The sequence below is a fragment of the Salmo trutta genome, chromosome 9 (assembly GCF_901001165.1).
Source record: "Salmo trutta chromosome 9, fSalTru1.1, whole genome shotgun sequence".
Classification (NCBI taxonomy): Eukaryota; Metazoa; Chordata; class Actinopteri; order Salmoniformes; family Salmonidae; genus Salmo; species Salmo trutta.
The window spans coordinates 6011319-6083407 of NC_042965.1; the positions used below are offsets into that span (position 1 = coordinate 6011319).

The following is a 72089-nucleotide window of genomic DNA, read 5'->3' on the forward strand; positions in this document are numbered from 1 at the left end:
GTGACATTATTGATACAAATGGCACATGCCGGCAGTCAATCACGTAACCTCTCACTCCCACTCTGAGCCATTCATTGTTGTTTATGTATGTAGCTAGTGAGCTAAGCTGTAGCATTAGTAATGTCTTTCAAAAGGAGACAACTCACAAACGCGGAAATTCTGGATACTTTTAAAAATTCTGACAATGAGTCTGAAAGTCAGGAATCAGATTCTGAGAGTCAGTGAGAAGCTGCCCCCCAGTCATTGAGAACCCTGAATCTGAGGACCCCTTGTCCACTGACAAAGTCCCAGTTCCCTTTGAAGATGCTGGTGGTGATGGAGGCAGACCGACAATGGATGAAGTACAGGAGTTCTGTGGTAGCTGGAAGGCTGCCAGCCATTTCACCCTTCCTGGCCCTGCTGTTTGCTTTGATGAGTCCCAGTCTAGAGTGCAACGACCCTTGCCATTTCCATCTGAGGCAGAGTGCTTCAAGTTGTTTCTGACAGAGGAGCTGGTGGGAGACATATCAGAGACCAATGGCTATGACTTGGAGCTACAGGAGAAGAGACAGCCAGGAGTGGGGAGGACAACCACAATTAGTGAAATGTATACCTTCATGGTGACAGTCCTCATGGGGATAGTAAAGAAGAACTCCCTAAGAGAATACTGGAGCACAAATCCTATGTTTGCAACTCTCTTCTTTGCCACCCTCTTTTCCCAAGACCTCTTCCTAGTTCTGCTGCGATGACTTCATTTCATCAACAATGTTACTGCCATCCTAAATGACCTGTTATACAAATTAAGAAATGTCAACAGCTGGTAATAAAGTGACATGACAAACGAGACATCCATGTCTTCTCCACTGTCCATACAGCAACCATGTTTGCCACAGGGAAGGTGGATCACCTGATGGGAGAGAGACAAATCAAACCAGACTGCGTACTTGACTATAACCTCAAAATGGGGGCAGTGGATAAGGCGGACATGATAAACAGTTTCGTTGAATGCACTCAGAAAATGACCAAGTGGTACAAGAAGGTATTTTTCCAGGGTAGCTTCAAATTACAACAAGCCAATACTTCTGACGCAATTAGCATTGTTTTACAGAGATAATAGAAGAATGTAGCTAGTTACTTAAGCATGATTGAATATAACACCATAAAGGTTGAAATGAGTAACGTTACCTCACGTGTCCGCGGTTATAAGGAATATACACAAATATATTATGCTCCGTACACAGTGAGCTACAGTAGAAACGGTATAACACGACATACAGAAACTATTATAACGTAATAAGGCACTTACTTTGATAGAAGCACAGTCTGGATTTGAGCCTGGGTGTCTGTAGTGACGCCTCTAGCACCAAGACGCTGTGCCTTAGCTGCGCCACTTGGGAGTCATAAGGACAGGGTAGCTTCAAAATACAACACATGCTAATACTTCTCTGACGCAATTAGCATTGTTTTTCAGAGCTAATAGAAGAATGTAGCTAGCTACCTAAGCATTGAGTATAACACCATAAAGGTTATGAAATTAGTAACTGTAAAGGTCTGAGTGTAGCTGGTGCAGAGGAGTCAGGCGCAGGACAGTAGAGATGAGTAAATAAAAGTAACTTTACTCAAAGTCATCAAAATACAAGAGAATTTCCAAGCCCACAATACGGACCACAATACAACCAACAATTACTCACAAACATACATGGGGAAACAGAGGGTTAAATAATGAACAAGTAATTGGGGAATTGAAGCCAGGTGTGTAAGACAAAGACAAAACCAATGGAAAATGAAAAGTGGATCGGCGATGGCTAGAAGGCCGGTGACGTTGACCACCGAACACCGCCCAAACAAGGAGAGGGACCGACCTCGTCGGAAGTCGCGACAGTAACGTTACCTCGCGTGTCCACAGTTATGAAGAATATACACAAAAATATTATGCTACAGTAGAAACGACATAACACGACATGCAGAAACTATAATAATGTAATAAGGCACTTACTTTGATAGAAACGCACACATTTCCAAAGTTGTCATTGGTAATGAAAACAACTATGACTGTGATGCAGGCAACAGACAAATGTGAACACGTCTACAGGATGGGAGATGAGCAAATGTCTGCAGACTTGAACTGCACAAACAATTGGGAAGTGTTTGGGGAATTTTGTCCGGGTCAGAAATGCCCAAAAAAAGAACAGGTCCGCAAAAGTAAAAATGACTACTTTTATGTGAATGAATGAGGCGGAACACACTTCAATTCAAACTGTACTTAGAAAATAAAAAACTTGTTAGCCTCTCTGGCGCATGTGGGACGAATTCGTCCCACCTACGTAACAGCCACTTCAATCCAGTGGCGCGATTTTTGAATCGTTTGAAATACTATTACTTCAATTTCTCAAACATATGACTATTTTACAGCTATTTAAAGACAAGAATCTCGTTAATCTAACCACACTGTCCGATTTCAAAAAGGCTTTACAACGAAAGCAAAACATTAGATTATGTCAGGAGAGTGCCCAGCCAGAAATAATCAGACACCCATTTTTCAAGCTAGCATATCATGTCACATAAACCCAAACCACAGCTAAATGCAGCACTAACCTTTTATGATCTTCATCAGATGACACACCTAGGACATTATGTTATACAATACATGCATGTCTGTTCAATCAAGTTCATATTTATATCAAAAACCAGCTTTTTACATTAGCATGTGACGTTCAGAAAAAGCATACCCCCCGCAAACTTCCGGGGAATTTACTAACAGTTTGCTAAATTACTCACGATAAACGTTCACAAAAAGCATAACAATTATTTTAAGAATTATAGATACATTACTCCTCTATGCACTCGATATGTCCGATTTTAAAATAGCTTTTCGGATGAAGCACATTTTGCAATAATCTAAGTACATAGCCCGGCATCACAGGGCTAGCTATTTAGACACCCACCCAGGTCAGCCTCCACCAAAATCACATTTCCTATAAGAAAAATGTTCTTACCTTGCTTGTTCTTCGTCAGAATACACTGCCAGGACTTCTACTTCAATAACAAATGTAGGTTTGTGTAACAACAGTTGTCATGGAGAGAAGACCAAGGCGCAGCAGGTATGTGAATACTCATCTTTTTATTACCAAAACAAAAGGAGTAGAGCATCCACAGGAACAACACAAAAGGGTGACACCAGTGACAGTTCTGCAGGCTATAAAAGCAGTGCAAAAAACAACCACCCACAACCCCACAAGGCAAAGTAGGCACCTTATGTGTGACTCCCAATCAACCACAACCCTCTACAGCTGTGCTTGATTGGAAGTCACACAGCCAAAATCAATGAAACAATAACAAACACACTCCCTTCTGCCACGTCCTGACCCAACTACCCCCTCTACTGGTCAGGACGTGACAGTACCCCCCCCCCTCAAGGTGCAGACGCCGGGATGCACCTAAAAAAAAGGAAAACAAGAAAATCCCCAACAAAATTTAACACCTAAACAATAAGGGAGGGAAGGGAGGGTGGCTGCCGTCACCGACGGCACTGTGCTACACCCTCCCTCCCCAACCCACCTATCCTGGAGGTGGTTCAGGTGCAGGACATGGACCTCACTCCACCTTCGGCGTCGCCCACTTTGTTGGCGCCGATAGCTGCGCCGGGCAGACGGGCCACTCGGGCTGACCCTGGCAGACGGACCACTCTGGCTGGGTCGGAAGGCATGCGGGCCACTCTGGCTGGGTCGGAAGGCATGCGGGCCACTCTGGCTGGGTCGGAAGGCAGGAGGGCCACTCGGGCTGGGCCGGAAGGCAGGAGGGCCACTCGGGCTGGGCCGGAAGGCAGGAGGGCCACTCGGGCTGGGCCGGAAGGCAGGAGGGCCACTCGGGCTGGGCCGGAAGGCAGGAGGGCCACTCGGGCTGGGCCGGAAGGCAAGAGGGCCACTCGGGCTGGGCCGGAAGGCAGGAGGGCCACTCGGGCTGGGCCGGAAGGCAGGAGGGCCACTCGGGCTGGGCCGGAGGGCAGGAGGGCCACTCGGGCTGGACCGGAGGGCAGGAGGGCCACTCGGGCTGGACCGGAGGGTAGGAGGGCCACTCGGGCTGGGCCGGAGGGCAGGAGGGCCACTCGGGCTGGGCCGGAAGGTAGGAGGGCCACTCGGGCTGGGCCGGAAGGCAGGAGGGCCACTCGGGCTGGGCCGGAAGGCAGGAAGGCCACTCGGGCTGGGCCGGAAGGCAGGAGGGCCACTCGGGCTGGGCCGGAAGGCAGGAGGCCCACTCGGGCTGGACCGGAGGGCAGGAGGGCCACTCGGGCAGAACAGGGCAGTCTGGCCACTCTGGCCGATCCTGACAGGCCGGGCACCCTGGCAGATCAGGGCAGACGGGCACCTCTGGCAGAACAGGGCAGTCTGGCCACTCCGGCAGAACAGGGCAGTCTGGCCACTCCGGCAGAACAGGGCAGTCTGGCCACTCCGGCAGTTCAGGGCAGTCTGGCCACTCCGGCAGTTCAGGGCAGTCTGGCCACTCCGGCAGTTCAGCGCAGTCTGGCCACTCCGGCAGTTCAGCGCAGTCTGGCCACTCCGGCAGTTCAGCGCAGTCTGGCCACTCCGGCAGTTCAGCGCAGTCTGGCCACTCCGGCAGTTCAGCGCAGTCTGACCTCTCTGGCGACTGTTGACTGGCGGGCAGCTCTGACGACTGTTGACTGGCGGGCAGCTCGGACGACTGTTGACTGGCGGACAGCTCTGACGACTGTTGACTGGCGGGCAGCTCTGACGACTGTTGACTGGCGGGCAGCTCTGACGACTGTTGACTGGCGGGCAGCTCTGGTGATGGTTGACTGGCGGGCAGCTCTGGTGACTGTTGACTGGCGGGCAGCTCTGTTGACTGTTGACTGGCGAGGCTGGGCTGACGCACTAGACTCCTGATGCGTGGGGCTGGTATTGGACTCTCCAGCCTGGAGACACGCACCTCCATGCTAGTGGGTCTAGCGGGAAACACCGGACCGAAAGGGCGCACTGGCGGTCTTGAGTGCAGGGTTGACATCACCCCTTCCGGCTCGATGCTCCCCTTGCCCTGGCACCTGCGGGGCGCTGGTACTGGGCGAACTGGGCTGTGCGTCCGTATAGGCGAGATGGTGCGTACAACAGCGTAACATGGCACCCTCCACCTCATACGCACCTCCCTGTAGTCACGGGTAGCTGGCTTACGGCTCTTCCCTGGCCTGGCCAAACTACCCGTGTGCCCCCCCAAAAAAAAATCTTGGGGCTGCCTCTCGGGTTTGAACGCTAGTCGTGTACCAGCAAAACATTCCCGTTGGTTCCTCTGTCCAGCTGCCTCCACTCTCCTGAGTGCCTCCACCTGTTCCCATGGGAGGCGATCCCTTCCGGCCAGGATCTCTTCCCAGGTGTAGGCTCCCTTGCCGTCCAGGACGTCCTCCCATGTCCATTCCTCCTTTTTTCTCTCCTGTGGCTACCTCCTCTTCTGCTGCTTGGTCCTGGTTTGGTGGGTGGTTCTGTAACAACAGTTGTCATGGAGAGAAGACCAAGGCGCAGCAGGTATGTGAATACTCATCTTTTTATTACCAAAACAAAAGGAGTAGAGCATCCACAGGAACAACACAAAAGGGTGACACCAGTGACAGTTCTGCAGGCTATAAAAGCAGTGCAAAAAACAACCACCCACAACCCCACAAGGCAAAGTAGGCACCTTATGTGTGACTCCCAATCAACCACAACCCTCTACAGCTGTGCTTGATTGGAAGTCACACAGCCAAAATCAATGAAACAATAACAAACACACTCCCTTCTGCCACGTCCTGACCCAACTACCCCCTCTACTGGTCAGGACGTGACAGTTTGGTCCCAAATAATCCATCGTTATATCCAAACAGCGACGTTTTGTTCGTGAGTTCTAGACACTATCAGAATGCTACATCACGGTCTCGCGCATGGCGCATTGGCGTGACAAAAAATGTCTAAATATTCCATTACCGTACTTCGAAGCATGTCAACCGCTGTTTAAAACCAATTTTTATGCCATTTATCTCGTAGAAAAGCGATAATATTCCGACCGGGAATCTGCAATGAGCCTAAACAGCCGAATTAAATTTCTCCACGGGGGCGAATCGTGCACGCGCCTCATTCAATGGTCCTCTGATCCGCCACTTACCAAAGGCGATAATGTTTTTCAGCCTGAGGCTGCCTCGTCAACCTTCAGGTTTTTCGCGGGTTCTGAGAGCCTATTGGAGCCCTGGGAATTGTCACGTTACAGCTAAGATCCTTACTTTTCAATAAACAGATGCAAGACGCACGACTCCTTGTCAGACAGGCCACTTCCTGCATGAAACCTTGTCAGGTTTTTGCCTGCCATAGGAGTTCTGTTATACTCACAGACACCATTCAAACAGTTTTAGAAACTTTAGGGTGTTTTCTATCCAAACCTGAACAATAATATGCATATTCTAGCTTCTGAGTTGGTGTAGGAGGCAGTTAAAAATGGGCACATATTTTTTCCAAAATTCTCAATACTGCCCCCTAGCCCAAACAGGGTAAAAAATAATTTGAAATTGACAAGTTGAAAACAGTCTATAAGTGAAAACAGGCTGCATGCCTTGGTTTGAGGGCAGCGTGCATTAAATGTACTGTTGCGTAACAATCACATTCTGGAATGGAGAGAACGTTCTAAAATCTCGTGCATAAAAAAACTCATGCTGGTGCGACCGTTAGAGATATTTGGAACTCACGCATGAAATGGTTAATAAACATTTTAAGACTCCAACCATCTGCCTCCTGTGTCTGCATCTGGGTCTCGCCTTGTGCCTCAATTCTTTTTGCATGTTCAACTAGCTGGCTAGCTAGATGAATAGCATTTACATCTAACTTAGCCAGCTGGTAATTATGAAGTTACATGTTTTCTAAATCTAACTAGTTATCTTATAATATCTGCGTTGCCATTGTTTGGCTGGAAGCAGGTTGAGTGTCTACAGGGCATTTTAGTACAGCTGTAGCAGTCAACAGGCAATAACAAGCTGTAGGATATGTATTAATTCCTGTTTTAGCCTATGTTTCTGGAATTTGTGTTTCATCATAAGAAGAACCTGCTATCAACCACCAGTACAAAGAGATGATCAAGGGTGAACAAGCATTCATTATATTTTGTCTTTGTACTTGATAAGCTTATTGCTTGAACTTGGGGGTCAATGAATGTTATTGCTGGTAGCTATGCCAATGTTTTCATGTCTTGTTTATTAATGTGACCTAATTTAGAGTTTTCAAACATTGTTGCACATTGGAAAGGTGCAATTCACGATTCAATGATTTTTCTCAACTCTTCATTGTGTGCTCAGTTTCAGAGAGGACAACATAGTGGACAAATACTTGATGACAGTGGATATGGTAAGAGTAACTTTTTTTTCACTCCTGTCATGACTGTCCTGATCAGGTCAGGGTACAGGAGACCACCACCCTACAGATTATCTCCCAAACCCCCAACAGAGGAGGAGAGATCTAGGGGTCTGAAGATGTGGGGGTTTTATGACCCATCACGCCCATGATAAACCTTAGGCCACAGAGAAATTCCTTTGTCCTCACAATGGAGAACTGGCCTCAGAACATTAAACATGCAATAAAGGGACTTTGGAACAATGGTTTCCGTCAGCCACAATGGTGGTCATGACGAGAGGTGGAATATGAAAATGTATGTAACTTTTGTGTTGTTATTAAAGGTTAAGAGATGACGTTATTATGAAAACATTGTACCTTTAAGAGTTTTCCCAGTATATGCCTGATGTTTATACATTGTACGTTGTGTGGAAAATATCCAAATCAAAGAGAATGTTTTGGTAAGGATGAAATGTGAAGTTAGTGTCTAAAATTGGATGTTAGTCAAATCTAGGCCTTGTCCCTTAACTTGGTCCGCCCAGAGAATTGCCCTAAAGGCGGTTACGCCCACTTCTGACCCGAGGGTATAAGACAGGAGAGTGAAGAATTAACATATCAGACTAAGTGACCCAAGCTGCAGCGAAGGTCCAACAAAGTCAACGAACCCAAAATGAAACACAAGTTTGAAGACAAATAAATATTTTTCTACACGAGCTACGGATGAGTAGCTGTGTCTAAGTGGGTGAATTCAAGCCGAACCACCCAGCCTCCACTCTCCATTGAATCGTGGTATCTACACTGTTCGAGTCCTAAGCTGTGAGCTCTGAGCTACAGAGCTGTCTGTCCTCAGAAGACCCCTTTCAGAGCAAGGGCAAAGGATCAGACCACTAAGCCAAGAAGGACACTGACATCGTGAGGACAACCAGAGAGTTGCGCCGGAGAAGTGCGTAATTGAGAAGTCTAAACAACCCACGCGGAGCTTCCCACCTGAGACCTCCAACACGTAATTACATCATTATATTCTGACCCATAAGAGCGGCAGTTCGGGGCAAGGCTAGGTTTAAATAAGCATAGCTGACAGATGAACCCAAATGTATATTTCTCTCGTGTACTTTCTTTGTTTCTCTCTCTTTTAAATCCCCATTTTGGGTAACATGTGCCATAGTGTGTTGGCCCGTTATACTAAGTCCTAATCAATAGCCTAGACTGTGTTTTGTGTATGTGTATTTTTATCATCATTTTAGCTTGCTAGTAAATAAATCATCAACTAAGATTGGTGTGGTAAACTCATTGGTGTAGCCCGGGTTCGTGCAGATTCCCGGATTATGCGACGTTCAGACATGAGACTAGAGGTTGATTAATTTAGCGACTGTTGTAAAATCGATATTCTGATATTCTTTGAGTTAATTTGGGAAATAGAAACTCAATCAAACTAATTTTCCCATGGTGCCCCAGGTTAATGAGTTGATAATTGCTTGATTCATTGCTTAATTCATTTAATCACGCAATTATAAACCGTTAATCATTCGATGAGCAACAGTCGTCACATTAACCTCTCTGGGGTATGTGGGACGATTTCGTCCCACCTACGTAACAGCTACTGGAATTCCAGTGGCGCGATTTTTGAATCGTTAGAAATACTATAACTTCAATTTCTCAAACATATGACTATTTCACAGCTATTTAAAGACAAGAATCTCGTTAATCTAACCCCACTGTCCGATTTCAAAAAGGCTTTACAACGAAAGCAAAACATTACATTATGTCAGTAGAGTGCCCAGCCAGAAAAAATCTGACACCCATTTTTCAAGCTAGCATATCATGTCACATAAACCCAAACCACAGCTAAATGCAGCACTAACCTTTGATGATCTTCATCAGATGACACACCTAGGACATTGTGTTATACAATACATGCATGTCTGTTCAATCAAGTTCATATTTATATCAAAAACCAGCTTTTTACATTAGCATGTGACGTTCAGAAAAAGCATAACCACCGCAAACTTCCGGGGAATTTACTAAGAGTTTGCTAAATTACTCACGATAAACGTTCACAAAAAGCATAACTATTATTTTAAGAATTATAGATACATTACCCCTCTATGCACTCGATATGTCCGATTTTAAAATAGCTTTTCGGATGAAGCACATTTTGCAATAATCTAAGTACATAGCCCGGCATTACAGGGCTAGCTATTTAGACACCCGGCAAGATTAGCCTTCATCAAAATCACATTTCCTATAAGAAAAATGTTCTTACCTTGCTTGTTCTTCATCAGAATACACTGCCAGGACTTCTACTTCAATAACAAATGTTGGTTTGGTCCCAAATAATCCATCGTTATATCCAAACAGCGACGTTTTGTTCGTGAGTTCTAGAATGCTTTTTCACGGTCCCGCGCATGGCGCGTTGGCTTGTCAAAAATGTCTAAATATTCCATTACCGTACTTCGAAGCATGTCAACCGCTGTTTAAAACCAATTTTTATGCCATTCAACTCGTAGATTAGTGATAATATTCCGACCGGGAGTATGCATTGAGCCTAAACAGCCGGATAAAATTTCTCCTCAGAAGCGACTCATGCACGCGCATCATTCAAAGGTCCTCGGAGCATCCACTTACAAAAGGCGATAATATGTTTCAACCTGAGGCTCCCTCGTAAACCTTCAGGGTTTTCGCGGGCTCTGAGAGCCTATTGGAGCCCTGGGAATTGTCACGTTACAGCTAAGATCCTTACTTTTCAATAAAAAGATGCAAGACGCACGACTCCTTGTCAGACAGGGTACTTCCTGCTTGAAACCTTGTCAGGTTTTTGCCTGCCATAGGAGTTCTGTTATACTCACAGACACCATTCAAACAGTTTTAGAAAATTCAGAGTGTTTTCTATCCAAACCTGAACAATAATATGCATATTCTAGCTTCTGAGTTGGTGTAGGAGGCAGTTAAAAATGGGAACATATTTTTCCAAAATTCTCAATACTGCCCCCTAGCCCAGACAGGTTAACTAATACAACGTCACGACACTCCATACATAAATCCCACAACAGCTGAGCAGCAAAGATACAACCAAGCTCATATTTGCATGAAAGGGATGTTTGTAGTATGGAAAAATCGATTCCAGTGTTTACGCAATACACTTCATTTCAAGCCAAGAAGATGCTGCAAGGTGATCATTGCTACAGCTGTGCTGCACAACTACCTGAAGCAGCATTGCTGCTTCCTCCAATGGAAGATCAGGATCTAGCAGATGTGCCTATGGCTGAGGAAGACAATGACCAATGAGGACTTGCACACAGAGTTGCTTTCACATTGCAGCACTTCAGCTAGATGAGATGCATTTAAATATGGAATGTATTCATTATGGCTTATTTTTGCTTTCATAATGTTTGTTCTGTACAAAATTCAAATGGTGTGCAGCAAAATTAAATAAGTGACTAAACCAAGGCTGGTTTAAAATGTATTTTGTGGTGATTAAAATACTCTCACACATGAATATCCAAATGACAAAACATTTGTTTTTTACATATATTGTTCACCATGGCTGGTAATCACAATTGTCTGAATACTGTATCTTTTTTGGATCATACCTCTCTCTTCCAACTTCATATCCAATTCAACCTGTAGAATTCTCATTTTCATTTCATGTTCTTCCTTCAGATATTTATTTTTATTCTCATGAAATTCCCTGGCTAACTTTTCATGCATGGTCATCTTTTTTGTGATCTGCTGAAAGGTGGTGGCAGCATCTTCTCTCAGGGATGCTGTAGCAGATGTGGAGGGTACACACTCACTATGCACTGGCTCTTCCAACCTGTTCAGATTCCTTTCCTCTGGAAAAAGAACACCGTTAGAAGCACAAATAAACTCATATGGTCCTTAGAATGAAAGAAGAATAAAGATTGATACAAACAGTGGAATATATTTACCAAAGGAAGTAACCAATTTACTTTCTTTGGTAGATGTACAATTTGTGCTCAGTTCTTCATCTGAACTGTCCAAATGGTCATCATCTGGTACACCATGCAGAGTTTGCTGGTGCTCTTTTATTCCAGACAGGAAGTCACTCAATTCATCAGTCTTGTCTTTTTTTGGTGGTCCACCACCAGTAGTAAATCACTCTCTTCTGATCTCTGCATTCTCTCTTTTTAAAGCCAGTTTAAGGTTCTTCCACAGAGTCTATATAGGCAGATATCATTCAATATAAGTGATATCACTAAAATATGAATATTCACATGAGAAATGTGAAATACTGATAATAATGAAGTTATCTCACCTCAAGTTGTTTTCAACTTGCATTGAATTCACTGCAAATTGCAGCCCAACCACTTTTTTTTATTTTGCTCAGAGGGCATTGGTATGGTTTTTACTTTCAATAACTGGATGGTTTGACAAAATTTGTTTTAGTAGCGTTTTTTCATACTCACTAAAGATTTTGAACTAATTATTTTTGCCTCTGCCATTGTTTTGTCTCAAGCTTCACACCAGTAATGGTGTATTCTTTTCCATTCCGGGTTTTTATGAGCACCATTAGACCAACAGCATGTTCAATAACATACTTAACCTAATCAGGCTTAACCCAGGTGTTCTCATTTAGGCTTACTTAACGTACTCCAGGCCTCCATAGTCTCTCACTAACTAAGCCAAATTTAAGCCACATGCATGAAAGCTACTTAAATGTCCTAGTTTAACTAGTACACATTAAGGCCTACTCATGGCTTAATCTAAATCCTGTCTATGAAACCGGCCCTACATGTCCTGCGCCAAAGGCTAGATTCCTTTGTTTATATCACAACATGCCCTAAACCAAAGTCACAGAAAGGATCTCATGATATAGTCCTAGTTCAAAGTTTTTACCTAAGCCTTTATGTGTTTAAATTTGTCCCTAATTGTAGGCTACTACCTTTAACACAGGAAGTTAATGAAGTATTTTAATCTTGAAATCTTTTATCGTTTTTTTAAGCACTACCTCACTGCTTTAGCACATGGCCACAGTTATGCGTTCTTTAAGAGATTGGTGGGTCTAAGGCTTTAGAGGGTGTGAACAATGCTGAAGGATGTTAAATGGGCATCAACAAAGAGCAGCACTCTAGCTGTCCAATGGTCAAGGTTATCTTTATACAACAATAGGCAATTCAATGGTTTGCCTAATGGGGGAACTTGTGAGATAATGTTCAGCTAGTCCATTTAGGCAATTTGGTAACAGTGTTCCTTTACTAAATATATGTCTCCTTAAGATGAATGTAGAGCAAGTGTGAAAATTGCAGCAAAATGTTTGAATGTCTTTTTCTCTTCAATGGGATTATACGTTTATCAGCACTTAAAGCAGCATTACTTCCCCATGTTTTTTCCAAATACACTGTATGATATAGCATTTTGAAGCTCTGAATTTGTATTTTTATCCAATAGAAAAAAACACAATTTAAAATTTGGAACATTTGACCGAAAAGAGATGGAGAGGGGGAGTCACAATTTTCATATGTGCGATTAAGTTTTTCCTGAACTCTTAGTGTCACTTCGTGTTTTTATAAGAACCATTAATGTGTTGGAAATTCCTAATTGTTTGCATAGTCAACTTACACACAGCATTGACACACGCACTTACCCCACCAGACATGCCACCAGGGGGCTTTTCACAGTCCCCAGGTCCAGAACATATTCAAGGAAACATATAGTATTATACAGAGCCATGAGTGCATGGAACTCCCTTCCGTCTTACATAGCTCAAGTAAACACCAAACCTGGTTTCAAAAAACAAATAAAGCAACACCTCACTGCACAACGCCTCTACCCCACGTGACCTACAGTTGTGGCCAAAAGTTTTGAGAATGACAGAAATATTAATTTCCACAAAGTTTGCTGCTTCAGTGTCTTTAGATATTTTTGTCAGATGTTACTATAGAATACTGAAATATAATTACAAGTATTTAATAAGTGTCAAAGGCTTTTACTGACAATTACATGAAGTTGATGCGAAAATCAATATTTGCAGTGTTGACCCTTCTTTTTCAATACATCTGCCATCCGCCCTGGCATGCTGTCAATTAACTTCTGGGCCACATCCTGACTGATGGCAGCCAATTCTTGCATAATCAATGCTTGAAGTTTGTCCGAATTTGTGGGGTTTTGTTTGTCCACCCGCCTCTTGAGGATTGACCACAAGTTCTCAATGGGATTAAGGTCTGGGGAGTTTCCTGGCCATGGACCCAAAATATCGATGTTTTGTTCACCGAGCCACTTAGTTATCACTTTTGCCTTATGGCAAGGTCCTCCATCATGCTGGAAAATACATTGTTTGTCACCAAACTGTTCCTGGATGGATGGGAGAAGTTGCTCTCGGAGGATGTGTTGGTGCCATTCTTTATTCATGGCTGTGTTCTTAGGCAAAATTGTGAGTGAGCCCAATCCCTTAGCTGAGAAGCAACCCCACACATGAATGGTCTCAGGATGCTTTACTGCTGGTATGACACAGGACTGATGGTAGCGCTCACCTTGTCTTCTCCTGTCAAGCTTTTTATCTGGATGCCCCAAACAATCAGAAAGGGGATTCATCAGAGAAAATGACTTTACCCCAGTCCTCAACAGTCCAATCCCTGTACCTTTTGCAGAATATCAGTCTGTCCCTGATGTTTTTCCTGGAGAGAAGTGGCTTCTTTGCTGAACTTCTTGACACCAGGCCATCCCCCAAAAGTCTTCGCCTCACTGTGCGTGCAGATCAACTCACACCTGCCTGTTGCCATTCCTGAGCAAGCTCTGTACTGGTGGTGCCCGATCCCACAGCTGAATCAATTCTAGGAGACGGTCCTGGCGCTTACTGGACTTTCTTGGGCGCCCTGAAGCCTTCTTCACAACAATTGAACCGCTCTCCTTGAAGTTCTTGATCATCCAATAAATGGTTGATTTAGGTGCAATCTTGCAGGCAGCAATATCCTTGCCTGTGAAGCCCTTTTTTGTGCAAATCAATGATGACGGCACATGTTATCTTGCAGGTAACCATGGCTGACAGAGGAAGAACAATGATTCCAAGCACCACCCTCCTTTTGAAGCTTCCAGTCTGTTATTCGAACTCAATCAGCATGACAGAGTGATCTCCAGCCTTGTCCTCGTCAACACTCACACCTGTGTTAACGAGAGAATCACTGACATGATGTCAGCTGGTCCTTTTGTGGCAGGGCTGAAATGCAGTGGAAATGTTTTTGGGGGATTCAGTTAATTTGCATGACAAAGAGGGACTTTGCAATTAATTACAATTCATCTGATCTCTCTTCATGTCACGTCCTGACCAGTAAAAGGGGTTGTTTGTTATTATAGTTTGGTCAGGGCGTGGCAGGGGGTGTTTGTTTAGGGTGTTTCGGGGTGTTTTGGTTTATGTTCTTGTTAGTGTATTTCTATGTTTGTTCTATTTGTTCTATTTCTATGCGTAGTTTATTGGGTTGACCGTCAATTGGAGGCAGCTGTTCCTTGTTGCCTCTAATTGAAGGTCCTATTTAATAGAGGTGTTTTGTCATGGGATTTGTGGGTAGTTGTCTCTATGTATAGTCATTTTGTCCTTACGAGACTGTTTTTTCGTCGTTGTTTTGTTTAAGTGTTTTGTATCACGTTTCTTTATAAATAAAGAAGAAGATGAGCACTTACATTCCCGCTGCGTTTTGGTCCACTCCATACGACGAACGTGACACTTCATAACATTCTGGAGTCTATGCAAATTGCCATCATACAAACTGAGGCAGCAGACTTATTGAAAATTAATATTTGTGTCATTCTCAAAACATTTGGCCACGACTGTACTTGTTGTGTATATGTACTGACATGTACAGTATGTGTAACTAATAGATGCACACACACACTACATGTTAACTCTTACATCTAGACGTTCCGCTAGCGGAAAACCTGCTCCAATATCCAATGATGGGCGTGGCGCGAAATACAAACTCCTCTAAAATCCAAAAACTTCTATTTTTCAAACATATGACTATTTTACAGCATTTTAAAGACAAGACTCTTGTTAATCTAACCACACTGTCCGATTTCAAAAAGGCTTTACAGCGAAAGCAAAACATTAGATTATGTCAGCAGAGTACCCAGCCAGAAATAATCAGACACCCATTTTTCAAGCTAGCAAATAATGTCACAAAAAACAAAACGACAGCTAAATGCAGCACTAACCTTTGATGATCTTCATCAGATGACAACCCTAGGACATTATGTTATACAATGCATGCATGTTTTGTTCAATCAAGTTCATATTTATATCAAAAAACAGCTTTTTTACATTAGCATGTGACGTTCAGAACTAGCATACCCCCCGCAAACATCCGGTGAATTTACTAAATTACTCACGGTAAACGTTCACAAAAAACGTAACAATTATTTTAAGAATTATAGATACAGAACTCCTCTATGCACTCGATATGTCCGATTTTAAAATAGCATTTCGGTGAAAGCACATTTTGCAAAATTCTCAGTAGATAGCCCAGCCATCACGGCTAGCCATTTAGACACCGACCAAGTTTAGCCCTGACCAAACTCCAATTTACTATTAGAAAAGTTTGATTACCTTTGGTGTTCTTCGTCAGAATGCACTCCCAGGACTGCTACTTCAATAACAAATGTTGGTTTGGTTCAAAATACTCCATTGTTATATTCAAATAGCGGCGTTTTGTTTTGCATTCAAGACACTATCCGAAGTGTAAATAAGGGTCACGAGCATGGCGCATTTCGTGACAAAAGATTTCTAAATATTCCATTACCGTACTTCGAAGCATGTCAACCGCTGTTTAAAATCAATTTTTATGCCACTTTTCTCGTAAAAAAGCGATAATATTCCGACCGGCAAAGCGTGTATACGTACAAAGAGAGAGAAAATAAAAGCATGCTATCCCCTCGTGCACGAGCCTGAGTCTCATAGTACTGTTAATGGCCACTATCCAAACGCGCTAATGTTTTTCAGCCAGAGCCTGCAAAGCCACGATTCAGCTTTTTGCCGCCTTCTGAGATCCCATGGGAGCCGTAGGAAGTGTCACGTAACAGCAGAGATCCACTGTAATGGATAGAGATAATCAAGAAGGGCAAGAAATGGTCAGACAGGATACTTCCTGTACAGAATCTTCTCATGTTTTGGCCTGCCAAATGAGTTCTGTTATACTCACAGACACCATTCAAACAGTTTTAGAAACTTTGGAGTGTTTTCTATCCAAAGTTAATAATTATATGCATATTCTAGTTTCTGGGCAGGAGTAATAATCAGATTAAATCGGGTACGTTTTTTATCCGGCCGTGAAAATACTGCCCCCTATCCATAACAGGTTAATGTTTTAAAGTCTTTTGTCTGTAATGTCTTTTTCATTATGTGTCGGACCCCAGTAAGACTAGCTGTCACCATTGGCGTCGGCTAATGCGGATCCCAATAAATCAATATCAAATCAAGTGTTGATACACTGTTGGATCTCCACTTTATAATAGATATACCATAGCAACCACATGTAAGTACAGTGTTATTACATTTTAGGTACATATTGTTGCATATGTCTACTGCTGATGTTAATTACGAGGGAGTAGCAATACAGACGGCCTTCAGCAAAAAAAAGTATAAAGTATAATGGAATCAATTTGCAAGATACAACCACAATATGATCATCAACATCTGTGAAGAGCTCTTCTTTCCTCCTTAAACCTTGCTGGGTTTGACTTGACAGGCAGCTAAACACCTCATCATAAAGACTCTGGAGTCAGTAAATCAACAATCTTCTATTAATTGTTGGCTAATTCAACCAAAGGAGCCCAATTAAATATATATACAAAGCTGGCATAGTCAGAGCCCTATACTACGAATTTGGTTTGATGACTTAGCAAGGTAACTTTGGTCAACTCTCGAGTTCAACTTGGGATAACCGGTGAAAGTATCACACCTTTTAGCCAAGTAAATTTCTATGGCAACAAATCCTTCAGAACTAACCTGCTCCGGGGCAGGCTAACCTAGGGCTGAATTTACAACCAGTAGAGTAAGTTCAAATGGAATTTTATTCAACATTCTGTCTTATAAGGAACATTTACTTGATTTTGCACTGTATTGTTTCAGTCTGTATATACCAATCGAATTGTGTATTACAATCTAATTAAACAGGGCTAACTCGATTTATCCTGAATGTAGTGTCCAAGCCTCGAGGTGAGGACCAATGAAATCAGATTCCATCATCATCCCCTTCATTTGAAGAAGACAACTGATTAAGTATTTTATTAATAAAATGTTTTTTGTGTGTAAAATATAGTAATGTTAAAATGCTAATACTTAATTTTAAGGGGTCCTTTTGCAGTGTACTTACATGTGTAATTACACTGTAACAAGTATTGTAGTTAATTTGAATAACTCATAGTTACACTGTAATAACAACATATACTGGTGGTAATTGCAGTCTGTAATTACAGAGGTGTAACAACAAATGCTTGTTACCATGCTGTTACAAATGGGTACGTTTACACTAAATTCGCCAATGTAGTGTTTTTGTTTTTACTCAGTTGCATCCGATTCAGTAACAACTGTAACAAGGTTGTAATCTCTTGTGGACTGATGGGCTGGGTGTCCGAGATTACGAAGGTTGGAGGCTCAATTGGCTCTAATTACCTACCTGTGGAATCTCCACTCAATGTTGTTGCCAGCACCTGCCCCCAAAAAAGTGTACCACCTGAGTTAACTTGGTTGAGTTTACATAAACAGATCAGATATAGGTCAATCTCACTGACTGGGGTCTACTATACGGGTGTACTTATAATTAATGTGTACGTTACCCATTATGGCAACCTGGACCTTTCCATCCAAGTGAGAGGATAAATCCACAAGTACCCCAGCTAGCAAAGAGGATTCGGCCCACTTGTGGCCACAACTGATTTAATCAGCCAGTGTTTGGCTGCCGGGATCGACCCGATGTCATATTGAATGACTGCCCAGAATCATCTGCCAGAACTAAGCCTAAACTGCCGGTGTCTTGCCAGAATCCCCCCAGAAGTGGGCCAATGCAAATTCATACTACACTGAACAAAAATCTAAATGCAACATGCAACAATTTTGAAGAATTTACTGAGTTACAGTTCAAATAAGGAAATGAGTCAATTGAAAAAAAATCATTAGGCCCTAATTTATGGATTCTGGGTTCATTTTGGGTTCATTGTGTAAAAAAAAGGTAGGGGCGTGGATCACAAAGCCAGTCAGTATCAAAACCATTTGCCTCATGCAGCGCAACACATCTCCTTTGCATGACCAGGCTGTTGAGTGTGGCCTGTGGAATGTTGTCCCACTCCTCTTCAATGGCTGTGCAAAGTTGCCGGATATTGGCAGGAATTGGAACACGATGTTGTACACGTCGATACAGAGCATCCCAAACATGCTCAATGGGTGAGTAAGCAGGTCATGCAAGAGATGGGACATTTTCAGCTTCTAGGAATTGTGTATAGATCCTTGCGACATGGGGCATGCATTATTATGCTGAAACAGGAGGTGATGAAGACAGATGAATGGCACGACAATGGGCCTCAAGAGCTCATCACGGTAGATCTGTGCATTCAAATTGCCATCGGTAAAATGCATTGTCGGTAGCCCATAGCACAACCTCATCGCCACCATGGGGCACTCTGTTCACAACGTTGACATCAGCAAACCGCTCGCCCACACAACGACATACAAAACCGGGTTTCATTTGAAACCGTGCATGCCAGTGGCCATCGAAGGTGAGTATTTGCCCACTGAAGTCGGTTACAACGCCGAACTGCAGTCAGGTCAAGACCCTGGTGAGGACAAAGAGCACACAGATGAGCTTCCCTGAGATGGTTTCTGACAGAAATTCTTTGGTTGTGTAAACCCACATTTTCATCAGCTGTCCGGGTGGCTGGTCTCAGACGATCCCGCAGGTAAAGAAGTCGGATGTGGAGGTAGTGGCCCGGCGTGGTTACACGTGGTCTGCGGTTGTGAGGCCGATTAAACACACTGCCAAACTCTCTACAATTATTTTGGAGGCGGCTTATGATAGGGAAATTAACATTCAATTCTCTAGCAACAACTCTGGTGGACATTCCTGCAGTCAGCATGCCAATTGCACACTCCCTGTGGCATTGTGTTTTGTGACAAAACTGCACATTTTAGAGTGGCCTTTTATTGTCCCCGACTCAAGGTGCACCTGTGTAATAATCATGCGGTTTAGTCAGCTTCTTGATATGCCACACTTGTCAGGTGAATGAATTATCTTGGCAAAGGAGAAATGCTTACTAACAGGGATGTAAAACAAGTGTGTTCATAAAATTTGAGAGAAATAAGCTTTTTGTGCATATGGAACATTTCTGGGATCTTTTCTTTCAGCTCATGAAACATGGGACCAACACTTTACATGTTGCGTTTATATTTTTGTTCAGTATAATATTTCCCATCCCCTCCACTGTTGGTTTCAATTCAGTTGTATTATACTATATCAAAATATAAACAGCTGTAACATCCTTAAAAAATTAACACGTAGACAATTACTCATTGCTCAGATTTGCTGTAACAGGAAATATATTTCAATTTGAACATGCAACCTCTGATGGTTGTAGTGAAATACCATGTGAAAACATCTCACAATGATGGTCCTATTCCACAATGTCACCTGTCAAGTCAGTGAATGTAAGGAAATACATCTAGCCAAATTCTGCATCAAGGCTTTCAGTGGTGACATTTGCATCAAAAGCAAAGACAGCTTAGGCTTATAGTGACCAAATGAAGTTGCTGCTGTGTAAAAACATCATTCAAGGAATTCTTTCTTTTGGAAAAGTTAAGCCTTTTTTTAGTGGCTATTACATTGCAACGCGTTGCGGTTCACAGGCCTTCTTTAGGGTGCCTGTGAGCCGCAACACATTGGTTTGTTTTATTTTTACTTTGTAATAGCCACTAAAATAAAGGGTTTTTAACTATTCCACGAGAGTGCCTTGGATTTTTTGAAGTATGATGTTTTTACACAGCTGCAACTTAATTTGGTCGCTACAAGTTATACCCCGTTCTCTGATGAACACCTCTCTTTGTCTTCATACTTGAGGCCAAAGCACACTGTGCATCCCCCTACACATTTATATTGCATATGTGGTGTTTGGGTCCACTGGACCCGAGGGTAATAAAAGTGTGTGTGTAGGTGAAAACAAGTACAAATTTTACAAAAAGGTTTGCTGTGTGCCTTCACTCTGTCTTTCTCTCCCTGGACCTGCTGTTTTAACATAGCACCAATAACATGTCTCCCTGCCTGTCTGCCTGTCTCCCGATTTTCTCGCACTCTTTACCCTTTGTAGTGTGTGAAACTACACAATGTCTTGCGGGAACCTGCCCAATGTTATTACAATACATTATTTCAATACATTGTAAAAGAAATCTGTATTTTCCCACATTCTACCCCAGCCGGGTGCAAATTGGGGGAGTGACACAACAAATAAATAGCTTTGCATGTGTGGCTCCTTACCACAATCAGTACGGAAAAAATAATCTTTGCTCAGAGGGCCTTAGAAAACATTTTTGCAGAGAGAGAGGCTAGTGTGGAAGGTCTTCTACTTTGGAAGATGAAGATTTTTCCGAATGTGAGGATCATGTCTCTGTCAATTCGGAGTCTGAGAGTGAGTTGGAAGAAGAGGGTGAGATTGGCCCTCAGCCAGCCCCACGACCAGCACACCAGCAACCAGCTCATCAGCAGCCTGCAAGAGGAGAAATATGGATGTCAAAAAAATTGTGAAATTGAATGGTCTTCTTGCCCAAGAAATTAGCCACCCAGCATGCTGCCAATGTGATAAGGATTCAACCAAGGCCGGCGCAGATGGTGGTTACTCATGTGCAGGACATAAAGTCTTCTTTTGAATTGTTCATCCCAGACACCATGCAGAAAATCACTAATTTGGAGGGAAGGCGTGTTTTTATGAGAGAGATTGAAGGAGATGGACCAAACTCATTTACATGCATACTTTGGGGTCTTATCATTGCTGGTGTTTTCAGATCCATTGGGGAATCCACAGAATCCCTGTGGGACGCAAAAACTGGCAAAGAACTTTTCTGGTCGTCAATGTCTCTGGAAAACCAGCCCGGAGCCGCCAGGGTCGCCCGCCAGCCGGGCGCAGCCAGGGTCGCCCGCCAGCCGGGCGCAGCCAGGGTCGCCCGCCAGCCGGGCGCAGCCAGGGTCGCCCGCCAGCCGGGCGCTACCAGAATCGCCCGCCAGCCGGGCGCAGCCAGGGTTGCCCGCCAGCCGGGCGCAGCCAGGGTCGCCCGCCAGCCGGGCGCAACCAGAATCGCCCGCCAGCCGGGCGCAGTCAGGGTCATCCACCAGTCCTCCGGCGTGGCCAGGGGTGCCACCTAAGTGGGCGACGCCGAGGGTGGAGCGGAGGCCACGTCCCGCACCTGAGCCGCCGCCGCCGTAAGAAGGCCCACCCGGAACCACCCCTTCAGAGTCAGGTTTTGCGGCCGGAGTCCGCACCTTTGGGGGGGGGTACTGTAACGCCCTGGCCATAGAGAGGGGTTTTTGTTCTTTATTTTGGTTAGTCCAGGGTGTTACATTGGGTGGGCATTCTATGTTCTTTTTTCTAGGTTGGTTTGTTTCGTTGATTTTGGCCCTGTGGCTTCCAATCAGGCACAGCTGTAGTTTGTTGTTGCTGATTGGGAGTCACACATAAGTAGCCTGTTTTTCCTTTGGGGTTTTGTGGGTGATTGTTTCTGTTTAGTGCTTTCTGTTTCGTTGTTAATACCTGACAGAACTGTCGGCTGTCATTTTGTTTATTTTGTCAAGTGTTCTCTCTTTGTATTAAAATTCATTCAAGATGAACACATCCTCCGCTGCACCTTGGTCTTTCTCTAACGACGGCCGTTACAACCCATATCTTTATTATACATTTTAAAAACGAATAGCGCTTTTATTGATAAATGTGATCTAGCAGAGGTAAATGGGGAGGTAAGCAGAGGTAAATCTGTCGTTCTGCCCCTGAACAAGGCAGTTAACCCATTGTTCCTAGGCCGTCATTGAAAATAAGAATTTGTTCTTAACTGACTTGCCTAGTTAAAAAAAGATAAAATAAATAAAAAATATATAATAAAAAAAATGGCAAATATTAATCATGTATGCTGTCTATATTGCTTGTAATTGTCAAATCTAAGTATTACGTATTATTACATAAATTGTTATGACTGTATTGTTTAAAAACCAAATGATGTTGTGGGTCCATCAGACCCGCGAACATTGGGTGAATAACAAAAACATGAACCCCACACAAGGGTTAAGTTCTTCTGAACATCATTGTACATACACTGCATTCAGAAAGTATTCAGACCCCTTCCCTTTTTACACATTTTGTTACGTTACAGCCTTGTTCTAAAATGGATTAAATATTTTTTTCCCTCATCATTCTACATACAATAACCTATAAAGACAAAGCAAAAACAGGTTTTTAGAAATGTTTGCAAATGTATTACAAATAAAAAACAGAAATACATTATTTACACAAGTATTCAGACCCTTTGTTATGAGACTCAAAATTGAGCTCAGGTGCATCTTGTTACTATTGATCATCCATGAGACATTTCTACAACCTGATTGGAGTCCACCTGTGGTAAATTTAATTGATTGGACATGATTTGGAAAGGCACACACCTGTTTATATAAGGTCCCACAGTTGACAGTTCATGTCAGAGCAAAAACAAATCCATGAGGTTGAAGGAATTGTCCGTAGAGCTCCAAGACAGGATTGTATCGAGGCACAGATCTGGGGAAGGCTAGCAAAACATTTCTGCAGCATTGAAGGTCCCCAAGAACACAGTGGCCTCCATCATTCTTAAATGGAAGAAGTGTGGAACCACAAAGACATTGGCTGGGCGGCCTGAAGCTGGCCGCCCAGGGCAGCCTAAAGCTGGCCGCCCAGCCAAATTGAGCAATCAAGGTGACCAAGAAACCGATAATCATTCTGACAGAGCTTAAGAGTTCCTCTGTGGAGTTGGGAGAACCTTCCTGAAGGACAGCCATCTCTGCAACACTCCACCAATCAGGCCTTTATGGTAGAGTGGCCAGACGTAAGCCACTCCTCAGCAAAAGGCACATGCCATCCCGCTTGGAGTTTATATAAAGGCATCTAATGGACTCTCAGACCATGAGAAACAAGATTCTCTGGTCTGCTGAAACCGAGATTGAACTCTTTGGCCTGAATGCCAAGCGTCACGTCTGGAGGAAACCTGGCACTATCCCTACGGTGAAACATGGTGGCGGCAGCTGTGGGGATTTTTTTCAGGGCAGGGACTGGGACACTAGTCAAGATAAACAGAGAAAAGTAGAGAGAGATCCTTGATGAAAACCTGCTCCAGTGCACTCAGGACCTCCGACTGGGGCAAAGGTTCACCTTCCAATAAGGCAACGAACCTAAGCACACAGCCAAGACAACTCAGGAGTGGCTTCGGGACAAGTCTCTGAATGTCCTTTAGTACCCAGCCAGAGCCCGGACTTGAACCCGATCGAACATCTCTGGTGAGATCTGAAAATAGCTGTGCAGCGATGCTCCCCATCCAACTTGACAGCACTTGGGAGGATCTGCAGAGAATGGGAGAAACTCCCCAAATACGGATGTGCCAAGTTTGTAGCCTCATAACCAAGAAGACTCAAAGCTGTAATCACTGCCAAAGCTGCTTCAACAAAGTACTGAGTAAAGGGTCTGAATACTTATGTAAATGTGATATTTCATTATTTTATTTTTTTTATACATTTACAAACATTTTTAAAAACCTGTTTTTGCTTCGTCATTAAGAGGCATTGTGTGTAGATTGATGAGGGGGAAAAAATATTAAATCCATTTTAGAATAAGGCTGTAACGTAACAAAATGTGAAAAAAGTCAAGGGGTGAGAATACTTTCCGAATGCACTGTATGTAAATTGATTATGTATAAAATGTGAAGTATTGAGAACAGTTGAAAATACAAATTGGTCTTAATTTTTTAACAGCGCACCCTGGACGAGCACTCTCTTCTTTCTCCCTTCGTCTCGGTCAGAGGCCAGCTGCATCCACCTCTTGTTGTGTTTTTCAATTTCCCCATCAGAAGCTTTGGTACTATGGTGGTTTCGCCAGACAGCACCTTTGAAAAATTAGATAGAGAGAGAACGCTCTGAGTAAAACAACACATTTCACTCATTTTATGATTAATGTATAATTGTGAAATTATTCCTGTCTTCCCCATGCAGTAGCTCTGAAAGCAAAGTTACTGAGAACTATGCCTTTCAGGACAAGTGGTTTGAATGCCTGCTTCCCATTGGACCCTCTCCAGTTCATCTTCAAAGCCAGGGCATTTGTCAGGAGTTTTGTTAATATTCTCCACACGGTCTCCTTTGTTGTCATTTCTCCAGCCCGTCCAAAAGATGTTATCTGAAAGATAACAAACTACTATCTCATGAAGATAATAGTGATTATAGTACTGCCTCAGAACAGGGTTATTTATTAGAGGGGGTAAAGCACCAAGGTGATGGTAAACCCAGGGCTGGAGTTTCGAGGTGGAACGGAGATCCGAGTCAGATTGAACAGGGCTTGGTTTGGGTGATTTAATTTTCATCAACACATTTAATGATTTAACATTTTCCCATGCCTGGTTATTTTTTAGGTCTGGATGCCCAGCAATCCTTTTCTTGACTTTCTTCAAGCGAGGACACTGGAAACCCAAGGTCGGTCACGTCCGGAACCTCTGACGGGGTTCAACCATTCAACTGCACCATTTGCAGTTGTAGCAAAATCAGCTGTTGTTGTGCCTTAAGTGTGTCTAATTGATGTAAGAATCTCACAAAGAACTGTTGCAAAAATACAAAACAAAACACAAAGAACACATTTAACAAGTTATCCTTTCTCCTAATCCCCTAAGTGTCCAACCAGTGGTGGTTTATCCCTCACCTGTCTAGTAAAAAGCATGAGCTGACGCACACCCAAAAATCTTGGTAGAGGCGCTGACTAACGGAAAGTAAACTGTATAAAAAGAAAGAAAGTCGCACACTGTAAATGTGCTCCTTACAATTCAAATGGGTACATTCGAAACATTGTTTGGAGAATATTTTGAGTGTGCAACTTTATTTATTTTTATCTCACACGTAACACTTACTATCACACATTGGCTGCTGCGGAAAAAGCTGCTGTTAAAGGCTCTGGCTAGTGGCTCAACCCTCACTGGTGTCTGAAGATCGGATGGACCATAGCCATAGGGCAGCTTACACCGTGCTTCATCATATGCTTCTGTCCGAGAACATTTGACGTATGTATTTTACCTATTGCCTGCAGATTACAGATACAAACTGTTCTCTTATGAGATTGCTCTGTTAAAAAAAAATACATAAGTACAAATAGTTGACGGCAAATACAAACAAATTGTTGGATTTAATACATTTTGCCACATGAGAATGGCTTCTTACTTCTAGTGTAGGCTCAGTTGGTAGAGCATGGTGTTTGCAATGCCAGGGTTGTGGGTTCGATTCCCACGGGGGACCAGTACGGGGAAAAAAATGTATGAAATGTATTCACTACTGTAAGTTGCTCTGGATAAGAGCGTCTGCTAAATGACTAAAATGTAAATGTAAAATGTGAATATCAAATAAACCCCGCCTCCTTTCTCTTCACTTACCTTGTGCCTGACTAGCTATATACTCTTGATGAAATACTGACAGCACATTGTTATAACTCTTCTGTAAAGAGAATCAACTGCCTAGATAACTATACACACTTGCTTAAAAATATTAATATAGTAACTCAATGAGGATAGACAACACAATAAAAACTAACAGAGAGAAGTTGACAACTTTTGCAGAACAGTGCAGCTTTAAATTAATGTTGAGACAAATCAAATGGCTGCCTAGCTAGCTACTGTGCTAACAAAACGTTAGCTAGGCTAATGACTGTTCTACACACAAGACAAAGAAAGAGACAGCAGGAGAATATAACACAATTGATCTGGTAAAAGATAATACAAAGAAAAAAAATCATTATTTTGTATTTTTTCTACAATCAACTTTGAAATGCAAGAGAAAGCGATAATGTATTATTCCAGACCAGGTGCAATTTAGATTTTGGCCACTAGATGACAGCAGTGTATGTGCAACGTTTTAAAAAGGTTTTGCTACAAATAAATATCTTGGAATGATAATACTGAGACCATGTCATCTTCCTGCTCAACAAATGCCCAGATATCAGTTTACAGCATCATCAACCCTAAAACTAACAGAATTCATTTTTAATGCCCACTCTCTTAATAAAAGTTGATCCTTACTTGTCAAACATGTAGGCACCCCAAACTACAAATGTTGTGATACAATCCTCACAGTGCTGCAAATGGTTATCTATTGACACACTTGTGTTCCTTGAAATTTCTGTTTCAAATTTTGTATCAAGACTGCCCAAATGTGCCTCATTTTTTAATTAATAACTTTTCATGTTCAAAATTCTGCACTCTCCTCAAGCAATACCATGGTATTCTTTCACTGTGATAGCTACTGTAAATTGGACAGTGCAGTTAGATTAACAAGAATTTAAGCTTTATGACAATTTCAGATATGTCTATGTCCTGGGAAATGTCCTTGTTACTTACAACCTCATGCTAATCGCATTAGCCTACATTAGATCAAGCGTCCTGAAAGGGACACCGATCCCGAAGAAGTTAACCACTTCATTTTAATTCAACACTATTTCTGAGCAAATATATATCCACCGGTTTTTAATCGACGCAAGATAATTAAATGGAAACCCAACGTAGCAGGCAATTTTTGCATCTACTTTCTATGCAAACATTCTAAAAATCACTGGACAATGAAATGGAAAAGTAGCTAGTGACAAATGTGGGCACGTTCGAGGTCGTCATTATTTGAGGAGTGTTGCACTGCTGGGATAAATAAATAATTGCACGAATGCATCCCATCCAAAAGTGAGAATCCAACACTGAAACCCTTGCATTGTTACATGATGGAATAAGAGTTTGTATTATGACCATTTTGAGAGCATTTATAAACCATTACTCAAACAAGCTTAATAGGATTACAATTTAGAAAATCTACCAATTTGAACCCTAACTGTTTATTAATATGTCTAAAAATGTTTAATTGATGGTTAAAGTAATTGACCCATTGTTAAATGCACCGTTAAATTATTTAATTTGGGTACGTTTTTCATCCGGCCGTGAAAATACTGTCCCCTATACTTTAAGAAGTTAAGCAATGGCTTTTTTTCTGGGGGTTTTCTCCTTGGTCTTCATGGTGCCACTTGCGTAGTGGCGTTGCGGACTCTGGGGCCTTTCAGAACAGGTGTAAATATACTGAGATCATGTGACAGATCACGTGACACTTAGATTGCACACAGGTGGACTTTATTTAACTAGTTATGTGACGTCTGAAGGTAATTGTTTGCACCAGATCTTATTTAGGGGCTTCAAAGCGAATGGGGTGAATACATACAGGTGAAGTCGGAAGTTTACATACACCTTAGCCAAATACATTTTAACTCAGTTTTTCACAATTCCTGACATTTAATTCGAATAAAAATTCTCTGTCTTAGGTCAGTTAGGATCACAACTTTATGTCAGAACTATAGTAGAGAGAATGATTTATTTCAGTTTTTATTTATTTCATCACATTCCCAGTGGGTCAGAAGTACACTCAAATTAATATTTCGTAGCATTACCTATAAATTGTTGAACTTGGGTCAAACTTTTCAGGTAGCCTTCCACAAGCTTCCCACAATAAGTTGGGTGAATTTTGGCCCATTCCTCCTGACAGAGCAGGTGTAAATGAGTCAGGTTTGAAGGCCTCCTTGCTCGCACACACTTTTTCAGTTCTGCCCACAAATTTTCTATGGGATTGAGGTCAGGGCTTTGTGATAGCCACTCCAATACCTTGACTTTGTTGTTCATAAGCCAGTTTGCCACAACTTTGTAAGTATGCTTGGGGTCATTTTGCATTTGGAAGACCCATTTGCGACCAAGCTTTAACTTCCTGACTGATATCTTGAGATGTTGCTTCAATATATCCACATAATTTTCCATTCCTCATGATGCCATTTATTTTGTGAAGTGCACCAGTCCCTCCTGCAGCAAAGCACCCCCACAACATGATGCCGCCACCCCCATGCTTCACTGTTGGAATGGTGTTCTTCGGCTTGCAAGCATCCCCCTTTTTCTTCCAAATATAACAATGGTCATTATGGCCAAACAGTTCTATTTATGTTTCATCAGACCAGAGGACATTTCTCCAAAAAGTACGATATTTGTGCCCATGTGCAGTTGCAAACCCTAGTCTGGGTTTTTTTACGGCGGTTTTTGGAGCAGTGGCTTCTTCCTTGCTGAGCGGCCTTTCAGGTTATGTCGATATAGGACTAGTTTTACTGTGGATATAGATACTTTTGTAGCTTTTTCCTATAGCATCTTCATAAGGTCCTTTGCTGTTGTTCTGGGATTGATTTGCACTTTTCGTACCAAAATATGTTCATCTCTAGGAGACAGAACGCGTCTCCTTCCTGAGCTGTATGACGGCTGTGTGATCCCATGGTGTTTATACTTGTGTACCATTGTTTGTACAGATGAACGTGGTACCTTCAGGCATTTGGAAATTGCTCCCAAGGATGAACCAGACTTGTGGAGGTCTACAATTTTTCTTCTGAGGTCTTGGCTGATTTCTTTTGATTTTCCAATGATGTCAAGCAAAGAGGCACTGAGTTTGAAGGTAGGCCTTGAAATACATCCACAGGTTCACCTACAATTGACTAAAATGATGTCAATTAGTCTATCAGAAGCTTCTAAAGCCATGACATAATTTCTGGAATTTTCCAAGCTGTAAAGGCACAGTCAACTTAGTGTATGTAAACGTTTGACCCACTGGAATTGTGATACGGTGAATTATAAGTGAAATAATCTGTCAATAAACAATTGATGGAAAAATTGCTTGTGTCATGCACAAAGTAGATGTCCTAATTGCCTTGCCAAAACTATACTTTGTTAACAATAAATTTGTGGAGTGGTTGAAAAACGAGTTTTAATGACTCTATCCTAAGTGTATGTAAACTTCCGACATCAAATGTATGTACGCACTACTTTTCCGTTTTAATTTTCATTTTATTTTTTGAAACTAGTTTTTTTTTTCACTTCACAAATTTGGACAGTTTTGTATATGTCCATTACATGAAATCCAAATAAAAATTCATTTAAATTATAGGTTGTAATGCAACAAAATAGGAAAAATGCCAAGGGGGATGAATACTTTTGCAAGGCACTGTATTCCAGCTAGCAAAACAGTGCTGTAGCTTAGCATCTGCTTGATCTGACCACTTTTTTATTGACAGAGTCACTGGTGCTTTCTGCTTTCAATTTAGCTCGTAAGCAGGAATCATGAGAATAGATTAATGATCAAATTTGCCAAATGAAGGGTGAGGGGGAGCTTTGTACTCTTCTCTGTGTGTGGAGCAAAGGCGGTCTAGAGGTTTTTTTTCCCTCTGGTTGCACATTTAACATGCTGGTAGAAATGAGGTAAAACGGATTTAAGTGTCCCTGCATTAAAGTCCCCCACTACTAGGAATGCCGCTCTGGATGAACGTTTTCCTGTTTGTTTATGTCCATATACAGCTCATTGAGTGCGGTCTTAGTGCCAGCATTGGTTTGTGGTGGTAAATAGACAGCTATGAAGAATATAGATGAAAACTCTCTTGGTAAATAATGTGGTCTACAGCTCATGAGATATTCTACCTCAGGAGAGCAAAACCTTGAGACTTACTTAGATTTCACGCACCAGCTGTTTACAAATATACATTGACCTCCACCCCTTGTCTTATCAGAGGCTGCTACTTTATCCTGCCGAAAAAGCGTACAACCTGCCAGCTGTATGTTATTCATGTTGTCGTTCAGTCACGACTTGGTGAAACATAAGATATTACAGTTTTTAATGTACCGTTGGTAGGATATACATGCTCGTCATTTGTCTATTTTATTGTCCGATGATTGTATGTAGGCTAATAGGACAGATAGTAAAGGCAGATTACCCACTCGCCGTCGGATCCTTACAAGGCACCCAGACCTACATCCCCGATATCTCCGTCTCTTTCTCCTGCGAATGACGGGGATGAGGGTCTGGAGTAAATCCTTCGTGTCCGACTCGTTAAAGAAAAAAATATATACTCTTCCAGTACGGGGTGAGTAATCGCTATCCTGATATCTAGAAGCTCTTTTCTGCATAAGAGACAGTGACAGAAGCATTATGTACAAAATAAGTTACAATTAAGAACACATTTTTACTTACAATGACGGCCTACCGGGAAACAGTGGGTTAACTGCCTTGTTCAGGGGCAGAACGACTGATTTTTACCTTGTCAGCTTGGGGATTCGATCCAGCAACCTTTACGGTTACTGGCCCAACGCTCTAAGCACTAGGCTACCTGCCACCATCCCTAAAGTGTCACGCCCTGACCTTAGAGAGACGTTTTTTTCCTCTAGTTTGGTTAGGTCAGGGTGTGATGTGGGGTGGGCAATCTAGTTTTTGTATTTCTTTGGGTTTGGCCGGGTATGGTTCCTAATCAGAGGCAGCTGTCTATCGTTGTCTCTGATTGGGAATCATACTTAGGCAGCCCTTTTTCCCTCCTTCAGTTGTGGGATCTTGTTTTTGTACAGCTCAGTGAAAGCCTGCAGAACGTGACGTTCGTTTTCCTTTGTTTGTTGTTTTGTTTAGTGTTCTGAGTTATAATAAAATGTATCATGAGCACTTACCACGCTGCACCTTGGTCTACCCATAATGACGAACGTCACAGAAGATCCCACCACAAAATGACCAAGCAGCGTGGTCTGGAGCAATGGACCTGGGAAGACATCCTGGATGGCAAGGGATCCTGGACATGGGAGGAGATCCAGGCCGGATGGGATCGCTTCCCATGGGAACAGGTGGAGGCAGCGAGAGCAGAGCGGCGACGAGACGAGGAACTAGCACGGCAACGACGGAAGCACGAGAGGCAGCCCCCCCCCAAAAAAAATTGGGGGGGGGCACATGGGTAGATTGGCAGAGTCAGGGTGGAGACCTGAGCCAAATCCCCGTGCTTACCGTGGGGATCAGGTGAACAGCCAGGCACCGTGTTATGCTGTGATGCGCACTATATCTCCAATGCGCATTCATCGTCCGGTGTGTGCTGTGCCTGCGCCCCGCATTTGCCATGCTAGAGTGGGCATTCAGCCAGGACGGATTGTGCCGGCTCAGCGCTCCTGGTCTCCAGTGCGCCTCCTCGGTCCAGGATATCCTGGATATCCCGGACTATGAATGCGCATTGGAGATATAGTGCGCATCACAGCATAACACGGTGCCTGGCTGTGGGGATCAGGTGAACAGGTGAACAGCCAGGCACCGTGTTATGCTGTGATGCGCACTATATCTCCAATGCGCATTCATAGTCCGGTGTGTGCTGTGCCTGCGCCCTGCATTTGCCATGCTAGAGTGGGCATTCAGCCAGGACGGATTGTGCCGGCTCAGCGCTCCTGGTCTCCAGTGCGCCTCCTCGGTCCAGGATATCCTGCGCCAGTTATACTCACTGTGTCGCCAGTATGCCTTCACAGCCCAGTTCGTCCTGTGCCTGCGCCCCGCACTGTCCGAGCTAAACTGAACATCCAGCCAGGACGGGTTGTGCTAGCCTTACGCTCCAGACCGCCAGTGCGCCTCCATGGTCCAGTATATCCTGTGCCTGCTCTGCGCTCCCTTAACCAACAATACATTCTTTTTTTTAAATACAACAAAAAAAAGATATGAAAGTAACAAATAATTAAAGAGCAGCAGTAAAATAACAATAGCGAGGCTATATACAGGGGGTACCGTTACAGAGTCAATGTGCGGGGGCACCGGTTTGTCGAGATATTAAAGTGACTATGCATAGATACCAACAGAGAGTAGCAGCAGCGTAAAAGAGGGGGGTGGGGCTATGCAAATAGTCTGGGTAGTCATTTGATTAGATGTTCAGGAGTGTTATGGCTTGGGGGTATTTTTTTAATTTAACCTTTAATTAACTACGCAAGTCAGTTCAAATTATTATTTACAATGACGGCCTACTCCGGCCAAACCTGGACGGCGCTGGACCAATTGTGCTCCGCCCTATGGGACTCCCAATCACGGCTGGATGTGATTCAGCCTGGATTTGAACCAGGGACTATAGTGACGCCTCTTGCACTGAGATGCAACGGGGTAGAAGCTGTTTAGAAACCTTTTGGACCAAGGCAGTACGCTCCGGTATTGCTTGCCGTGTGGTAGAACAGTCTATGACTAGGGTGGCTGGAGTCTTTGACAATTGTTAGGGCCTTCCTCTGACATCGCCTGGTATAGAGGTCCTGGATGGCAGGAAGCTTGGCCCCACTGATGTACTGGGCAGTACGCACTACCTTCTGTTGTGCGTTGCGGCGGAGGCCAAGCAGTTGCCATACCAGGCAGTGATGCAACCAGTCAGGATGCGCTGGATGGTGCAGCTGTAGAACCTTTTGAGGCTCTGATGACCAATGCCAAATCGTTTCAGCCTCCTGAGGGGGAATAGGTTTTGTCGTGCTCTCTTCACGACTGTCTTGATGGGCATGGACCATGTTAGATTGTTGGTGATGTGGACGCCAAGGAACTTGAAGCTCTCAACCTGCTCCACTACAGCCCCGTCGATGAGAATGGGGGCACACTCTGACCTTCTTTTCCTGTAGTCCATAATCATCTCCTTTTTCTTCATCACGTTGAGGGAGAGGTTGTTGTCCTTGCACCACATGGTCAGGTCTCTGACCACCTCCCTATTGACTGTCTCGTGGTTGTCGGTGATCAGGCCTACCACTGTTGCGTCATCGGCAAACTTAATGATGGTCTTGGAATCGTGCCTGGTCATGCAGTCATGAGTGAACAGGGAGTACAGGAGGGGACTGAGCACGCATCTTGGCGGATGTGTCGTTACCTACCCTTACCACCTGGGGGCGGCCCATCAGGAAGTCCAGTATCCAGTTGCAGAGGGAGGTGTTTAGTCCCAAGTTCCATAGCTTAGTGATGACCTTGAGGGTACTATCATGTTGAACACTGAGCTGTAGTCAATTAACAGATTTCTCACATAGGAGTGCAATAGAGATTGCATCATCTCTGGATCTGTTGGGGCGGTATGCAAATTAGGGTGGGTCTAGGGTTTCTGGGATAATGGTGTTGATGTGAGCAATGACCAGCCTTTCAAAGCACTTCATGGCTACAGATGAGAGTGCTACGGGTTGGTAGTAATTTAAGCAGGTTACTATAGTGTTCTTGGGGACAGGGACTACGGTGGTCTGCTTGAAACATGTTGGTATTACAGATTCAGATAGGGAGAGGTTGAAATGTCAGTGAAGACAGTTGCTAGTTGGTCAGCACATGCTCGTCTTGGTAATCCGTCTGGCCCTGCGGCCTCTAGGTAGTTATTGTGGTCTACAGCTTATCATGAGATACTCTACCTCAGGTGAGCAATAGCTCGAGACCTCCTTAGATATCATGCACCAGCTGTTATTTACAAAAACACAAAGTCCGCCGCCCCTTGTCTTACCAGACGCCACTATTCTATCCTGCCGATACAGAGTGTAACCAGCCAGTTGTACGTTGATAATGTCATTGTTCAGCCACAAATGACAGGGATCTGGGCCTGTTCCTGCGAAAGCAGTATAAGTTATTCTGCCAGTCCGTGGTGAGTAATCGCAGTTCTGATGTCCAGAAGTTATTTTCGGTCATAAGAGACAGCATTATTATGTCCTAATTAAGTAAAAAAATAAGTTACAAACAACGCAAAGAAACTAACAAAAAAACACAATTGGTTGGGAATAGGTAAAACGTCAGCTTTCTTCTCTGGCGCCATCTTGTAACACATGCTCAACTCCTGCAATACGAGCAGATCCTGGGCTTTTCTGAGCTGTAGCTCCGATTGGGACATGGGCACCTCTGGACTCCTGGGGGAACCTCCACCTTCCCAGGAAGACTCCACCATTGAGGCCAAGACAGCAGCTCCTCAACGGCTCACATCAGAAACTGGAGGTCTACCCGCTGCTCCCTCAATTGGGCTCAGGCCACACCCAACTCCTCAGATAGTAGTCCTGTGATTTCTACACTGCAGTCTGCTTCTTAGAGATCACGCCAGCCAGGTCCATTCGACGACCTGAAAAATTCTGACCAAACATCCTCTCTAAAAACATAAATACTGTGGATCTCCCCAAAAAGATCTAGGGGATTTTATCCCACCACTGCAACCATGTGTAGAATAGCAGACCCAGAGTAGCCAAGGGAGGTCATCGGTGGGTGAGGAGGACCCATGATTGTACAAAAACAATACTTGAATTTAAAACAGATGCATTATTTCAAGATACATGGCTTGTCCCGAAAAACAGATACGAAAACCCTCAAAAATTATGGATGACAGCAAGTCTAAAGGCCAGCTCCTCAATAGGGTTCCTACTGCAGCTAAGACTAGGCATAAATGCTAAACAGCATAACTAGAGATTACCCCTTTTCCAGTTCTTAACAGAGCCCAACTGCCCATAATGGAACTAAAGAGAGTGTACCAGAACACCCTAAATCAACTGCTTGTACATACAGCACCAGTTAAAAGTTTGGACACACGTACTCATTCCAGTGTTTTTCTTTATTTTCACAAATGTATACATTGTAGAATAATAGTGAAGACATAAAAACTATGAAATAGCACATATGGAATCATGTAGTAACCAAAGCAGTGTTGAATATATGTTTGGTTTTAGATTCTTCATAGTAGCCACCCTTTGCCTTGATGACAGCTTTGCACACTCTTGATATTCTCTCAACCAGCCTCATGAGGTAGTCACCTGGAATGCATTTCAATTAACACGTGTGCCTTGTTAAAAATACATTTGTTGTGAAAAGGTAGGGGGGAATACAGAAGATAGCCCTATTTGGTAAAAGACCAAGTCCATGTTATAGCAAGAACAGCTCAAATAAGCAAAGAGAAATGACAGTCCATCATTACTTTAAGACATGAAGGTCAGTCAATGTGGAAAATTTCAAGAACTTTGAACGTTTCTTCAAGTGCAGTCGCAAAAACCATCAAGAGCTATGATGAAACTGGCTCTCATGAGGACCACCACAGGAAAGGAAGACCCAGAGATACCTCTGCTGTTGAGGATAAATGTGTTAGTGTTACCAGCCTCACAAATTGCATCCCAAATAAATGCTTCACAGAGTTCAAGTAACAGACACATCTCAACATCAACTGTTCAGAAGAGACTGAGTGAATCAGGCCTTCATGGTCAAACTGCTGCAAAGGAACCACTACTAAAGGATACCAATAATAAGAAGAGACTTGCTTGGGCCAAGAAACTCAAGCAATGGACATGAGACCAGTGGAAATATGTCCTTTGGTCTGATGAGTCCAAATTTGAATTTTCTGGTTTCAACCGCCGTGTCTTTGTGAGATGCAGAGTAGGTGAACTGATGATCTCTGCATGTGTGGTTCCCACCGTGAAGCATGGAGGAGGAGGTGTGATGGTTTGGCGGTGCTTTGCTGGTGACACTATCTGTGAATTATTTAGAATTCTTCTGTAACGACTTCCGCCGAAGTCGGTCCCTCTCCTTGTTCGGGCGGCGTTCGGCGGTTGACGTCACCGGTCTTCTAGCCAACGTCGCTCCACCTTTCATTTTCCATTTGTTTTGTCTTGTTTTCCTGCACACCTGGTTTACATCTCCTCATAATTACTATGTGTATTTAGCCCTCTGTTCCCTCCATGTCTGTGTGGGGTATTGTTTATTGTCAAGGTTGGCACGCTTCCGGCTGGTTTGCGCCGGGTTTTGTTTTGTACCCGTGCTTTGTGGCAGCCGGTACTTTGTACTTGGTTGTTGTACTTTGTGCTGCCTCACTTGTTGGGCATTTGGTTTTTGTGACGCGATTGCGTTCTGTTCTAATAATTGCCTCAGTAAAGTGCTTTGTCCACTCATCTCTGCTCTCCTGCGCCTGACTTCCATGCACCAGCTACACCCACCGTTTGACAACTGTATTCTACTCAAAGCCTATCCTATTTAACTTTAGCTGTACATATGCTATTCTATACTACATTTTCTATCCATATACTGTCCATAATGTCTATACATCCCATCATATACATATATATTTATATTCCAGGCTCTGACATTGCTCATCCTAATATTTCTTAATTCCATCCTTTTACTTTTTAGATTTGCGTGTATTGTTTTGTATAATTAGATATTACTACACTGTTGGAGCTAGGAACATGTCTTACATTACTCATCTCATATGCATATACTGTACCTTAAACCATCTATTGCACCTTGCCTGTGCCACTCGGCCATTGCTCATCCATATATGTTCATATTCTTATTCCATCCCTTTAGATTTGTGTGTATTATGTAGTTGTTGGGGAATTGTTAGATTTATTGTTAGATATTACTGCACTGTCGGAACTAGAAGCACAAACATTTAGCTACACTCTCATTATCATCTGCTAACCATGCGTACGCGACCAATAAAATTTGATTTGATTTGGGGGTTCACCTGAGGGCTCTGTTTACCTCGGCTCCCGTGCTGGCCCATCCAGATCCCTCTTTGGCGTTCACAGTGGAGATGGACGCGTCCGAGGCTGGGATAGGAGCCGTGCTGTCCTCTACTGTCCTCTATTGGCTGGTAAGTGAATTGCAGAAAATATGATCAGTTACTTGTGCTGAATACTCCCTTACACCCTAGAAAAAAAAACATGTTTTTTTTGTTGTTTCAGTATTACAGGTGACACAAATGCAACAGAAGACCAACACATAACATTGATGTAGTAAGGTGAGAAACATAATTTAATTACAACCATCCTGAGGTAGTGTTACATGTTTTTTTGTGTACACACACTGCATTTGCCCTGAAGTCTTGAAGCCAGTGTGATTGTAATGTGCCTCATGAGAGGGAAGTTGAAGGAGCCATTGTTAGCTCCTGGGGCAGCAGGCGTGATGTCACTGCTTGACAGTTCCCATTAGGGAATTAGACACAAACACTGATACAGATGCTCCCGGTCAGTCGTGGGCCCGGCTGCTTCTGACAGGTGGCTATGTGTCTCGTCTTTGACAGGTTGGCAAAGCAGGGATAATTTCCTATGGAATGCCAAAGTTGACAGATGATTCACACACAGGAATATCACAAACACTCATCCTGATTATGTATTCACACATATGTTTGAGAAGAACTGAGCACAAATCATCACACACCCACACACACATAATTACAAACACATACACACACACACACACACACACACACACACACACACACACACACACACACTTCATTTTAGATGAAGTCAAAGACTCACTCTATCAGGCCACAGGTTAGCTATCCCAAGGGGACTAGGTCAGCAGTAAGCCATTGCAATTTTCCCTCCATCCACTTTAAAGATTAATGTCAGCCGCACTACTAGGTGCGTGTTATGAACTCCTGTGTGTGTATCTGCGCGTGTGCGTGTGTGTGTGTGTTGTACATGTCTGTGCATTTAGAGGATGAGATCAGTGCGAATGTGGGACCACACTCTAGGTCAAGACCTTGAACAAAGAGTTGGAAAACAGGCTGAAAAGGAGACAAACAGTATTGACTGACGAACAAGCAGATAGTAAAATATAGAAGGAGAAATAGAAAGGGTCACAGAGAGGACATTCAGAATTGGCATGATTTATCCTCTCATCACTCCATCCCCTCTAGCAGCCTATGGCGCAGGGAGATAAAGCCGTCAGTCTGAGCCCTGTCCAACGGGGAGAGGCTGACGAGGAGGGGTGAATGCCACCTGATAAAGTGCTTTCTTTTATGCCCAAGGAATCAGAAAAAGTATGTTTTTAGACCAAAAGATACAACTTTCACTGGGGACCTCCCAGTTTTACAATTGGAATGTGATACAAAACGAGGCCACATTATGCTTTAGGTCCATGCGGACGCCTCCGAGCGGTCGGGTAGGCTGTTTAGAGTGTTCATCCAACTGGATAAAAATAATACATATAAAAAAACATGTCCCCCTCACTTCTAAAACCAAAGTTGCACCCCTGCAAATAAAAGAGCATATCTTTACACTCTTGCCTTCTGCAACATAATCTTTTGAATGAGCCCTTATCAATGCCAATGATGCAGAAGTCTGTGCGCGTGAGGGGCTGCTGCCAAAATGAACTGTCGTCATTGATTAACATTCTCCATTACCTCTCCTATCCTTTGTGTAAAGTTGTTGCAGATCCAGAAAGTGAGTGATACTGTTTACCTTGGCAGCCCTCAGTGCCATTCATCATCATAGTGCTAGATTAGTAGATAGCTGCCAGTGGTATGAAAATCAAGTGTTTGACTGCACTGGGCTTTTAAGACTGTAGATGTACAGGTACATGCTTATGAGCTGCTGGAGGAAATGTTCATTTGTTGTGATGGTATATTCGTTGCTAATCTGCGTGTTAATACATGCACAATATTTTACATGGTTTATTGTAGGTTTATTTGGAGATATGACAGTGTCTCAATTTGTTTTTTAATAATTTGGGTTGGTGGGTATTATTGAGTAGGATGTCACTGTGGACGTACTGTAGGCTTGTAAGCTCAGTGTATTTGTATTAATCTCATGCAGAGCTTTAATTATTTGTAGACAAGAGTATTCATCCTTAAAAGCCTTGAATGCACATCAGTGAAAATAAATGGAAGGAAATCAAGAAATATAAACAAAAAACAAATCTTTGGAACGAACATTGTATGTACACTGGATGAATCAAGGCACACCATAGAGTTCAGTTTAATAGTATAGTTACATATCAAATAACACATCCATACAATATTTGCAGTAGGGCAGCATAGTGTTTTTTGCTGGTGGGTGTATGGCGGAGAGAAGCTGAACTGATTCGCAATCCTTAATTTTCCTAATGGTTGTGGGAGTGACAAGGCAGACAGGTGCCAGCAGGCCAGGTTTTGACCCCAGGCTGATGGATGTGGCAGTAGTGACGGCGGTAAGTACCGTAGCTCTGTCACCGTACAAACAGACACCTTCAGAGCTCCCACTTGTCCAGGAGCAGAGCTCTAAGGGGCAGCGCTGTGGCGGCCAATGCTGATAAAGCAACAATAGAGTGGTATCCATCCCTGCCTACACCAGCATAGCCAATGGTATGCATCCCTGCCTACATCAACATAATCCGTTTGACGTTAAATGGAACATAGCAAGTGTTATCTTTTAAATATAGTATAGCCCACATACTGTAGATTGCTGTACATATATAAATGATTAGCAAGATTCTAAATTTAATAAACCTATTTCTAAATATGCATGCAAAGGCATTAAGGGCACATGCAGTAGCCAACTAGTCAGTGTTTATAAATTACAGTTGGGTAAAACTACTACTGCAGTGCATATCGATCATACCTGTGGGCCCCATCATCCTTTCCCACACGACACAGCCGGGGGGAGAGAACACATAATTAAAGACATCTCATATATTATCACTTTCTCCCTTTCACTCTGTCTTCCTCATACAAGGAGGCAGAGGAGGCGTGCGTGGGTATTCGTTCACCACAGAGTTCAGGTACGTGAACATACTGATAGTGCTGATAGATGATTTTGTTTTGGACTTACTTGACTTTATTGGACTAAAATGCCATGAGAGGAGTTCTTTTAGTTTGGTAATGATTGCTTTTTGAAAATATTCTCATGGTCTTCTTGAGAAATCCAATTCACCATGATTCTAAGCAGCCCTAAAATAAATTATACATTTATTTTCTTACCCACTCTTTAAAGTATTGCACCATTCAATTATTTACTGTGCAGTAAGTTTGAGTCAGCATTCAGCAAACTGTTTTCATGCCATGCATTTGTGAGTGGAGCCAATAAAGTAACAAACTGGGACGATAAATATGCTTAACAGTTTAATTACAGCAGAAAGTGAGTTAGTATAAAAGTAAAGTTCTTTTGAAGTTCTCTTGGAGGATGTTAACCACTCCATGCCCTTTATGGTAATATGTGTAAATAAAGTGTTCTTTAAAGTGTAAATAAATATATTAGTCCCTGTAAGTGAGTGCTTGTATCTACGAGTGACTATGATTGATATTTTAATGCACGGCGTAACCATGTGACCCAATGACATCACAGGTTCAGGGATAGTTCACCCAAATTACAAAATGACATATTTGTTTCCTTACCATGTAAGCAGTCTATGGGCAAGGTATCACAGCAATCCATTCTTTGGTTTAGCTTCCCTGGCATTGTTTCCAAATGCTAATAGTTTTGCATTTGTGGCACAAATCCTATTCAAGTCATGGGACCGATATTGGCATATTTCGCACATCATGTCCAAACCATTCGAAAGTATCTCAAATTGATTGTGTTGCTCACCAAAGTCACTCATAGATTATTTGAACATGATGCACGAAAAATGCTAATATCGGTCCCATCACGTGATCACGCCACAAATGCTAAAACGTTAAAACTTCTTGGGGCTAGGCCCCTTTTTTCTCAATTTCCGCCTGAATGATGTGCCCAAAATAAACTGCCTGTTGCTCAGGCCCTGAAGCCAGGATATGCATATAATTGGTACCATTGGAAAGAAAACACTTTAAAATTTGTAGAAACGGTAAAATAATGTAGGAGAATATAACACAATAGATATGGTAAGAGAAAATCCAAAGAAAAACCAACTGGAATAAAAACAATTTGAGAGAGACCATCCTCTTACAATGGGAAGTATAAGGTCATAGTGAGAAATAGCTCCCTGGATGCAATTCCTATGGCTTCCACAGGGTGTCTGCAGTCTATGTTAAAGGTTTCAGGCTTGTAACTTCAAAAACGAATAAGAAATATCCCTTTTAGTACAGGGACACAGTCTTGGAAACTCGTGTTTGCGAGCGCTATGAAGACAGGACACACCTGCTAAAATTGGTTTCCTATTGAACATACTTCTTTCCAGAATACATATTATAGTTTGATTACATTTGAGGGTATCTGAGGAGTAAATAGAAACCTATTTTGACTTGTTGAAACAAAGTTTAGGGGAAGATTTTCGGATTCCTTTCTCTGCATGTTGAACGAGTGGATTACTCAAATCGACGGAGCCAACTAAACAGACTTTTTGGGATATAAAGAAGGATTTCATCTAAAAAACGACACTACATGTTATAGCTGGGACCCTTTGGATAACAAATCAGAGGAGGATTTTCACAAAGTAAGTGAATATTTAATTTTTGTGAATTTATGAAACCTGTGCGGGTGGAAAAATATTTTGATGTGGGACGCCATCCTCAAACAATTGCATGGCATGCTTTCGCTGTAATAACTACTGTAAATCGGACAGTGCCGTTAGATTAACAAGAATTTAAGCTTTCAACCGATATAAGACACTTATATGTACCTAAATGTTTAATATCCATCATTTTTATGGTTATTTATTTCAATTGCGCGCCCTCCAGTTTCACCGGAAGTTGTCCCGCTAGCAGGACGCCTAGGCTATTCACATTTGGAAACAGTGCCAGGGAAACTAAACCAAAGCATGGATTGCTGTCACACCTGGTCCATATACTGATTAAAGGGTAAGGAAACCAATATAGGTGAACTATCTCTTTATTGAGAACACAGTTTGGAAACCATTTGGAAAAAAGCAAAAGTCACATCAGCAATCATAGCAAGGACTTGATGAGAGGTGTACCATAACCGTAGAGGCCAAAATTAAACCGACGTAACAGCACGAGGGGGCCACAACAGACTTTCTTCCATCGCGACGTCCCTCCAAGGCCCTTCTGTTACCTAATTACCGACCATTTCGAATTCCACCGTACCTTTTCCGCTATGCAATCTGGTTTCAGAGCTGGTCATGGGTGCACCTCAAGGTCCTAAACGATGTAATAACAGCCATTGATAAGAGACATTACTCTGCAGCCGTATTCATCGACCTGGCCAAGGCTTTCGATTCTGTCAATCACCACATTCTTATTGGCAGACTCAACAGCCTTGGTTTCTCAAATGATTGCCTCGCCTGGTTCACAAACTACTTTTCTGATAGAGTTCAGTGTGTCAAATCAGAGGACCTGTTGTCCGGACCGCTTGCAGGCTCTATGAGGGTGCCACAGGGTTCAATTCTCGGGCCGACTCTCTTCTTTGTATACATCAATGATGTCGCCATTCTGTATACTTCTGGCCCTTCTTTGGACACTGTGTTAAACTAACCTCCAGACAAGCTTCAATGCCATACAACTCTCCAACTGCTCTTAAATGCAAGTAAAACTAAATGCATGATCTTCAACCGATCACTGCCCGCACCTGCCCGCCCGTCCAGCATCACTACTCTGGACAGTTCTGACTTAGAATATGTGGACAACTACAAATACCTAGGTGTCTTCAATCCAAAATTAAATCTAGAATCGGCTTCCTATTTCGCAACAAAGCATCCTTCACTCATGCTGCCAAACATACCCTCGTAAAACTAACCATCCTACCGATCCTCGACTTTGGCGATGTCATCTATAAAATAGCCTCCAACACTCCACTCAGCAAATTGGATGCAGTCTATCACAGTGCCATCCGTTTTGTCACCAAAGCCCCATATATCACCCACCACTGCGACCTGTACGCTCTCATTGGCTGGCCATCGCTTCATACTCATCGCCAAAACGACTGGCTCCAGGTCATCTACAAGTCTCTGCTAGGTAAAGCCCCGCCTTATCTCAGCTCACTGGTCACCATAGCAGCACCCACCCGTAGGCGCGCTCCAGCAGGTATATCTCACTGGTTACCCCCTAAGCCAATTCCTCATTTGGTCGCCTTTCCTTCCAGTTCTCTGCTGCCAATGACTGGAGCGAACTGCAAAAATCCCTGAAGCTGGAGACCTATATTTCCCTCACTAGCTTTAAGCACCAGCTGTCAGAGCAGCTCACATATCACTGCACCTGTACATAGCCCATCTGTAAACAGCCCATCTAACTACCTCATCCCGATACTGTATTTATTTATTTATCTTGCTCCTTTGCTCCCCAGTATCTCTACTTGCACATTCATCTTCTGCACATCTACCATTCCAGTGTCTAATTGCTATATTGTAATTACTTCGCCACCATGGCCTATTTATTGCCTTACCTCCCTTATCTTACCTCATTTGCACTCAGGGGATATATAGATTTTTCTTTTTGTACTGTATTATTGACTGTATGTTTGTTTATTCCATGTGTAACTCTGTGTTGTTGTATGTGTCGAACTGCTGTGCTTTATCTTGGCCAGGTCGCAGTTGTAAATGAGAACTTGTTCTCAACGAGCCTACCTGGTTAAATAAAGGTGAAATAAAGCTAAAATAAAAACTAAAAACAAAGCATTCACTTAGCATGCCAAGTGAATAAAGGGAGGCATTTATTTGACACACGCTTGCATGCACAGGCGCACATGCATACAGACACACACAACATAACATTTTATCTGCACAGTACAAATATGCCAATGGGAATCTCATCATCCAGGAATTTCATGGTCATCCTAATTATGGTCATCCTAATCAAATAGACTTTGAGAATGCTTCATACCATTCTAACTATCTAATGAAAAGCGAGAGATAATCGGGTATATATGGGAGTTCATGTGGTAAAAACGTTTCTATGACAGTAAAGCTATTAAAATGTGTATGGGAGGGGATTGGTGGGGTTAAGCACACATTCTGAATAAAAGAGCACTTTCAGTATCATAAATTAAACATCACCTGCAGTGTTTTAACATGAAGGTGTGTGGGTGTATGGCACCGTTTTGCTCACATAAGCAAAAATAAAAGTTAAGGTCCAGTTGCAGCATAAAACATTGTAACATTAATTGCTTTCAGCAGGTTTATCGGAGTGTACAGTGTCAGTCCTACCTCGAATACAGCTTAATTCCAGAATGTTTAGCCTATCACATCCCTGGCCATAGAGATACAGATTTCTTTGATAATATCTATAGAAATAATTATGCACCCATATGATCACAGGAACAACACATTTTATAAACATCAGATACACTGATTATACAACACATTAATAACACCTGCTCTTTCCGTGACATAAACTGACCGGGTGAATCCAGTTGAAAGCTATCCCTTATTGATGTCACTTGTTAAATCCACTTCAATCAGTGTAAATGAAGGGGAGGAGAAAGGTTAAAGAATAATTTTTAAGCCTTGAGATATGGATCGTGTATGTGTGCCATTCAGAGGGTGAATGGGCAAGACAAAAGATTTGTGCCTTTGAACGGGGTATGGTAGTATGTGCCAGGCGCACCGGTTTGTGTCAAGAACTGCAACACTGCTGGGTTTTTCACGCTAAACAGTTTCCCCTGTGTATCAAGAATGGTCTACCACCCAAAGACCTCCAGCCAACTTGACACAACTGTGGGAAGCATTGGAGTCAACATGGGCTAACATCCCTGTGGGGAGGGGGGTACAAGTCAATATTAGGAAGGTGTTCCTAATGTTTGGTATCACATCATTCACATGCTGCACTTAACTGAACAGGCTACCTCCAGTTCTGCTCAGAATAGATGCCACATGGTAATGTTTTAATTTTAAATGACTTGACATTCAGTAAATAATACTTTATGTCTGAGTGAAAACATTGGTTTAATGTTGGATGACAGTTTATGGCCTGCATAAATTATTGTTATGACTCCCTTGACAATGAGACTACATCTGCTGGAAAACCACATTTCCCAGTCTCGCATTTAGATTTCCTGTAGGGCTGTTCAACATTCTCTCTACAGTAACCCACGGCGCTGTTGTTCTTGGTTGAAGGAACAAGCAAATAATAATTATGTTGGGCCAGGTTGTACGACGATTCACAACCTCTGCGGTTCGCTCATCGCATTACGGCGAGGGACCAGGACAGGTAATTTCCCCCAAAAATAAAGGTTATAAAGATTAGTTAAATAAAGCCGCTGTTAGGGCCTTAGGTTTAGCTTGCGTGTGTAGGTCACAAGCTAGGTAGCCTTAATCTGCAGGTTTGTCGTGTCAAAACGAAGTGCTAATTTAGGTAGTTATGATTCATATCGAAATACACACCAATATCTAACGTATTGTAGTCAAGGTCGTTATCTATTTGACTCCTGTGTGGGGTTTTTACTTGCCGTAACGTTGGGTAGGTATCTAGTTAACGTTACAAACCATGCATAGCCATCTAGCTAGCTAAATTAGTCAATTAATTTAGGCTAGCTAACTCTTCAAATGTTGCTCACGTTAGCTAGTCCTGGATTGTCAGAAGATACTGTGAAATAAACTTATTCAAGTCGTCATAAGGGACATGGAGTGGTTAACATCCCTCTTAAACATGATTATTAGGCTAGCGAGGTAGTTACCTACATTATTGGTTAAATCGTGAACTTGTACGATTAAACTGAGACTGAGCATACCATGTAACTGCAGCCTATGTCGAAAATATAAGACAACGTCGTCACAAATCTGGGACCAGGCTTGGAAACTCTCACCCTGGCAATTGACAGGGAAACTCAAGGGTACACTCGCGATGGCTGCCTGGTATTGTGATGCAATCATTTCTATGGTATTTTAGAATGTTTTGTTAAGTGATACTGGATTACAATGGTAATGTATAATGTTCTTTCAAATTTTGCAAGCTGATGTGGCTCTTGCAATGGATTGTATTTTTGTAATGTCAGTTGAGTTGACACAACAAATCACAGCACACATTGAAGGGCACACTTCCTGCTTTTAGTCCTGGCTCAATGGCTGCCAGTCCACCCATTATGCCATCATTGACTTGACTGGAGACGCCCTTTCTATTCATTCTTATTTCTATGGTCTTAACCATTGTCATCTTCATCCTAGACTGCAGCTAGCCAGCTAACGGTTAATGCTATCCGGGATACTTTGAACGTCCCTACCACTTAAGCAAAACCTTAACAACTAGCCCTTAACCATGAAAATGTTCAACTTAGCATCCCGAATAGCAAGCACCGACAGCTAATGTTACTTTCAAAGTCTTGCATTGAGTTCCAATTGTACTGGTTGACACTGATTGTCCTCAAGCTGATGTTGGCTGCAGTCCCACTTGTCCATGTATTCAGTCACGTGGAACTGTGATAAGCTTATTACATGGTCAGCTCTCTCTAAATACCTATGTTGTCTTTGTGTTTATGTTTGATAGAACCTGCCATTCTCAGTGGACAACAAATGGCGTCTGCTGGCAATGATGGTGGTGTTCTTTGGCAGTGGCTTTGCCTTCCCCTTCATCGTCGTCAGACACCAGCTCCTGAAGAAGTGAAGTGGCGATGCATGCCACGTAACCTCCAAGGTAATTGCAGCTGATCTATTTTTCATCTGAATGTCATCACTGTTTGGCATTTACATGCATCCTGATTGGAACAATTACCAGACTTTGACATCTATCACGCAGTCGGTAGTTGTATCTTATTCTACAGGAGACCTCAAGTAAATTATTGGTGTCTGTGGGCGACAGTTACAAATGTCATGCAAGTTTATTTTCAGTTCAGCTTTTAAGATAAGCTTGCACATTAGCATGGTAATGTGATAGTTTATTACCAACCCTGATAAATATCTGATTGAAGTTAGGCTGAATTTCAATCGTCACTGTCACATTTATCTCTGGTGTTTACTCAGAAATTGGATTTCTGTCATTGGCTTTGTGTAAGCCTTCTTATCAATCTGTCTTTTGTGTCCTTTGCAGGTCTGCGCCCAGAACATATTTATCCAGCAGAACTCCATTCGCTTCAAAGAATGGAAATCCCTAATTGTTTGTAAATAAAGTTCACTCAAATGTATGTTGTTCAAATACGTTTTTGTCCTTGAGTTTGGGTTTCCACTAGATTCTGTAGCCACGAAGTAAAAATTGGCTATTGTAAAAATTCATGAAAACAAATCTGCTTTTTGGTCTTAATTTAAGGTTAGGCATAAGGTTAGCAGTGTGTTTGTTTAAAATCAGATTTTAAGAAGATGCATTGTGGAAATAGGCAGGGTTTAGCCATGATTATGACTTTGTGGCTATAGAAGTTAGTGACAACCTTGAGTTTGTGGTCCAGACTGTGATGTCATGCTTCAGCATACGCATCTCCAAAAGTGTCACTCATGGAGTAATGATTTTTATGGGAGTTTTCAGAATAATGTAGGCACAAAATAGGGAGAAGGCATGTCTGAGACTTATTTTCTGTTTTGTGCCTACTGTACAAAAAGTTGTCAACTAGGTTTGTTTCCAAGTGGTATTTTCTGTGTGTATTTGACTTCATAATATACAATACCGTTCAAAAGTTTGGGGTCACTTAGAAATGTCCTTGTTTCTGAAAGAATAGCACAGTTTTTTTTGTCCATTAAAATAACATAAAATTGATCAGAAATACAGTATAGACATTTACAACATTAACAATGACTATTGTAGCTGGAAATGGCTGATTTTTTTAATGGAATATCTACATAGGCGTACAGAGGCCAATTATCAGCAACCATCACTCCTGTGTTCCAATCGCACGTTGTGTTAGCTAATCCAAGTTTATAAATTTAAAAGGCTAATTGATCATTACAAAACCCTTTTGCTATTATGTTGGCCCAGCTGATAAACTGTTGTTCTGATTAAAGAAGCAAAACTGGCCTTTGAGATAAAAACGGCTGCATTGGACCTTTTAGGTAATTAACATCCCATCATGCTTAGGGTCATGTATGAAAATGCTGTGCAGGCCATTATTTTGGCTGCCGTGGCTATGGCCCCATAGGATGACAATACCCCCATACACAGGGCACGAGTGGTCACTGACTGGTTTGATGAGCATGAAAATAATGTAAACCATATGCCATGGCCGTCTCATTTACCAGATCTCAACCTAATTGACTACGTATTGGGAGATTCTGGAGCAGCGCCTGAGACTGTTTCCCACCAACAAAACACCAAATTATGGAATTTCTTGTGATAGAGCGAGAGCTTAATTTCTAAGTAGCGCTAGCTAGTTAGCATTGGCTTGGGAAACTACCTCTAACATAAAATTGGTATCCATGAGTTCATCTGACTGGGGAAGTAGATGGCTTCATTGCCAAAATCTCGAAATATTCCTTTAAGACACTTGTTGGTATTTCCTTTATTTTGGCAGTTATCTGTATTTCCATGCAGTTGGAGGAGGCTCTATCTCTCCTGTCTGCCATAGAGACTATCTGAATGCAGAGTTTATCTCAAATGAATGCTTTTTCAACTGAAGAATGCAGTTGGCTTTTGAGATGTTAGGTCCATAGAATTATGTCTTGAGGTGTGAACAAAATTGCTTCAATAATAGCATGCTGCTAGCACACTTTCAGAATATTGAATTACACAAAAGATGATTGACTCAGTCTGGAGAAAAATCTCAATGTTCACTAAATTAGATAAGACTGATTTAGATTTTGGGGCTGTCACAAAATAAATTCAGTAGAAGGTATGGAAAGCCTAGAGGGTTGTTATAAAATGGAACTATTTGTGCTACTGCCAAAAGCCTTAAATGTATTTAGTGTTGAAATTGAATGTCAATTTGAATGCAGGGCATGAATCGGAACATCCAGTTCCCTCTGCTATTTGCTATAGCTTTATGGCTGGAATAGTTTTTGTCTTTCTCACTTGCTCTCTCAGTGTGTGTTCCTTCTTCATCTGAAATTCATTGAATAACCTATTTCAGTTCAATAACCTTCCACCACTGGTAGAAATATCCAAGAACAGAAAAGAGAGGAACTGGTAAAGTGTCATGGGTAATATTCCAAAAGTAAGTCATTTTAATTTGCCTGTGCTCTGGACTCATTTTGGGGATGTGGTGCAGAGTAGATTTTCAGGCTAAGGATGATCTTTTTGGAGTTGTGTGTGTGTCAGCAGCGAGACCGTCACAAAGGGACATTGGTCATAAGAATGAGAAACGACCAGGGCCCTGTTTCCCAAAAGCATCTTAAGGCTAAGTTCATTGTAAGAGCATTGTTAAATCTCCAAGCTTTTTAACGAAAACAATCGTTGCTAAAGTTAAACTTGAAAACACTTGTTCTTTACAAGTAAGTGTGTCGTTGAATATTATTCTTTTTATTCCAATTGAGTTCTATTTTGCTAATTGTAGGCTACTGTCTTTCACCCTGGAGCTAAAATAAGCCGTCTCAATATTTGCAGCCATACAGTATACAGTGAGGGAAAAAAGTATTTGATCCCCTGCTGATTTTGTACATTTGCCCACTGACAAAGAAATGATCAGTCTATAATTTGAATGGTAGGTTTATTTGAACAGTGAGAGACAGAATAACAACAAAAAGATCCAGAAAAACGCATGTCAAAAATGTTATAAATTGATTTGCATTTTAATGAGGGAAATAAGTATTTGACCCCTCTTCAAAACATCACTTAGTACTTGGTGGCAAAACCCTTGTTGGCAATCACAGAGGTCAGACGTTTCTTGAAGTTGGCCACCAGGTTTGCACACATCTCAGGAGGGATTTTGTCACACTCCTCTTTGCAGATCTTCTCCAAGTCATTAAGGTTTCGAGGCTGACGTTTGGCAACTCGAACCTTCAGCTCCTTCCACAGATTTTCTATGGGATTAAGGTCTGGAGACTGGCTAGGCCACTCCAGGACCTTAATGTGCTTCTTCTTGAGCCACTCCTTTGTTTCCTTGGCCGTGTGTTTTGGGTCATTGTCATGCTGGAGTACCCATCCACGATCCATTTTCAATGCCCAAGGACCCAAGATTTGACGGCACATGGCCCCGTCCATCGTCCCTTTGATGCGGTGAAGTTGTCCTGTCCCCTTAGCAGAAAAACACCCCCAAAGCATAATGTTTCCACCTCCATGTTTGACGGTGGGGATGGTGTTCTTGGGGTCATAGGCAGCATTCCTCCTCCAAACACGGCGAGTTGAGTTGGTGCCAAAGAGCTCCATTTTGGTCTCATCTGACTACAACACTTTCACCCATTTGTCCTCTGAATCATTCAGATGTTCATTGGTAAACTTCAGACGGGCATGTATATGTGCTTAATTGAGCAGGGGGACCTTACGGGCGCTGCATGATTTCAGTCCTTTACGGCGTAGTGTGTTACCAATTGTTTTCTTGGTGACTATGGTCCCAGCTGCCTTGAGATCATACACAAGATCCTCCCGTGTAGTTCTGGGCTGATTCCTCACCGTTCTCATGATCATTGCAACTCCACGAGGTGAGATCTTGCATGGAGCCCCAGGCCGAGGGAGATTGACAGTTAATTTGTGTTTCTTCCATTTGCGAATAATCACACCAACTGTTGTCACCTTCTCACCAAGCTGCTTGGCAATGGTCTTGTAGCCCATTCCAGCCTTGTGTAGGTCTACAATCTTGTCCCTGACATCCTTGGAGAGCTCTTTGGTCTTGGCCATGGTGGAGAGTTTGGAATCTGATTGATTGATTTCTTCTGTGGACAGGTGTCTTTTATACAGGTTACAAACTGAGATTAGGAGCACTCCCTTTAAGAGTGTTCCCCTAATCTCAGCTCGTTATCTGTATAAAAGACTCCTGGGAGCCAGAAGTCTTTCTGATTGAGAGGAGGTCAAATACTTATTTCCCTCATTAAAATACAAATCAATTTATAACATTTTTGACATGCGTTTTTCTGGATTTTTGGGGTTTTATTCTGTCTCTCACTGTTCAAATAAACCTACCATTAAAATTATAGACTGGTCCTTTCTTTGTCAGTGGGCAAACGTACAAAATCAGCAGGGGATCAAATACTTTTTTCCCTCACTGTAGCAGTGAAGGTTCCACAGAGGAGGAAGGGGAGGATAATCCCCCTTGGTGAATTAAAAAAAAGGGTGATTCTGTGTCATCGGGGTACATTTTTAGGATTTTATAAAAAAATATGTTTATATGTTAAGTTCGCCCCAGTTTTTTTTTAATCACCTCTCTATCAAGTATTTTAGCTACTTTTCAGATGCATTTTATACCTCAATTTTCTGTTCAATTATAGGCAGAGTTACTCTGTGCAGTGTATGTGTTCTTTTGCCCATCTTAATCTTTTCTTTTCATTGGCCCGTCTGAGATATGGCTTTTTCTTTGCAACTCTGCCTTGAAGACCAGCATCCCGGAGTCGCCTCTTGACGTTGAGACTGGTGTTTTGCGGGTACTAATTCATGAAGCTGCCAGTTGAGGACTTGTGAGGCATCTGTCCTCTTGCTCCGTTGTGCACCGGAGCCTTCCTATTCTGGTTAGAGACAGTTTGAGCTGTTCTGTGAAGGGAGTAGTACACAGCGTTGTACAAGATCTTCAGTTTCTTGGCAGTTTATCGCATGAAATGGCCTTCATTTCTCAGAACAAGAATAGACTGACGAGTTTCAGAAAAAAGTACTTTGTTTCTGGCCATTTTGAGCCTGTAATCGAACCCACAAATGCTGATGCTCCAAATACTCAACTAGTCTAAATAAGGGCAGTTTTATTGCTTCTTTAATCAGAACAAGTTTTCAGCTGTTAAAAACAATTGCAAATGGGTTTTCTAATGATCAATTAGCCTTTTAAAATGATAAACTTGGATTAGCTAACACAACTTGCCATTGGAACACAGGAGTGATGGTTGCTGATAATGGGCCTCTGTACGCCTACAGTATATAGATATTCCATAAAAAAAGAATCAGTTTCCTGCTACAATAGTCATTTACAACATTAACAATGTCTACACAGTATTTCTGATCAATTTGGTGTTATTTTAATGGACATAAAATGTACTTTTCTTTCAAAAACAAGGTCATTTCTAAGTGACCCCAAACAGTAGTGTATATATTTTACGGATTTAGTGTAAACTATATGCTAGCTGTAATACTAGCCAAAGCATGTATGAAAAGGCTAAGCAGTCTGTTATTTTTTTCAAACTGTACAAGCGTCATTTCCGTCACCAACTTAACTGTGGTGGAAATGACAGAATGTGGTGGAAAGGACAAAAATCCATTGTTATTAGTTTTAATTTGTGTTTTTTACTTTAGGGTTATTTAATCATATTTTAGATTAATTTAATCTAGGAAATGCTCCAAGGTGTGCATAATTTGAAAACTTAAGTTGTATTTTTCTTAATTTTTAGAAGATGCCACATAAAACAGCACAGAGGTCACAGACATAGAAACAAAATAAAAAAAGATATCCTATATGATACCAGGAACATCTGCAAAAGACAGGGAGAGATACTGTAGGAAAAAAGAGAAGCGAGAAGTGAAATCTATTTCTGAGTTTACAAAGCGAGAACAAAGAAGCTAGAGAAGGCAATGGAAAGGCAACTGACGTATTAGAATACAGACTTTAAAGAGAACAGTTGAAATGGACACCTATCTATCAGGCAACACACCACGTCAGTCACCAGATGACTTGCAGCCAGAACATGAGGCCAACATACCTGCCCCAAACTTACCTGCCCCTTATGCACGCTCTGATACCCCTTCTCATAGTCTGCAACAGGATTGAGAAGTCAAAAGCTTGCTGGAAGGTTGGAAGAGGTCTTTGAGTTTTACGGAAACCTGAGAAATACGGGAAAAAAGTATGATCAACTGATGAAGAAAATGGAGAGACAACATTCCCCAAAGACAACGTGAGCAAGACAAAGGAGATGATCGTGGAATAAAGGAAAAGGAGGGCCGAACATGCCCTCATTCACATCGACGGGACTGTAGTTGAGCCGGTTGAGAGTTTCAAGTTCCTTGGTGTCCACATCACCAACAAACTATCATGTTCCAAACACACCAGGAAAGTCGTGAAGAGGGCACAACAATGCCTTTTCGCCCTCAGGAGACTGAACAATTTTGTGCGGGTAGCCAGATCCTTAAAAAGTTCAACAACTGCACCATAGAGCACATCCTAACCGGTTGCATCACCGCCTGGTATGGCAACTGCTCTGTTTCCGACTGTAAGGCACTACAAAGGGTAGTACGTACGTCCCAGTACATCACTGGGACCAAGCTTCCTGCCATCCAGGACCTACAGTTGAAGTCGGAAGTTTACATACACCTTAGCCAACTACATTTAAACTCAGTTTTTCACAATTCCTGACATTTAATCCTAGTACAAATTTCCAGTCAGTTAAGATCACCACTTTATTTTAAGAATGTGAAATGTCAGAATAATAGTAGAGAGAATTATTTATTTCAGCTTTCATTTCTTACATCACATTCCCAGTTGGTCAGACATTTACATACACTCATTTAGTATTTGGTAGCATTGCCTTTAAATTGTTTAACTTGGGTCAAACATTTTGGGTAGCCTTCCAGAAGCTAAGTTGGGTGAATGTTGGCCCATTCCTCCTGACAGAGCTGGTGTAACTGAGTCAGGTTTGTAGGCGTCCTTGCTCGCACACGCTTTTTCTGTTCGGCCCACAAATTTTCTATGGGATTGAGGTCAGGGCTTTGTGATGGCCACTCCAATACCTTGACTTTGTTGTCCATAAGCCATTGTTCCACAAGTTTGGAAGTATGCTTGAGGTCATTATCCATTTGGAAGACCCATTTGTGACCAAGCTTTAACTTCCTGACTGATGTCTTGAGATGTTGCTTCAATATATTCACATAATTTTCCATTCCTCATGATGCCATCTATTTTGTGAAGTGCACCAGTCCCTCCTGCAGCAAAGCACCCCCACAACATGATGCTGCCACCCCCGTGCTTCACAGTTGGGGTGGTGTTCTTCGGCTTGCAAGCCTCCCCCTTTTTCTTCCAAACAAAACAATGGTCATTATGGCCAAACAGTTCTATTTTTGTTACATCAGACCAGAGGACATTTCTCCAAAAAGTATGATCTTTGTGCCCATGTGCAGTTGCAAACCGTAGTCTGGCTTTTTTATGGAGGTTTTGGAGCAGTGGCTTCTTCCTTGTTGAGCGGCCTTTCAGGTTATGTCGATATAGGACTCGTTTTACTGCGGATATAGATCATTTTCCACCAGTTTCCTCCAGCATCTCCACAAGGTCCTTTGCTGTTGTTCTGGCATTGATTTGCACTTTTCTCACCAATGTACGTTAATCTCTAGGAGACAGAACGCGTCTCCTTCCTGAGTGGTATGACGGCTGCGTGGTCCCATGGTATTTATACTTGCGTACTATTGTTTGTACAGATGAACGTGGTACCTTCAGGCGTTTGGAAATTGCTCCCAAGGATGAACCAGACTTGTGGAGGTCTACACTTTTTTTCTGAGGTCTTGGCTGATTATTTTGATTTTCCCATGATGTCAAGCAAAGGTAGGCCTTGAAATACATCCACAAGTACACCTCCAATTGACTCAAATTATGTCAATTAGCCTATCAGAAGCTTCTAAAGCCATGACATAATTTTCTGGAATTGTCCAAGCTGTTTAAAGTCACATTCAACTTAGTGTATGTAAACTTGAATTATAAGTAAAATAATTTGTCTGTAAACAATTGTTGGAAAAATTACTTGTGTCATACACAAAGTAGATGTCCTAACCGACTTGCCAAAACCAAAAAATAGCATGTCATCTCATTAACTTCTATGGGCTACGTGGGACACAGCCAGTGAAATATCAGGGCAGCAAATTCAAAAACAACAAAATGTCATAATTCAACTTCCTCAAACATACAACTATTTTACACCATTTTAAAGATACACTTCTCCTTGGTGTAACCACGTTGTCCGATTTCAAAAAGGCTTTACAGCGAAAGCAAAACATTAGATTATGTTAGGAGAGTACATAGACAAAAATAATCACACAGCCATTTTCCAAGCAAGGACATGTGTCAATAAAACTCAAAACACAGCTAAATGAAGCACTAACCTTTGACGATTTTCATCAGATGACACTCCTAGGACATTATGTTACACAATAAATGTATGTTTTGTTCGATAAAGTTCATATGTATATCCAAAAACAGCATTACATTACATTACATTGGCGCGTGATGTTCAGAAAATGTATTCTCACCAAAACGCCCGGTGAATGTGCACATCAATTTACAAAAATACTCATCATAAACGTTGACAAAATATATAACAATTATTTGAAGAATTATAGATAGATTACTCCTGGATGCAACCGCTTTGTCAGATTTTAAAATAGCTTTACGGAGAAAGCACATCTTTCAATATTGTGAGTACATAGCTCAGCCATCACGGTGAGCTATTCAGACACCCGCCAAGTTAAACTCAAAATTAGTATTAGAAATATTCTCTTACCTTTGCTGATACTTAGAAGCATGTCAAACGCTGTTTAAAATCAATCTTTATGGTATTTTTTATGTAAAATTGCGATAATATTCCAACCAGACAATAGCGTATTCATTCAAGAAGAAAAAGAAGGAACGGCGCGCTCGCGTGACTGCGCGTATCCAATCCCTTTGTTGCCAGGCAGACCACTCAGAAACTGAGCTCCTATACTCTGCCCAGTGACAGTAGAATGCTCAAACCACTTTCTGAAGGCTGTTGACAGCCAATGGAAACCTTAGGAAGTGCAACGTAACCCCACAGATACTGTAGTTTCGAAAGGGACTAGAAAGAAGAACTACAATTCTCAGATCCTCCACTTCCTGGTTGACTTTTTGTCAGGTTTTTGCCTGCCATATGAGTTCTGTTAAACTCACAGACACCATTCAAACAGTTTTAGAAACTAGAGTGTTTTCTATCCAAATCTACTAATAATATGCATATTCTAGTTTCTGGGCCAGAGTGTTAACCTCTTTAAATTGGGTACGTTTTTCATCCGGCCGTGAAAATACTGCCTCCTAGCCCAGACAGGTTAAAGAAGTCAGAGACACGACAAGTGCATGTACACAGAGTGCTCCCTTTGCCAAGTAAAAGAGCTTAAAACATCTGACTTTGTGCTGGTGAGCAGACATGGTGGATTGAGTGGAATAACCTCTCTTGGGTAGGGGGCAGTATTTTCACGGCCGGATAATGAGGGAAATAAGTGTTTGACCCCCTCTCAATCAGAAAGATTTCTGGCTCCCAGGTGTCTTTTATAAAGGTAACGAGCTGAGATTAGGAGCACACTCTTAAAGGGAGTGCTCCTAACCACAGCTTGTTACATGTAAAAAAGACACCTGTCCACAGAAGCAATCAATCAATCAGATTCCAAACTCTCCACCATGGCCAAGACCAAAGAGCTCTCCAAGGATGTCAGGGACAAGATTGTAGACCTACACAAGGTTGGAATGGGCTACAAGACCATCGCCAAGCAGCTTGGTGAGAAGGTGACAACATTTGGTGCGATTATTCGCAAATGGAAGAAACACAAAAGAACTGTCGATATCCCTCGGCCTGGGGCTCCATGCAAGATCTCACCTCGTGGGGTTGCAATGATCATGAGAATCGTGAGGAATCTGCCCAGAACTACACGGGATGATCTTGTTAATGATCTCAAGGCAGCTGGGACCATAGTCACCAAGAAAACAATTGGTAACACACTACGCCGTGAAAGACTGGAATCCTGCAGCGCCCGCAAGGTCCCACTGCTCAAGAATATGTATACATGCCCGTCTGAAGTTTGACAATGAACATCTGAATGATTCAGAGGACAACTGGTGAAAGTGTTGTGGTCAGATGAGACCAAAATGGAGATCTTTGGCATCAACTCAACTCGCCATGTTTGGAGGAGGAGGAATGCTGCCTATGACCCCAAGAACACCATCTCCACCGTCAAACATGGAGGTGGAAATATTATGCTTTGGGGGTGTTTTTCTGCTAAGGGGACAGGACAACTTCACCGCATCATTTGACGGGGCCATGTACCGTCAAATCTTGGGTGAGAACCTCCTTCCCTCAGCCAGGGCTTTGAAAATGGGTCGTGTGTGGGTATTCCAGCATGACAATGACCCAAAACACACAGCCAAGGCAACAAAGGAGTGGCTCAAGAAGAAGCACATTAAGGTCCTGGAGTGGACTAGCCAGTCTCCAGACCTTAGTCCCATAGAAAATCTGTGGAGGGAGCTGAAGGTTCGAGTTGCCAAACGTCAGCCTCGAAACCATAATTACTTGGAGAAGATCTGCGAAGAGGAGTGGGACAAAATCCCTCCTGAGATGTGTGCAAACCTGGTGGCCAACTACAAGAAACGTCTGACCTCTGTGATTGCCAACAAGGGTTTTGCCACCAAGTACTAAGTCATGTTTTGCAGAGGGGTCAAATACTTATTTCCCTCATTAAAATGCAAATCAATTTATAACATTTTTGACATAAGTTTTTCTGGATATTTTTGTTGTTATTCTGTCTCTCACTGTTCAAATAAACCTACCATTAAAATTATAGACTGATCATTTCTTTGTAAGTGGGCAAACGTACAAAATCAGCAGGGGATCAAATACTTTTTTCCCCCACTGTATATTATCACCTATACAGTAGCGGCAGTCGGTGCTGTTTAAGATGAGGGAGGAGCATGGCCTTATTTCTATTACACCATATTGGATGACTGTCATTCATATTCCATTCACCCAGCTCAATGTAACATCGATAGGTTTAGGCTACTACATGATACTCAAATGTTCTAGCTGATCTAGGGTGTAATCATCAGTCCAGCAATTGCAAACAAGACTTTATATTGGACAAATTCGGGTATGTTCATCCCCGTTTCGTTAAATTTGCTTTCGTTTAAGTAAATTTTTTAAACAGAATCCGCGGAATGAATACAGCCCTGATCACATGTAAACACAGTTCACTTTCTTAGCAGCCATGTTGTATTCCTTCTGGCATCTAAGCACTCTCCTCCTCTCACCTTTTCCCTTCGCTTGTGGACTAAAATAACTTTCTAAACCAAACCATATCAGAACCTCTACACATAGCCTACATCGTTGTCCCCATATTAGCTAAAGTAACGTCAAAGTCAACATGGCTAATATAACTAACACACTATTAAACCCCCTACAATCATGCAGTACTGTGTATAGTTAGTAAGCAGTTTAGCAGTTACTTTTTTCCCCCACTGTATCTCTCTGAGCTGATCCGTCGTCAGTATTGTGTGCAATAATATTAATGTTGAGGTAAGTTGTGAATGGGAAAAGCTGATCCGAGAACAGCTCTGCCTTTCTTTCGATCCTGTCAGTATCGGCATATGCTCCAACTACGCGTGGGGTTTTGGAAACATAGGTTTTAGGAACGATGCATTGTGTAACCACTTGTAAGCCTACATTGCATCGGGAAACCGGGCCTTAGTATGTAACCTCAGTAAATCTTGCCTGGTTGGGAACCAGTAAATCTGTCAGGAGGTTGTGTATTTTCTTGCATTGTGTCGGCTTGTTATAAAATCATGACATTTAATGGGGTCAACGAGGAGGGGCAAATACTACTATAGGTGTGTTGTTTGGTGCCCACTTTGAGTAAGGTGCCAATTTTCCATCGCTCGAGGACAGCACTGTTGGCCAGCTGTCTTGATTTATACATTGAAAATAACAGCTTCCTGGTTGTAGGTATAGGAAACATATTTCATTTCGATACAAGTCATTGCCATGCTACTAGCTATTCTGTTCATTTGAAACCAAGGATGTACAGTCGGTTACATGGCTCTTTCATGGTTATAATGCACTGCACCTGTGAGATGGTTGTTTGACAGTGGTGTAAAGTACTTAAGTAAAAATACTTGAAAGTACTACTCATGTTTTGGTGTATCTGTACTTCACTATTTATATTTTTGATAACTTTTACTTTTACTCCACTACATTCCTAAAGAAAATAATGTACTTTTTACTCCTTACATTTTCCCTGACACCCAAAATTACCAGTTACATTTTGAATGCTTAGGCAGGACAGGAAATATTTTTAAATATAAAAGTATATTTTAGCGATTACATTTACTTTTGATACATAAGTACATTTAAAAACAAATACTTTTAGACTTTTACTGAAGTAGTATTTCACTGGGTGACTTTCACTTTTACTTGAGTCAATTTCTTTTAAGGTATCTTTACTTTTACTCAAGTATGACAATTGGGTACTTTTTCCACTACTGCTGTTTGAGGACCTTAGAAATACATATATAATACAACTGCATGTTGCTTAGTGTAATGGCTTCGGTAGTCGGGTAGGAGGAATGAGGCGCAGGAAGCAGCGAACACAGGGAGTGGTGTTTTTAATAACACAGGATAAACAAAAGTTCCCAACCATAGGGAATAAAATACAAAATAGACGACCAGGTAAAGGCATCATCTGTGGATCTGTTGGTGCGGTATGCGAATTGGGGTGGGTGTAGGGTTTCCGGGATTATGGTGTTGATGTGTGCCATGACCAGCCTTTCAAAGTATTTCATGGCTACCCGCGTGAGTGCTTCGGGGCGGTAGTCATTTAGGCAGGTTGCCTTTGCTTTGTTGGTCACAGGGATTATGGTGGTCTGCTTGAATCATGTAGGTATTACAGACTCGGTCAGGGAGAGGTTGAAAATGTCAGTGAAGACTTGCCAGTTGGTCTGCACATGCTCTTAGTACACTTCCTGGTAATCCGTCTGGCCCCGCGGCCTTCTGAATGTTGACCTGTTTAAAGGTCTTGCTCACATCGATAACACGGTATGGTGTCTCCCACCAGCTGTTAATGTATCTATTAATAATAGCCTCATTATTATTCTTCTTGTGTTGCCATATTTACCTGGGTGGCGAGGAAACAAGCCCCGCTTATCTCACCTCAGAACAATAATCCTAATGTCTCTTCCAGATTGGCACGTAATTGTGTCACGGTGTCCCCAGAATGCAGTTCTATTTCTCCTCAGCGCTGCTGGGAGCCCACATGAATCAAATTAAATTGTATTTGTCACATGCTTCGGAAACAGCCGGTATAGACCAACAGTGAAATGCTCACTCACGGGCCCCTGCCAACAATGCAGAAGGAAAAAAGAGAGAAACAATAGAGAATTGCCAACGTTGTGTGGCGTTCAAAAGGTGGAAGGCACTGCTTCACCCCTTTGAATTATCCAAGGACCCATTGGGTGACCTCAAGCAGTTATCAAGTTGTGATACAAAAACAAGTAAACAAAAGTTCAAATATTCACATTATTTTGATATTAAGAATCTTAGTATGTTCCAGCCTCGTGAGAGCATGGGGGGGCATTATAAAACAATGGTGCTATGATATTTGGACGAGGTCCAAGCTGCACTGCAGCACCCATGGCTTTTGAAAAGCACATAAGGCTGCGTTGGAAATGTCGGTAGATCAGGCCATTTGTATGGCATGCCACAATACATCACACCTTGTGATGGGCCAGCCACGTCTTAGCTGTGTGGCACTGCAAGGGGCTCTGTGAAGGATATTGGGCATATATTACAGGAGTATTATGCTCTCAGAATGCCAAGGCATTTTAAAGGAGTTTGTCATACTGCATTTGAGATGCTTGAGACAGAGAGAGATTGTATGTGTGTGCATGCGTGCAGAGGGATAGCAAGAGTGCTACATCTGTTTAGCCGAATAGGATGGAACAGATAAGGTAAATGCACTACTCTAATCATTCCAAATACATTATGATCCCCAATGTACAGGTACTCATTAAAACTAAGTGCAGTCATTAAAGATCAATTCCATAATAGCTTATTATTAACATTTAGCGATTGTGTACCATCATGCACCATCATTAACTTAATGGGTTAGCTACTTCCCTAAAATAGTTCCAAAGGTAAAATCCATTAGATATTGTCTTCTTTCAATTCTGAGATGTTTATCTTTCTTTTTTGAAAAACAACATTTAATTGTGCATGCTGTTGGAAAAATATTAATAATTGTGGACTTTGAGTTTTGTGTTCTTACAGTTTGGTCTCAATAAAAATGCTTTCTGGTTTCTCCTGTATCTTGCATGTGAAATCTAATTATAAAGTAATTTACACTTCAGAGAAGGCGGTGGTTGGTTCAGTCAGATCTCAGGATCTCACAACCATGGGATTTTTTATACATTTTTTATTTGACCTTTATTTATACAGGTTTTTCTCATTGAGATAACATCTCTTTTCCAAGAGAGACCTGGTCCAATAGCAGCAGGGGGAACAACGGCTCAGAGAAAACAACTTACATACACTGACACAACATTAAACAAAACTACACAGTACAACAAAAACATTTTACGTTAAAAACAAGAAAGTCTTGACTAAAAACAGCTGGCCTAAATACAATTACACTCTTCTATGACATATACATTGATCAAGTGTTTAAACTCCACCAACGAAACTAGATCATCACATTTTAAAATGTTCAGGAGAGAATTCCAGGATCACGGAGCTAAGTAACTAAAACTATTTCTACCATGACCTGTTCTAATTTTTGGTACTGTTAGAAGCAAATGAGAATGGGATTGGGATTGAGAATGGGATTGATATTTATTTACCGACCTGACTAAAAAAGAACAGAGATAAAATGTCATTTTACCCAATACGACCTTATAAATCAGTGTATACACCTAACAGTCTTTGCCTTACTGAATGTACTCTTTTCCATTTATCTGATGAGAGACCCATACATATCATATTATCCTCCATATCATAGCAACCAATCATTTCAAATGACTATTAGAATGGGAGTTATTTTTGCTCTGAGTTTATGGAGCTTTATAGTCTAACTGGCTCAAATCCTGGGAGATTGTAAAGCATTTTAGAGGAAAAGCATAGGATGGTAGAAACCTTACACTCCATCCAACCTAATGGTTTGCGTGATGAATCCTCCTTGGTGAATTGTTATCGTGCAATCTCATGATCTGGTTTTAGAGATTGTATCACCATCATGTTTGGGCTATGCACTGCTATCTTTCACTCCTAACCATTTTTGCCATACTGAATGTATTGGCCCAAAATTAAGTCATATCAGCTGGCTCCTGTCTCACATGTTCAGAAACTCCTGTGCTGCTTCATTAAAGTTTCAAGGACATCTTAACTCCAATCTCTCTGCCATGTCCATCCTCTCTCTCTCCTCTCTCTTCTCTCTCACAATTTTTACTACACTATACCTGCAAAGAGGCTGACTCTGGATGGATTGTCAGTGTGTGGATTGTCAGTGGAGAAGATGAAGTGTGTATGCACCTCCCATTTCGTCAGTGACTCGACATGGAACTCTATACAATTAGTATGGAACCTCAAGGGGAACACCATTCATGGGAGATAAAGAGTGGGAAATAGAGTGAGATGGTAATATTTCTTGGGCTATTTTACCTCCAAAGGGGAGAAAGTGAGAGACACCCAAAGTCACTATTTGGTGGCCCACATTGGGTAGTCTCATTTATACTTCCACTCCTTTCATTTATGGTTTTATAATGAAATAATGGGTGCAGAGACCTAGAAGGGACTCTTGTTGAGATTTGAAGCATGAATATCATTAATCTCCACATTCACTTCGGCCCAATTTAGCCTCCGGAAACAGGCCCAGTTTCAATAATGTAACACTTTGCACCACCCGACTTAATAGCAGCAAGATTCGGACGAGGAAATTCTAATTTTAAATAATCATGGCCACTTTAATATGAGTTCCCACAAAAAGCCTTGTGCTAATACAGTAGGGATTGAGAGTGAATTTTCTGTCTTCATGCAATATACATTTGGGTTAGTCAGAGTCTCGCTTCTTCATTAATGAAAAGCCTAGATTTCTATTCTCCATTTAACAAACATTCTTAAAGAGTGCGACACACTCCAAGTTGAATGGAGACGTCTCTTATGATCTTTCGAAGAGGACTTTAGCTCAGTTTTGAATGTATTTTTTTATGCTGAATGAGCAATGAATAACTGGAAATGTTGTGTAATAAAAAAATACATTATTCATGTCTCGAACCTCAATCCAGCGATTCTGGCCAATAAAAGTACAGTATATTTATATTTGGGTTATACTGAAACCCAGGATCATATTATTGCAGATTGTTTGCCTTCAAATAAACTGGTGAATCTTCATCCAAACTTCAAATTAATCCCAATGACAATAGAGTGTTGTGAGGAACATTGTTATTGTTGTTTGTGCTGGATATCCAGTGCCCATCAATCATTGAAATAATGCAGTGGCTTAAAATAAATCTACTGTCCACATTTACAGACACAATTTCAATGGCCTTATTTATTGTAATGAGTGTCACTCTACAGAGTACGTTCCAAATGATTTACATTCTAGAATCTAGAGAAATGTTTAAAGTTACTGAATGTGATCGTAGAGTCTATGCCAGTCATTTTTGTAATGGTGTTTGTGTGAGATAGGGGGAAGGATGAACCTTTGTTGTTGTTTTCTTCTCACAGTGCAGCTCTTCTCCCACAGATAGAGAGAACACGTTTGAGCCTCGCCGTGCCACCAGCTGCGTCTGCTCTGTCTCTTTATTTGCCTCTTTCCCTTGCTACTTGTAAGTGCTTGCCTGCGAGATCCCTGTGGCGTCTCACGCTGAGAGAGACAGCCACCAAACACCAACCCTACACTGCACACACTTCCCCCCCAACCGCCTCCATAAAGCAGGTCTCCAACTCTGAGATTAAAAAAGCCCTGAACACCCACAGTGCTCGTGTTGACAAGAGAGCAGCATTCACCACTACTAACTTCATTGCAAACTTTCAGGTTCCAAAGTGTGTGTCTGTGCTGAGTGTATTTGTTGGAAATTAAGGAAGAAAACCAACACTGCTGTTGTAGAATCAGCACTTCCCCACAGGTGATGTTGAAATGGGTCCAACAAGCAATTTTCTGTAAATGTGCAGCATCTCCCAGCGAATCCAGTCTGCAAACAAGGTCAGGCAGTGAAGGGATCATATCTGGGGTAGACAGACTGGCTCCATTGCTCCACCAGCTAGCCTAATGGTTGAAGTGTTCACACAGGTACATTTCTGGGCAATTTTAAGTGTAAGCCTATAGACTTTGCTTACATGGTAATTTGGCAGTGGTGGAAAAAGAACCCAACTGTCATACTTGAGTAAAATTAAAGATACCTTAATAAAAAATGACTCAAGTAAAAGGGAAAGTCACCCCTGTAAAATAAACTCAACAAAAAAAGAAACGTCCCTTTTCCAGGACCCTGTCTTTCAAAGATAATTCGTAAAAATCCAAATAACTTCACAGATCTTCATTGTAAAGGGTTTAAACACTGTTTCCCATGCTAGTTCAATGAACCACAACAATTAATGAACATGCACCTGTGGAACGGTCGTTAAGACACTAACAGCTTACAGACGGTAGGCAATTAAGGTCACAGTTATGAAAACTTAGGACACTAAAGAGGCCTTTCTACTGACTCTGAAAAACACCAAAAGAAAGATGCCCAGGGTCCCTGCTCATCTGCGTGAACGTGCCTTAGGCAAGCTGCAAGGAGGCATGAGGACTGCAGATGTGGCCAGGGCAATAAATTGCAATGTCTGTACAATGAGAGGCCTGAGACAGCGCTACAGGGAAACAGGACGGGCAGCTGATCGTCCTCGCAGTGGCAGACCACGTGTAACAACATCTGCACAGGATCGGTACATCCGAACATCACACCTGCGGGACAGGTACAGGATGGCAACAACAACTGCCCGAGTTACACCAGGAACGCACAATTCCTCTATCAGTGCTCAGACTGTCCGCAATAGGCTGAGAGAGGCTGGACTGAGGGCTTGTAGACCTGTTGTAAGTCAGGTCCTCACCAGACATCACCGGCAACAACGTCGGCTATGAGCACAAACCCACCGTCGCTGGACCAGACAGGACTGGCAAAAAGTGCTCTTCAATGACGAGTCGCAGTTTTGTCTCACCAGGGGTGATGGTCGGATTTGCGTTTATCGTCGAAGGAATGAGCATTACACCGAGGCCTGTACTCTGGAGCGGGATCGATTTGTAGGTGGATGGTCCATTATGGTCTGGGGCGGGGTGTCATAGCATCACCGAACTGAGCTTGTTGTCATTGCAGGCAATCTCAACGCTATGCATTACAGGGAAGACATCCTCCTTCCTCATGTGGTACCCTTCCTGCAGGCTCATCCTGACATGACCCTCCAGCATGACAATACCACCAGCCATACTGCTCACTCTGTGCGTGATTTCCTGCAAGACAGGAATGTCAGTGTTCTGCAATGGCCAGCGAAGAGCCCAGATCTCAATCCCATTGAGCACGTCTGGGACCTTTTGGATCGGAGAGTCAGGGCTAGGGCCATTCCCCCCAGAAATGTCCGGGAACTTGCAGGTGCCTTGGCAAGAACTGGCAAATCTGGTGCAGTCTATGAGGAGGAGATGCACTGCAGTACTTAATGCAGCTGGTGGCCACACCAGATACTGGCTGTTACTTTTGATTTTGACCCCCCCCCCCTTTGTTCAGGGACACATTTTTCAATTTCTGTTAGTCACATGTCTGTAGAACTTGTTCAGTTTATGTCTCAGCTGTTGAATCTTATGTTCATACAAATATTTACACATGTTAAGTTTGCTGAAAATTAACGCAATTGACAGTGAGAGGACGTTTCTTTTTTTGCTGAGTTTACTACTTGAGTAAAAGTCTGAAACTATTTTGTTTAAAATATACTTATGCATCAAAATTAAAGTATAAATAATATCAAATTGCTTATATTAAGCTACCCAGATGCCATTATTATTATTATTATTTTTAAACGTACAGATAGCCAGGGGAACACTCCAACACACACAGATTAGAGGCAGTAGGGATGACCAGGGATGTTCTCTTGATTAGTGTGTGAATTGTTCCATTTTCCTGTCTTGCTAAGCATTCAAAACGTAATGAGTAGTAATGTAGTGACGTAAAATAAAAAGTTGTGAAAGATATAAAGAGTAAAGCACACATACCCCAAAAATTTACCTAAGTAGTACTTTCAATTATTTGTACTTAAGTACTTTACACCACTGTCATTTGGCAACAGTGGACTTCGTAAGCCGGAATTGCTTCCATTAAAGTAGTTACAGTCATGTAAGGAAATCAGTCAATTTAAATAAATTCATTAGGCCCTAATCTATGGATTTCACATGACTGGGCAAGGGCACAGTTATGGGTGGGCTTGGGAGGAAATTGGCACAGCTAGGTGAACAAGCCGGATGTGGAGGTCCTGAGCCGGCGTGGTTACAAGTGGTCTGCGGTTGTGAGACCGATTGGAGATGTACTAACAAATTCTCTACAATGCTTATGATAGAGAAATTAATTCAATTATCTGGCAACAGCTCTGGGAGGCATTCCTGCAGTCTGCATGCCAATTGCATGCTCCTTCAAAACTTGAGACATCTTTGGCATTGTGTTATGTGACAAAACTGCACATTTTAGAGTGCCATTTTATTGTCCCCAGCACAAGGTGCACCTGTCTAATGATCATGCTGTTTAATCAGCTTCTTGATATGCCACACCTGTCAGGAGGATGGATTATTTTGGCAAATGAGAAATTCTCACTAACAGGGATGTAAACAAATTTGTATGCAAAATTTGAGAGAAATAAGCTTTTTGTGCATATGAAACAATTCTGGGATCTTTTATTTCAGATCATGAAACATGGAACCAAAACTTTACATGCTGCGTTTATATTTTTGTTTAGTATGTATGAGGGAACCACTGGAGGAGCCAGACTCTAGATGGATGCCTACATACTCTTGTCATCAGAAGCATGGATGGCAGAGGGCAGCTCAGGGCTAACCTGCCACATTGACTTACAGCACTGTGTGCAGTTAGAGTTTATACACAGACATCTTAATACCAGCCTTTGTCTGTCAGTGGTGGGATGGCAGGGGTGTTACAACAACAGTTTCCTTGGCACCAATGAACAGTATGGTACCAGTATGGTATGAATGAGAGGCTTGTGTCCAGCACGGAATGGGGGAAGGATAGGAGGATGAGGCCAGAGGAGGAGATGAGGGATGGAGACGGATGTGCTGGGAGTTGTTTGGTTCTCTGCTGACTGGACCCTTCCAGAATGTTCTTGGGACACCCCAGATGTTGTGATGAAAGGAGCAGGCGTTGTTTGGCTTGGCCCCGATTCAGCCATGTTCTGAATGGTTCCTTTCAAAGCCCTTTGGACCAGAGGATTCTCAGGACCTCATCCAGCACCACACTTTACTAACAACACACTGTTCACATCATGGGATGATCGGAGACCCTCTTTGTTGGTTGAATTAATGTCTAATTTTATGCCATTATAATTTTATTTGAGTTGGTGTGTAAAATGTGGGTCTCTTTGTAGTAGCAGTAAGGCTACAGACAGGCAGGCAGCAACATCGAGTATCCCACTGCGAACATCTCTCTCAGGGCATCCTCAAGAGCTGGTCCCTCTAGTGAGGCTTCATTTAAGAGCAAAGTTTGGGAAAAAGCAGAACTTTCTGAAGTACACTAATGATCCTCAAAACTGGTAGATTTGAGATATTAGTATTTTCCAACAAGTTGGGGGATGACTTTTCAGTTCAAAAAAGTTTATCTTCATCCCTTTTGGTTTTGTTTTCCCACAGTGGTTAATCGAGAGAGTTGCTCAGCTCTCCTTTCCCATCTGCGTAATAAAAAATTAATTAGACACCGCATTGTAGAGTAGGAAAAGGTCTTCCCATAATGGAATCATGCACACCTGGCGTTGATCAGAACTTGCTGCTCTGAAGTCAGCTGTGGTCCATACAGCTGTGGTCTTCCATCCCCTCTCTGCTATGAAGCAGATGAAGCGGTAATATTGGATTCGCTCCCAGCTAGGCCCAATCACCGTAATGCCATGGCTAGGTGGGCATGGAGAGATAAAAGGAGCAGAAGCGAGGAGGATTGGGGAGAGCAGTGAAAAGGAAATGTGATGAGGGCTGAAGGAAAGACTATGGCCCCCTGACGACTACGCTTGCACAATCTGAATCAGTAATGGAAAGGTTTTATAGTATATTGTATGTTATTCAGACCACATGAATGTCAGTGGAAAGTACTGTAATTCAGCAAAGACAAACAAATAACGTTTGAAGGCACATCGTGTAAATCTTGATCCATTTATGTCTTAAACTGATTCTCTGACCTGAATCCCTTCATATGATCTATTCTGCCAGTTTGGATTATTTCTTTATTCTACAGTATGTTCCAGAGAACAGCCGCTGTTGTTCTCTTCCATGGAAGAACAGCACCATCTGCATGACCGCACAGAGCCGTAGGCCTTCAAAAGAATATATCTCTGACACGCCAAGTGCCACCCCACACTTTTGCCTCAGACAGCCATTCGGGAGCCCATTCAAATGCATCACTCACTTGACTCTGCCCATGATGCCAGCACTTCTCTATCCACCAAAGTGAATCGCTAATGCGTGAGACTGATGGATGTGACAGCAATACACTCTGTCATTTAATCGGCCCAAGAGTGGGTCCCTTCACTGATCAAAAACAACAGTGGAGGACACAGGGGCACACCAACCATTCCCAAATTCCAAGAAGGACAGACTGGCATCAACAAGGACTCGCTGCCTGAGAGATATTCATGTCTAGCGTCTTTCTTCTTCTCTTGCATTCGGATAGCTCCCTCACATTGCTCACGCTTTGATTTGTAAATTCAAGCTGACTTTATTCACTTTCAAAAAGTGGAGGCTTGGAATAGAACATGTGGCCCATCACTCCTAAGGGCCTCGAAATGCCCGGAACCTTCTGGAACAGAACATTTAGAAAACGTTCAAAGTCTTCAAAACAGAAGGATCTGTGTTACGGCAGAATGTTTGATAAAATCGACATGTTTATGGATTACACTCCATAAAGATGCTCACATAATAGCCTATTTTAAGGAGACAAAAGAGAAAGATGACCAGAGAGACTTGTTAACTATCTAGGCGATTGATACAAGCCTGTTATCATGCATTGAATACAGTACATTTTACTGTTGTCCAGTTGGATCAAATGGCTCTTCTCCATTATGGTCATCAATACTGGGGTTTTCTAATCTTTATCAAATATTAAATGATCTTTATCAGCCATGATGATGAAACACAGCCATTTGATCATATTACAGGAATGTGCCTTTGCTCAGTCTGAACAAACCCTTTTCATTAAAACCTAAAAGCCCAATAGTGATATCAATTACTATGCTGTAATTGTTACCAAAATAAATGAGATAAAAATACACATAATTCAATGTTCACGAGTTCTGTAAAACCTTTAAACTGAATTTCAATTATCTTCTAAGTCCAATATACTTTTAAACATAAAGTTCTGTTCTTTAATCTTCCTCCACCATTTAATGGGATTTTCTCATGAGCTTCTTTCTTTGAGAATATGAAACTGCATTCTAAGAAGTGAATTACTTTTCAGAGTATGTCTGCAATATGAAATAGGCATTCACGATTAACCATCTAATGTCTCCGACTTTAGCTCAACTGTTCACCATTCACTTGATCTAAATTAAATTGAATACTTTCATGAAGAGAAAGTTGAATGCTTGTCTGTGAAGTCTAGCTGGTTTTTACATAGCAGCTCTTTGAGTATTCCATCACGGTTCCCTTTGCCGATTTCACTTTACCCTTTTGTGGTTTTCACTTTCTGTTGTATATTGAGGTTTTGGTTCCATTGAAGTTCACATCAGAGACTTGGAGCCACTTCAATGGTGCGGTGGTCAATCGTTTTGGTATTTTTTTAATTACTGTCATCTGGCCCCTTATAGTTGGAGAAATATCTAAGAGTCCAAAAAAATTGGCAATTAGAGAAAGGTCTCACTGTGTTCTCCTCCACTACACTGTGTTTAACCTCTGACCCACTCTAAAGGCATTACTTATATGGAACTAATTCCAGTCTGTTTAATAAAGCATTCACTTAAGGAGAATGTCACTTTTTTACAACCATATCTCTATTTTAGAAACAGAAAAGCTTTCTGGAGGTCTTTAGATGTTGTACACATGAAATTGTGTCATTCTGAACTTGATCTGCAACTTTATATACACTGCATGGCCAAAAGTATGTGGATACCCATTCTAATGAGTTGATTCGGTCATTTCAGCCATGCCCATTGCTTACAGGTGAATAAAATCGACCACACTGCCATGCAATCTCCATAGACAAACATTGGCAGTAGAATGGCCCATACTGAAGAGCTCAGTGACTTTCGATGTGGCACCATCATATGATACCACCTTTCCAACAAGTCAGTTTGTAAAATGTCTGCCCTGCTAGAACTGCCCCGGTGCTGTTATTGTGAAGTGGAAACGTCTACTAGCAACAACGGCACAGCTGCAAAGTGGTAGGCCACACAAGTTTACAGAACAGGACCACCGAGTGCTGAAGTGTGTAGCACGTAAAAATTGTCTGTCCTCGGTTGCAACACTCACTACCGAGTTCCAAACTGTCTCTGAAAGCAACGTCAGCAAAATAATTGTTCGTGGGAAGCTAAATGAAATGGGTTTCCATGGACGAGCAGCCGCACACAAGCCTAACATCACCATGCGCAATGCCAAGCGTCGACTGGAGTGGTGTAAAGGTCCCCGCCGTTGGACTTGGAAATGCGTTTTCAGAAGTGATGAATCACGCTTCACCATCTGGCTGATGGACGAATCTGGGTTTTGCTGATGCCAGGAGAACGCAACCTGACCCAATGTATAGTGCCAAATGTAAAGTTTGGTGGAGAAGGAATAATAGTCTGGGGCTGTTTTTCATTGTTCGGGCTAAGCCGAACAATAAAAAGTTCCAACAAAGGGAAATCCGCTACAGCATACAATGACATTCTAGACGATTCTGTGCTTCCAACTTTGTGGCAACAGTTTGGGGAACGCCCTTTCCTGTTTCTGCATGACAATACCCCGTGCACAAAGCAAGGTCCATACAGAAATGGTTTGTCAAGATCGGTGTGGAAGAACTTGAATGGCCTGCACAGAGCCCTGACCTCAACCCCATCGAACACGTTTGGGATGAATTGGAACGCCGACTGCAAGCCAGGCCTAATCGCCCAACAGCAGTGCCTGAACTCACTAATGCTCTTGTGGCTGAATGGAAGCAAGTCCCCGCAGGAATATTCCAACATCTAAGATGGGGAGAAGTCTGTCCATAATAAAGCACTGCTCTGCCTTTTTAACAACACTGTCATCAAGGCAGGTCCTACAGGCTCTAGTTTTGTAGCACATGGACTACTGTTCAGTCGTGTGGTCAGCTGCCAGAAAGAGGGACCTCGGAAAACTACAAATGGCTCAGAACAGGGCAGCACGGCTAGCCCTTAAATGTACACAGAGTGCTAACATTAATAATATTCATGTAAATCTCTCATGGCTCAAAGTAGAGGAGAAATTGACTTCACCATTATATGTTTTTGTAAGAAGTGTTGACATGCTGATTGCACAGAGGTATCTGTTTAAAGTACTAGCACACAGCTCGGACACCCATACATACTCCACAAGACATGCCATCAAAGGTCTCTTCAAAATCCCCAAGTCAAGAACAGACCATGGGAGGTGCACAGTGCTACATTGAGCCATGGCTACATGCAATTCTATTCCACATCAGGTAACTGTGGAGACTGTGAAGAGACACAAAGGCACAAGCACACATACACATGACGAGACGCACTATACACACACGTGCACATGGATGTTGTCTTGTAAATATGTGGTGATGGAGTGGTGGCCTTGGCAGCAGCTAATGGGGATCCATAATAAATACAAATACAAATCTAGTGGGAAGCTTTCCCAGAAGAGTGGAGGCTGTTATAGGAGCAAAGGCGGGCCCAACTCCATATTCAAATCTACGATACATTGATTCTTCCCCACTTAACATACTGCTTGACTAGTTGGGCCCAAGTTTTCTGTACAACAGGCTTTCAAAGTGAAAGCCCAATAGCCATCATCACTGTTACAATCTCAGAAGGCATGAGCTCCTTGGGAAAACCTTGTGCAATACACCAACACATGTCTTATATTCAAGACCATCAATGGCATGGCTCCCCCTCCACTTAGTACTTTTGTTAAACAGAAAACCCAAACCCATGGCAGCAGATTCACAAGGTCTGCCATGAGAGGCAACTTTAGTCAATC

At 42.3% G+C, this 72089-nt stretch overlaps 1 protein-coding gene across 1 annotated transcript; it reads left to right on the top strand.

Moving 5' to 3' along the window:
* Positions 1 to 45017: 45017 nt before the first annotated feature.
* LOC115199762 (cytochrome c oxidase subunit 7C, mitochondrial) lies at positions 45018 to 47085 on the top strand. Its single transcript, XM_029762173.1, has 3 exons — positions 45018 to 45179; positions 46452 to 46598; positions 46992 to 47085. Exons 1-2 carry the CDS (start codon positions 45105 to 45107, stop codon positions 46566 to 46568), a joined length of 192 nt encoding a protein of 63 aa, XP_029618033.1. The 5' UTR covers positions 45018 to 45104; the 3' UTR covers positions 46569 to 46598; positions 46992 to 47085.
* Positions 47086 to 72089: the final 25004 nt, after the last annotated feature.

Coding starts and splice junctions, on each gene's coding strand:
- LOC115199762 (XM_029762173.1), top strand. CDS start 45,105: ATGTTGGGCCAGGTTGTACGACGATTCACAACCTCTGCGGTTCGCTCA. Junction 45,180..46,451: donor ACGGCGAGGGACCAGGACAG/GTAATTTCCCCC, acceptor TATGTTTGATAG/AACCTGCCATTCTCAGTGGA.